The 72,089-nt window shown below is 42.2% G+C and overlaps 3 protein-coding genes across 3 annotated transcripts; all 3 read right to left on the reverse strand.

Moving 5' to 3' along the window:
* Window positions 1–9,236: 9,236 nt before the first annotated feature.
* Window positions 9,237–14,323, reverse strand: LOC132889724 (aquaporin-1-like). Its single transcript, XM_060926508.1, has 4 exons — window positions 13,958–14,323; window positions 11,331–11,495; window positions 11,105–11,185; window positions 9,237–9,501 (listed from the first exon to the last, which is right to left on the reverse strand). The coding sequence occupies exons 1-4, from the start codon at window positions 14,321–14,323 to the stop codon at window positions 9,319–9,321; spliced, it is 795 nt and encodes a 264-aa protein (XP_060782491.1). The 3' UTR covers window positions 9,237–9,318.
* An 8,423-nt stretch (window positions 14,324–22,746) lies between these two features.
* Window positions 22,747–24,895, reverse strand: LOC132889729 (aquaporin-1-like). Its single transcript, XM_060926522.1, has 4 exons — window positions 24,530–24,895; window positions 23,581–23,739; window positions 23,390–23,470; window positions 22,747–22,923 (listed from the first exon to the last, which is right to left on the reverse strand). The coding sequence occupies exons 1-4, from the start codon at window positions 24,893–24,895 to the stop codon at window positions 22,747–22,749; spliced, it is 783 nt and encodes a 260-aa protein (XP_060782505.1).
* Window positions 24,896–42,640: 17,745 nt separating this feature from the next.
* On the reverse strand, window positions 42,641–56,185 carry LOC132883150 (aquaporin-1-like). The gene is made up of 4 exons (XM_060916408.1): window positions 55,660–56,185; window positions 52,092–52,253; window positions 50,671–50,751; window positions 42,641–43,509 (listed from the first exon to the last, which is right to left on the reverse strand). The coding sequence occupies exons 1-4, from the start codon at window positions 56,020–56,022 to the stop codon at window positions 43,330–43,332; spliced, it is 786 nt and encodes a 261-aa protein (XP_060772391.1). The 5' UTR covers window positions 56,023–56,185; the 3' UTR covers window positions 42,641–43,329.
* Between the last annotated feature and the right edge of the window lie 15,904 nt (window positions 56,186–72,089).

The raw sequence follows: 72,089 nt of genomic DNA on the forward strand, positions 1-72,089 counted from the left end.
GAAGTGTATCATGGCACGAACAAAGGAAATTTCTGAGGACCTCAGAAAAAGCATTGTTGATGCTCATCAGACTGGAAAAGGTTACAAAACCATCTCTAAAGAGTCTGGACTCCACCAATCCACAGTCAGACAGTGTACAAATGGAGGAAATTCAAGACCATTGTTACCCTCCCCAGGAGTGGTCGACCAACAAAGATCACTCCAAGGGCAAGGCATATAATAGTCAGCGAGGTCACAAAGGACCCCAGGGTAACTTCTAAGCAACTGAAGGCCTCTGTCACATTGGCTAATGTTAATGTTCATGAGTCCACCATCAGGAGAACACTGAACAACAATGGTGTGCATGGCAGGGTTGCAAGGAGAAAGCCACTGCTCTCCAAAAAGAACATTGCTGCTCGTCTGCAGTTTGCTAAAGATCACGTGGACAAGCCAGAAGGCTATTGGAAAAATGTTTTGTGGACGGATGAGACCATAATAGAACTTTTTGGCTTAAATAAGAAGCGTTAGTTTTGGAGAAAGGAAAACACTGCATTCCAGCATAAGAACCTTATCCCATCTGTGAAACATGGTGGTGGTAGTGTCATGGTTTGGGCCTGTTTTGCTGCATCTGGGCCAGGACGGCTTGCCATCATTGATGGAACAATGAATTCTGAATTATACCAGCGAATTCTAAAGGAAAATGTCAGGACATCTGTCCATGAACTGACTCTCAAGAGAAGGTGGGTCATGCAGCAAGACAACGACCCTAAGCACACAAGTCGTTCTACCAAAGAATGGTTAAAGAAGAATAAAGTGAATGTTTTGGAATGGCCAAGTCAAAGTCCTGAGCTTAATCCAGTGGAAATGTTGTGGAAGGACCTGAAGCGAGCAGTTCATGTGAGGAAACCCACCAACATCCCAGAGTTGAAGCTGTTCTGTATGGAGGAACGGGCTAAAATTCCTCCAAGCCGGTGTGCAGGACTGATCAACAGTTACCGCAAATGTTTAGTTGCAGTTATTGCTGCACAAGGGGGTCACACCAGATACTGAAAGCAAAGGTTCACATACTTTTGCCACTCACAGATATGTAATATTGGATCATTTTCCTCAATAAATAAATGACTAAGTATAATATTTTTGTCTCATTTGTTTAACTGGGTTCTCTTTATCTACTTTTAGGACTTGTGTGAAAATCTGATGACGTTTTTGGTCATATTTATGCAGAAATATAGAAAATTCTAAAGGGTTCACAAACTTCCAAGCACCACTGTACAACTTCTAATCAGTGCTTAAGTGTGTAGTTACATCTGAGATCTGTTTACTGATGTGTACAAGTTCAGTATTAAATCCTCACTCACTCAACACAACCCACAGTGCTCTACATAACTAATGTAGTGTGTTTACGGGAGGTAAATAATGAGGGCTTAGTAAATATGTCTATTCTCAATGACTATGGAGTGAAGAATTTTAAGTGTGTGTGTGTGTGTGTGCTTGATTTGAGACACAGCCCGAGTCCCTTACGAAAATTAACCATGGTTTTACTATGAAAACTAACCATGGTTTTACCATGGTTTATAGTTATTCATGGTTTTCATGGTTTTTTGGGTAACCATGAAAACCATGGTGCATTTTACCTCAATGTTCACTTAAATTTTTAGGTTCTAAGTAAATGTTAATGTATCTGGGCTGTTAATCGAGATCCTTCTCTACCTCACTGACTGTTGGACGAAAGCATGGTAATACTACAGTTAGCGCATCCTTTTAAAAACCATACTATCCCTTTTTAAACTAATTTCGTAGTTACTATGACCTATTACACATACAACTATGATGCTACCACAGCTACTGCAGTACTATGGATAAACCACAGTAATGCTATGGTTGGTTCGTAGTACTTAGAATCACCATGAAATACCATAGTAGAACCATGGTTACTACCATGGATGAACCATAGTAATACTATGGTTGGTTCATAGTACTTAGAATAACCATGAGATACCATGGTAGAATCATGGTTACTACATAAAAGCCATGGTAAAACCATAGTAAACCATGGTAGATTTTCGTAAGGGATAAAATGACTATAAAAAACATAACAAGAACAAGAACCTCTCTCAAAAACTCTGTGTGTGTGTGTGTTTTGCAGCGTCAGCGGCAAACATTAGAAAGTGAGTCTAACTGAAGTTTTGGGTGTTGCTGAGTTTGACGCTTACACAAGCAGAATTTGAGCGAAATTCTGCTTACACCCTGCCTCATGCAACACACACACACACACGCACACACACACACACACACACACACACACACACACACACACACACACACACACACACACACACACACACACACAGAGAGAGAGTTTCTTATTTCTGAAGATCATTCCTCAAACCTGGGTTTGATGTGTCTACGGCAGTGTGACTGTGGGCATGTTCCACGGACTCATTCACACACACACTTCCCATAAGCCATTTTTTCTCAGGGAATAGGAAGTTGGACAAAAGGACATTACACACACACACACACACAGTTGGCTATATTGTAACACACTGATGTCTAGGAACATGATGCGGCTCACATACAGACTTTCGAGAGAATAATGGATATCACAGCTTTCCATAAACCATCATTCAAACACAGTGTGAACAGTTCATGATTAAATGTGCTTCCTCTCTCTCTCTCTCTCTCTCTCTCTCTCTCTCTCACACACACACACACACACACACACACACACACACACACACACACACACACACACACACACACATATTTCAATACATTTAATTGGATCTCAACCCAGAGAAAGAATTACAGATGCACACAAAACTCCCTCAGACGACGTGAGGGAGAAACCTCGAGAGGAACCAGACTCTAAAGGGAACCCACCATCATCTGGGTGATAACATAGTGTGATTTTAAATAACTCGCTTCTATAACTGTGCCCTATAGAGTCACAAAGTACAACTGTGGAACCAGGAAATTCATTATAGTTTTAGCATGAAGTCTATTTTGTTGAAGTTATCAGCTGATGGAGATTTGAGCACAAAACTGTTCATGACAACTGTAGTCTTAAAGTTATCTTGGTGATTGCAATTTATCTTTTCAATCAGGTACATTTCCAGACAAAATGAAAATTGCAAAAGTGATACCATTGTTTAAAACCGGAGATAGACACCGTTTCACAAACTACAGGCCTGTTTCTTTACTCCCCCAATTCTCCAAAATACTCGAAAAACTTTTTTTCAGATAGACTGGACAAATTCATTGAAAAACACAACCTCCTTACAGACAGTCAATATGGATTCAGAACGGACAGATCAACATCGATGGCACTAATGGAACTAATAGAGGAAATCACAAAATGTATAGACAATAAAAAAATAGCAATTGGAGTATTTGTGGACCTAAAAAAAGCATTCGATACCATTAATCACAGTATATTATTAAGTAAACTAGAAAAGTGTGGTGTTCGGGGAGTTGGGTGGAGCTGGCTGTCGAGCTATCTAAGAAACAGGCAACAGTTTGTGCAGATAGGTGACCATAAATCTGATTTCATGAACATTACATGCGGGGTACCACAGGGGTCAATATTAGGTCCGAAATTATTCATATTATATATTAATGACATATGTAGAATTTCGCAAGTTTTTGTTTGCAGATGACACCAATATTTTTTGTTCCGGTGAAAATTTGCAGCAGACTTTAGAGACAATCACAACTGAAATAAATAAACTAAAACTATGATTTGACAAAAATAAATTATCATTAAATCTAAGCAAAACAAAGATCATGTTGTTTGGGAGACACAAAATAGATTGTAATGTAGAATTGATAATAGACAATACTAAGATAGAAATGGTACAGGAAATTAAATTTCTTGGTGTGATTTTGGATCATAAAGTTTGCTGGAAACCTCATGTAGGATACGTACGAGCAAAAGTGGCAAAGTGCTCGGCAATTCTGTGGAAAACAAAATATATTCTTGATTGCAAATCTTTGCATACTCTATATTACTCATTATTTTTGCCATATCTGACTTATTGTGTCGAAGTCTGGGGAAACACCTACAAAACCACTCTGCAGCCGATATGTACAATACAGAAAAGAGCAATAAGGACAATAAACAAAACAGGATACAGAGATCACACAAACCCACTATTCATAAAATCACACATGTTGAAATTTATGGATCTGGTCAAATTCAGAACAGCACAAATAATGTACAAAGCGAGAAATAATCTATTGCCGAAAAATATACAAGGAATGTTTAGTGAGAGAGAGGGGGGATATAATCTAAGGGGAGACCTAAATTTAAAAAAAAACAAAGGTTAGAACAAATATGAAAAGCATGTGCGTATCGAGCTGTGGGGTGACTTTATGGAACAGACTGGAGACAGAAATAAAACAAAGTGCAAATATAAATCTGTTTAACAAAAGGTACAAAAAAATATTTTTAAACAAGTATATAGAAGAGGAAGTATGTTAACGGAGGATGATAAGGGATAAATAGAATAGGGTTGATTGTTATATTAGAACTAACTTAGTATATGGTATATATGGTATATATTTATTTATGGGGATAGTTTATATATTCATATTTACAGGGATAGGTATGTAGTAGATATTTATTTTGTAATTATATATTTATATAGATATTTATGAAGTGTGTATATGGTATGTAGTATATATTTATTTTTGCAATTATATATTTATATAGATATTCATGAAGTGTATATATGGAATGTTTTTATAGGCGTATTAATGTAGTTTGGATTTCAGGGTAGTTAAAAAGGGGTGGGAAATTAAAAAAGTATTGTACTTCTTCCCACTCCTTTTTCAAACAATGTGCGGTGTATTGTAATGTCTTAGCTCTTTGTTATTTTATTTTATTTTTTTATTTCTCATTTTCTTTTTTTTGTATGTACAAATAGTAACATACATTTTTTTTATACATGTTCGAAATAAAATTGTAGTCCTCAGACATCATAGTAAAACCGTAATTATCCAGAGCCATCTTCCAAGTGTGACTTTCAACTGTCCATATGGGATCATCCTCCGCAGGATAAATGTGATGAGACTCCAGCCGGAGGTAGGGCATCAGGATGGATCAGGCACATCCGGAGAGCAGAAGAGGTCAGCATCACTGGTGTCTCAGAATTAATCCACTCCAGTACAACTCATATAGAACAAGTTTAATGCTGATATTTTTTGGTGTTTGATGGAGAATGTTGGTGTTTAATGGAGAATGCTGATGTTTGTTGGTGTTTTGTGGAGAATTGTTTCATGGAAAATACTGATGTTTGTTGGTGTTTGATGGAGAACATTGGTGTTTAATGGAGAATGCTGATATTTGATGTGTTTGATGGATAATGTTGGTGTTTGATGGAGAATGCTGATGTTTGTTGGTATTTGATGGAGAATGCTGATGTTTGTTGGTGTTTGGTGGAGAATGCTGATGTTTGTTGGCCTTTGATGGAAAATATTGGTGTTTATTTTGTTTGGTAGAGAATGCTGATGTTTGTTGGTGTTTGATGAAGAATTCTGATGTTTGTTGGTGTTTGATGGAGAATATTGGTGTTTATTGGTGTTTGGTAGAGAATGCTGATGTTTGCTGGTGTTTCGTGGATAACGTTGGTGTTTGATGGAGAAAGCCAATGTTTGTTGGTGTTTGATGGAGAATGTTGGTGTTTGACGGAAAATGCTGATGTTTGTTGGCATTTGGTGGAGAATGTTGATGTTTGACAGAGAATACTGATGTTTGTTGGCGTCTGGTGGAGAACGTTGGTGTTTAGAGGAGAATGCTAATGTTTATTGGCATTTGGTGGATAACGTTGGTGTTTGATGGAGAATGCTGATGTTTGTTGGCATTTGATGGAGAATGCTGATGTTTGTTGGTGTTTGATGGAGAATGCTGATGTTTGTTGGTGTTTGGTGGATGACATTGGTGTTTGATGAAGAATGCTGATGTTTGCGGATGTTTGATGGAGAATGCTGGTGTTTGTGGGTGTTTGGTGGAGAATGCTGGTGTTTGTGGGTGTTTGGTGGATAACGTTGGTGTTTGATGGAGAATGCTGATGTTTGTTGGTGTTTGATGGAGAATGCTGATGTTTGTTGGTGTTTGGTGGAGAATGCTGGTATTTGTGGGTGTTTTTTGGAGAATGCTGATGTTTGTGGGTGTTTGGTGGATAACGTTGGTGTTTGATGGAGAATGCTGATGTTTGTTGGCATTTGGTGGATGGCATTGGTGTTTGATGAAGAATGCTGATGTTTATGGATGTTTGATGGAGAATGCTGGTGTTTGTGGGTGTTTTTTGGAGAATGCTGATGTTTGTGGGTGTTTGGTGGATAACGTTGGTGTTTGATGGAGAATGCTGATGTTTGTTGGCATTTGGTGGATGACATTGGTGTTTGATGAAGAATGCTGATGTTTGTGGATGTTTGATGGAGAATGCTGGTGTTTGTGGGTGTTTGTTGGAGAATGCTGGTGTTTGTCGGTGTTTGCTGGAGAATGCAGATGTTTGTCGGTGTTTGGTGGATAATGTTGGTGTTTGATGAAGAATGCTGATATTTGTGGGTAGTTAGTGAAGAATACTGATGTTTGTGGGTGTTTGATGGAGAATGCTGATGTTTGTGGGTGTTTGATGGAGAATGCTGATGTTTGTGGGTGTTTGATGGAAAATGCTGACGTTTGTGGGTGTTTGGTGGAGAATGCTGATGTTTGTGGATGTTTGATGGAGAATGCTGACGTTTGTGGGTGTTTGGTGGAGAATGCAGATGTTTGTGGGTGTTTGGTGGAGAATGCAGATGTTTGTGGGTGTTTGATGGAGAATGCTGATGTTTGTGGGTGTTTGATGGATAAGGCTGGTGTTTGGTGGAGATGGAGATAGTTGTTTGATGAAGTTTATTGTCTTATGTCTTAGGTTTGATGGTGTTTATTGTTTTTCTGTGAGACTGATTATGTTTGATGGAGAATCCTGGTGTTTTCTTGGTGTCTGAAGGTGGTTTTATGGACACCTTTCCAGATTTTGTCCCAGTGTATTCGTTAAGCATGTTGTGCTTCTACAGTAAACAACACATGAAATGTTCAAACTCCAATTAAAAAACCAAAAAACCAAAAACAAACTCTTGTCTGAACTGACTTTCAGCAACGATCACATTCAGGAAAAAATAAAACCACTAGAACATGGTTTAATTTTTAACAGGAACACATCCGAAAATCCTGGGTGGCATGGTGGTGTAGTGGTTAGTGCTGTTGCCTCACAGCAAGAAGGTCCGGGTTCGAGCCCCGTGGCTGGCGAGGGTCTTTCTGTGCGGAGTTTGCATGTTCTCCCCGTGTCCGCGTGGGTTTCCTCTGGGTGCTCCGGTTTCCCCCACAGTCCAAAGACATGCAGGTTAGGTTAACTGGTGTCTCTAAATTGAGCGTAGGTGTGAATGTGAGTGTGAATGGTTGTCTGTGTCTATGTGTCAGCCCTGTGATGACCTGGCGACTTGTCCAGGGTGAACCCCGCCTTTCACCCGTAGTCAGCTGGGATAGGCTCCAGCTTGCCTGCGACCCTGTAGAACAAGATAAAGCAGCTACAGATAATGAGTTGATGAGACATCCGAAAATCCTGCTCCAAACTGAGCATGACTACATGAAATATGGCCCCGGGTTTGATATGATGCTTTTAGTGCTTAGTGTTATTGGATGTTTAAAAATGTGCTGATGTGGGAATAAAGCTGTTATTAGCATTATATCGCTGTAAGATCTGACCTCAGATCAATTTTTATATGATTAATTTCTCATCCCATGAAATAACCGTCTGAATGATTTCCTGTGCGTGTTGTCGTGTACTGCTCTCACGTAACAGTCCATATGAGTGTACATGGGTCTGATTGTGAAAAACAGGATATGGAATACTTCCTGAAAAAACATGGCTCATGAGCCTCCATTATGTTCGGAGGGGATTGATAGTTTTTACAGAAGTGTTTTGGATCCTGCAGGTAAATGTCGATGATCTGGGGTTAAACTGAGTGTGATTGTATTGTGTGACTCTGTGGCCTTGAAGTGACAGATGAGTAAGCAATCAGCATGACAAAGGAAAACAGAATGAGGAAGACGCCTTCTCTGCGTGAAAGCTGAACCCTGACATTTTTTTTCATTTTGTTTTTACTGGCTAACCTTGAAATGTTTCCCAAGATAAACAATGAGCTTCTCAGCTTTAACACTGGTGAACTGGAGAGACTGTGAAAGATATGGCAAGAAAACAAGACACCAGAGAAAAGTTGTGTTTAATGAAGGTCAAATATGCATAACCTTTTGAAACCAGGATTAATACTTAACGTCCACTATCACAGATTGTTTTTATCTCATCATTGATTAAAAACCATGTATTGTGGACGTGTTCAAGATTTCTTGGTTTTTCTCTTTTCTCTGGAGAACATTGGTGTTTGTTGCTGTTTGATGGAGAACATTGTTGTTTAATGGAGAATGCTGATGTTTGTTGGTGTTTGATGGAGAACATTGTTGTTTAATGGAGAATGCTGATGTTTGTTGGCATTTGGTGGATAACGTTGGTGTTTGATGGAGAATGCTGATGTTTGTTGATGTTTGATGGAGAATGCTGATGTTTGTTGGTGTTTGGTGGAGAATGTTGGTATTTGTTGCTGTTTGATGGAGAACACTAGTGTTTAATGGAGAATGCTGATGGTTGTTGGTGTTTGATGGAGTATATTGGTGTTTATTGGTGTTGACTTCCAACTTGTTTCTTCTTATTTAATTTCTATTTTCTGTGAATTTTTTCTGTCTCTTTTTTCAAATATACTTTTCTCTACTTCTCTTAGCAGTGGCTTTAACAGTCCAAGACCTTTAATGCAAAAAAAAAGCAAAAAAAAAAAAAAAAGCAAAAATGAAGTTCCCAGGTTTAAATTATGTTTTTTTTTTTTTTTGGAATGAGTGAGGGCATGAAAAAGGAAATAAAGGATGATTCCATGATATTTATTTTATAAATAGTCAATAAATCATAACTTATTCGTCCAACATTTTTTAAAAATAAAACACTGAATTGAAGGAAACATGAAAAAAAAAGTTAACCAGTAATCTCAGGCAACAATATATTACATGTTTTTTATTTTGCTCATAAATGACTAAAAAGGGTTGAATTTTTATTTTACTTACAGGTTTGTGAATTTAAAATCAAAGTAACACAAATGGCACCTGAACCCACGGAACCACCTAGAAATCTCTGACTGCAGTCTCTGAGTTTTAGACTCGGCTTTAGACATACATACAGTACAACAAGTTGGTAGAAAAGCTCTTCAGTGAGGTGTTTATATAACTCTGAGATGATACAGTTGGAGTATTTAGCGTGTGGGCCACTGTGGCTCCTCGCTGCCAGACGGCTCGGGAAGCCTTGCCGTTTCTGATGTCGGCTCTCCTCTAATGGCTTTGAGGCGTTTAGTATAGGGCACGCTGTGAGGACACAGCAAGAAATCATAGAGGAGAGCAGCTGCTACTCCAGCCAACATTGGTGCCACCCAGAACACCTGCAGACAGATAGAGACAGACAGAGAAAATGCATAAAATATGGATATAAAAATGTAATGGAGCCATCGTTCTCCTAAAAGAACTAAACATTGATGGGAGGTGTCTATAACAGTAAGAATTATTACAACATTGATTAGTTGAGTTTAAAAATATGTTCATGTGTGATGTTGGATGGAGGAATTCTGACGTGTGATGGCATTTGGTGGAGAATGCTGATATTTCATCATGTCTGGTAGATAACGCTGATATCTGATTATGTATGGTGGAGGAACTGTGATGTATGATGGTGATTAATGGAGGAATTTTGAGGATTGATAGTGTCTGATGGAAAATGTTGATGTATGCTGGTGTCTGATGGAGAATGCTGATATTTCATCATGTCTGGTAGATAACGCTGATATCTGATTATGTATAGTGGAGGAAATTTGATGCATGATGGTGTCTGATGAAAGAATTTTGATATTTGATGGCATTTGGTGGAGAATGCTGATATTTCATCATGTCTGGTAGATAACGCTGATATCTGATTATGTATGGTGGAGGAACTGTGATGTATGATGGTGATTAATGGAGGAATTTTGAGGATTGATAGTGTCTGATGGAAAATGTTGATGTATGCTGGTGTCTGATGGAGAATGCTGATATTTCATCATGTCTGGTAGATAACGCTGATATCTGATTATGTATAGTGGAGGAAATTTGATGCATGATGGTGTCTGATGAAAGAATTTTGATATTTGATGGCATTTGGTGGAGAATGCTGATATTTCATCATGTCTGGTAGATAACGCTGATATCTGATTATGTATGGTGGAGGAACTGTGATGTATGATGGTGATTAATGGAGGAATTTTGAGGATTGATAGTGTCTGATGGAAAATGTTGATGTATGCTGGTGTCTGATGGAGAATGCTGATATTTCACTGTGTCTGGTAGAATTTTGATGTATAACAGTGTTTGATGGAGGAATTTTGATGTTTGATGATGTTTAGTGGAGTAATTTTAATATTTGCTGGTGTTTGATAGAGAATGTTGATGGTCTGATGGAGAAGGTGGGTATTTTATGGTGTTTAGGGAATATCAGTGGAAGTATTTTTGTTGGAGAATGTTGATGGCTGATGTGTTTTGTGAAGGAGTTCTGATGTATAATGATGTATTTGTTGGAAAAGTTTTTTTTTTTAATTTTGGTTGTTGATGTTTCACGCAGAACACAGATTCTTAATGGTGTTTGATAGAGAATGGCACTGAAAGAGTTTTTTGGTGGTGAATGTTGATGTTTGATGTGTTTGCCAGAGGATTTCTTATGTTTGGTGGGGCTCAGTGAAGAATGACACAGTCTCCAACAAACAAACTTTTCTACTTTCACATTGTTGATGTTTGATGATGTTTGGTAGAAGATCCTCATCCTGTGCTTGGTGGAGAATGTTGATATTTGATGGTGTTTTAAACACATGAAAGGAGAACATTTTAATGTTGGCATTTTAACCATGAAAGTTGAAGGTTTGTTATACACGGACATGAAATGTAAATGTGTTTGGCGATTAAATAAAATTAGTCAGTCAATCAGAAAGGGAAGAACAAATCTAAGAGGACTGGACTCACCCAGTGTGTCTTAAAGGACTTCATAATGACAGCAGGGCCAAAGGAGCGAGCAGGATTGATGCCACAGCCGGTGTAGCTGATCTGGAGTGTGCGAGTTTGAGAATAAGGAAAGAAGAATGTTTCCAAAACCAGTGGTTTGAGTTTTTCAGGTCTACTCATGTTTACCCCTCAAAAAAACAAACAAAAAAAATCTCATTAATTAAAAAAAGGTGTGTAATTTGCTTACTGCCACCAAGTGTCCCAAACACACAGAAAGTCCAATGGCAAGTGGTGCTGATCCCTTCACGTCCTTCCGGCGGCTGTCCGTTGCGGCTAAGACACACAACACCAGCTGGAAGGTGGCCAGGAATTCCACGCCGAAAGCTTTACCCGCAGTCATATTTTCAGCAACCTGAGAGAGATTGGGGGGAGGAGATAATTAAACCACCAGGTCATTAATTAACACATTTAATAAGTGTGCCAGTTCTAACGGGTTAAAATCAGGGTCACTAAAAACAGTTTTGTAAGTAAAAATGAGGCACATGGTTTTGTAGCAAAACATTTTAGAAAGCATGAAAAAAAAAAACAAGTGGGCCTCCATGTCGCAGCCATATTGGCCTTCTTCAGGGCACAAATTGGTATGTTGGTGGTGGACACCATTTTCAACAGAAAGCTTTGTTTTAGACTTTTTCCCCAGTTTGTGTTGTTGTGGCCATATGTGTTGCGTTCATGCTTTTTTTCCTTTTGAAAGAAAAAAAAAAACCCTGATATGCAAAGATGATGTTTGGCTTCAAAATCTCATCTCATTATCTCTAGCCGCTTTATCCTGTTCTACAGGGTCGCAGGCAAGCTGGAGCCTATCCCAGCTGACTACGGGCGAAAGGCGGGGTACACCCTGGACAAGTCGCCAGGTCATCACAGGGCTGACACATAGACACAGACAACCATTCACACTCACATTCACACCTACGCTCAATTTAGAGTCACCAGTTAACCTAACCTGCATGTCTTTGGACTGTGGGGGAAACCGGAGCACCCGGAGGAAACCCACGCGGACACGGGGAGAACATGCAAACTCCACACAGAAAGGCCCTCGTCGGCCACGGGGCTCGAACCCGGACCTTCTTGCTGTGAGGCGACAGCGCTAACCACTACACCACCGTGCCGCCCTGGCTTCAAAATGATATTACAAAAAGCTCTCATCTCATAACGGCTTATTTTTCATGATTTCAGATTCATTTTGGGGCTAAAATTCATGAAGGAACATTAATGACCTGGATGTGATTACTGGGTAGGTGGTATCAAGAAGCCTTTTAGAAATACTGTAGTCAGAGGATCAGGAGGATTTTACAGCTGCTAGAAGCCATGGCCTAATGGTTAGAGAAGCAGCTTTAGGACCAAAAGATCGCCAGTTAAATTTCCTGGACCAGCAGGAATGGCTGAAGTGCCCTTGAGCACGGCACCGAACCCCCAGGCTGCTCTCAGTAATGTTGTACATTGCTCTAGATAAGAGCATCTGCTGAATGCTGTTAATGTAAAAAGCTTTGTCATGCAGAATTTATTCCTGCATGTTTTTGATCCCGCTTTTTTGTTTAAAAAAAACCCCCGCTGCATTTAAAAAAAATCTTTGATATAAACAAAATTCCATCTTAACCACTGCGTCTCTCGTCTTGTACTTCCCTGTTGACTCACACTACAATGTCCTGCAGTAGCATTTTTTTCCACATTCGGATTGATGAATATTAGGTTTCTAAACTGGGGCGGCACGGTGGTGTAGTGGTTAGCTCTGTCGCCTCACAGCAAGAAGGTCCAGGTTCGATCCCCGTGGCCGGCGAGGGCCTTTCTGTGCGGAGTTTGCATGTTCTCCCCGTGGGTTTCCTCCGGGTGCTCCGGTTTCCCCCACAGTCCAAAGACATGCAGGTTAGGTTAACTGGTGACTCTAAATTGAGCGTAGGTGTGAATGTGAGTGTGAATGGTTGTCCGTGTCTATGTGTCAGCCCTGTGATGACCTGACGACTTGTCCAGGGTGTACCCCGCCTTTCGCCTGTAGTCAGCTGGGATAGGCTCCAGCTCGCCTGCGACCCTGTAGAACAGGATAAAGCGGCTAGAGATAATGAGATGAGATGAGGTTTCTAAACTTTGATTGCAAAAGGAGACAAAATTTTTAAGGGCGGCACAGTGGTGTAGTGGTTAGCGCTGTCGCCTCACAGCAAGAAGGTCCGGGTTCGAGCCCCGTGGCCGGCGAGGGCCTTTCTGTGCGGAGTTTGCATGTTCTCCCCGTGTCCGCGTGGGTTTCCTCCGGGTGCTCCGGTTTCCCCCACAGTCCAAAGACATGCAGGTTAGGTTAACTGGTGACTCTAAATTGACCGTAGGTGTGAATGTGAGTGCGAATGGTTGTCTGTGTCTATGTGTCAGCCCTGTGATGACCTGGCGACTTGTCCAGGGTGAACCCCGCCTTTCGCCCGTAGTCAGCTGGGATAGGCTCCAGCTTGCCTGCGACCCTGTAGAACAGGATAAAGCGGCTAGAGATAATGAGATGAGACAAAATTTTTAAACATTTATTTTAAAATAAAATATCTGAATCGTATTTTAACTTGGGACAAGAAAGACAAAAATTAAACAAAACAGCTGTTTCCAATTTTCATTTAACATTTTCTATTAAATTTCTCATAAAATTATAGCAGGATTGAATAACAAACCAGGACCATTATTTTTCACTGATGTGAAACAAGTTCATGCGTTTTTCTATTTTCTTCTTCAGACTCAACACAGCCGACTCATTATCAAACCCTCCATAACCTGAAGGAGGTGTATTAATGTGCAAAATCTACAACTGTGATGGTTGTGAACAGACAGCACAGATTGGTCACTCACCTTGTTGAGCCCCAGAGCTTTGACATCTTTAGGACGAATGCCATAAACGATGCCACTGGCCAGGACTGCACCGAACATCTGGGCTAAAATGTATAAAAGTGCACGAATAGCGCTGATCTGGCAGCTGACCATCACGCCGACAGTGACGGCAGGGTTAAGATGTGCTCCGCTGATGTGGCCCAAACTCTGAGCCAGTGTGGCGATGGCCAGCCCAAATGCTAGTGCTACCTTTACTTCCTGTTCAGGCCCAGCTTCGCCTGCAGTCCCAATGGCAGATGCTATCCCTATAAAAACAAAAAGTGTCATTCCAACCAACTCGGCGATTACGGCTCGCCAAAGGGATCCGGTCTTGAGCTCCTTAATCATGTTGAGTTTTGTGTCTATTACTGATGCACTGCAAGCTTAACAGACACTTATAAACCATGGGTGGGTGGGCATAAGGACAGGAAGTTAGTTTTAACAGCCACAAACAGACGTGGAGATAAAATACAGCCGAATGTATGTTTTTATGAAATGTACAGTATATGGTATAAAATATTGTGCAACAATGACATCATTTAACCTAAAACTAACCCTTAGATACGAAGGCCCCCTTTCTTTGGAAATTATTTTCCATGATTTATCTGCATGACAAGTTGCTCAGTGATGTGATGGTAATCTTAGATGATTCACCTTCTCATGGATAGCATTACATTTAGCAACATACTCGACAACCCTGAATGACCTCCTGACTGACCATTCATCAAGCACCTACCATCATCACTGAATACACCATAGAACCAATTCATGTAAAGTTCTGCTCACTGTGTGATCAAAAGTATGTGGACAACTGACTATCCCAAAACCATGGGCATAGATATTGAGTTGTTCCTGCTTTGCTCTTATAATATGCTCTACTCTTCTGGGAAGACTTTCCATTAGATTTTGGGGTATGGCCATGGAGATTTGTAGTCATTCCAATCCCTACAAGAGCATTACTGAAATCAGGCACTGATGTTGAGGCTCCAGTTCCACTTCATCCTAGTGGGGTTGAGTTCAGTCAGGACTCTGTGCAGGACACTTGAGTTCTTCACATCAACCTTAACACACCATGTCTTCATGGAGCTTGCTTCATGCACAGGAACATCATGCTGTAGCAGGTTCGAGCCTCTTAGTTCCAGTGAAGGGAAACTAATGCTACAGCAAACAGACAGACATTCTATACAGCTGTGTGCAAGAACCACACATAGGTGTGATGCTCAGGGGTGCACATACTTTTAGCCACATAAGGTAACTTTTCTAGCATCTCTAGCTTAAATAACCAGATGAGCATAGGGTGGTTAAACATTTTAACAATTTTCTGTTCCATTCCTAATGTAATATAATATCCCTCTACATAACTGACATTGGGGTGGCACAGTGGTGTAGTGGTTAGCGCTGTTGCCTCACAGCAAGAAGGTCCGGGTTCGAGCCCTGTGGCCGGCGAGGGCCTTTCTGTGCAGAGTTTGCATGTTCTCCCCATGTCCACATGGGTTTCCCCCACAGTCCAAAGACATGCAGGTTAGGTTAACTGGTGACTCTAAATTGAGCGTAGGTGTGAATGGTTGTCTGTGTCTATGTGTCAGCCCTGTGATGACCTGGCGACTTGTCCAGGGTGTACCCCGCCTTTCGCCCGTAGTCAGCTGGGATAGGCTCCAGCTTGCCTACGACCCTGTAGAACAGGATAAAGCGGCTACAGATAATGAGATAACTAAATGTTTGCAAGGAAGAACACACAAATGAATTTTATTTCATGTTAACATCACATGTAAAATAAAGTAATGATCTGCTCAGGTCATCCAGAAATCAGCTCATGCAGAAAACTCATGCTCCAAAGTGAGCTTGTGGAAATGAGGAGCTTTTTTACTATCCGAGAGCTTCTTTCCTTTACGTTTTGCAATCTCCGCTACCGTATCTGTGCACATTATGAGCTTGTCCTCTGATTGGTGGATTTAGACTAGCATCACAGCAATGCTCACACTCAACATTTAATCATAAGTTTCTCATGCTGACTTTGTCAGTGGCAGTCTTTTGTGATGGTGCTAAAATTGTGTCGCATTACGGATTCTGAGTCCACCAAGCTCAACTCGCAGCTGGAGAATTCTTTTATGGTGTGTGATATTTGTCCAAGATAGCAAAATGTAGTATAGCAATGAGATCAGGTTTATCTTGGATTCTATACTAAGTAACTTTAAAAACGCACAATGGAATTCAACACGATATCACTTTAGATCCATGCATATATTTGAAATTTGTGATATTGTATGTAATGCACACACATCTTGAAACATCGATAAAGGACATTTATTGTCAAACTCAAGAATTAATTCACAATAAAAAAATTCAAAGTGACAGTTGGTCCATGTTCGGACCGTCATGCTGGAGATTCTGGGTCTGTGTCGTCCAGGGGTCTCAGCAGCAGTGACTGAGGGTGTCAGGAATCTGTCACGGAGGTGAGCTAGCCTGATGTGCTGATCCTGAACTGGCGTCGTGACTCGAGGCTGACCAGGGCGTGGACGATCCCTGGTGCTCCCTGTCTGTCTGTAACGCTGACTCAAACGGGAAATGGTCGAATGATGAACACCGAAGTGCCGGGCGACCTCTGTCTGTGTACTTCTGGCATGCAACATCCCGATGGCCTGTTCACGTTGATTTTGGCTTAGGCGTGGCATCTTCAATAATGACAATTTTCCCATCATTTCCCCCGGGTATTTATAGGCAAGATTGTGTGTGTACAGTGTATGCAGAATTTGTTTGAAAATTAAAGCCTGTCCATGTCATTGACTACCCGAGTCATATTGTACGTTATTGAGTACAACTCCCTTAAATTCTGATTTGAGCACAGATTTGGAACTTATTCGGGCGGAACGAAGTTATTTTTCCATTGTGATATATTTCTTTTCTTCTTGAGATAAACTCAGCACGAATTCAGCAAGTTTTATCAATGTGCGTTTTTAAAGTTACTTAGTGTAGTTGAACGATATATGAAGAACAAGGCCAGGTTCTTCTTTCACAAAAAGAAATTAGCAACTGGACGGACTGAGTCAGAGGACTTTAATCATAACCTCCCTGAATGTTTTTCAGCTTTATCCTGAAAGGAAGTGACACTGCTGGTGACAAACAAGAAGGCACTTACATTCAGTATGACAAACACCATAGGTGGCTCACTGAACAACTTGATGATTTAGTTTTTAAATCACACTTGTCTCATGATGCTGGAGAAACTCACATTTGACTCAGCAGATTGTGGATCTGTAACCATGGAAACCTGAAAACTCAGGCTGGAGTTCTTCTGCTTTCTGCACTGAAGAACCCTGGGTAGGAGGCATTGAAGTGGCAAGTGTGGAAACTATGAGCAAAATAACAGAATACATCTGTGTCCAAAATGACATAACTACAGATGTTAAAGAAGACTCGGCCCACTCCCTGCAGCAATACAAGCATTTCTCAGTGTTTTTTCTTTTTTTTTTTGGAAATTGACAAAAGATCTGAAAGCAACTTTATTCTTGTCCTGAGCAAAAACCCAACTACTCATCATCCTAATTTGGAATCCAGTCATTAGAGTGGCACAAAACAAGGTGCACAGGGTCAAGTTCTTCTAGTGTTTTGAATTGCATTTACTTAACTGGATACATTTCTGATACAGCTACAGCACTTCCTGTGCTCATGAATATTAATTTAAAAATTCGAAAGAGTAACAAAGAGATTGAGATTCATTTAGGCCAAGTTTACATTAGACCGTATCTGTCTCGTTTTCTTCGCGGATGCACTGTCCGTTTACATTAAACCGCCGGGAAACGGGAATCCGCCAGGGTCCACGTATTCAATCCAGATCGTGTCAGCTCCGGTGCTGTGTAAACATTCAGAATACGCGGATACGCTGTGCTGAGCTCTAGCTGGCGTCTCATTGGACAACGTCACTGTGACATCCACCTTCCTGATTCGCTGGTGTTGGTCATGTGACGCGACTGCTGAAAAACAGCGCGGACTTCCGCCTTGTATCACCTTTCATTAAAGAGTATAAAAGTATGAAAATACTGCAAATACTGATGCAAATACTGCCCATTGTGTAGTTATGATTGTCTTTAGGCTTGCCATCCTTCCACTTGCAAGTAGTAAGTGATATGCGCTGGGATCACACACACAGCGGCTCAGTCCTGAATCACTGCTCGTGCACTTCGCTCGCGCGCTCTGTGAGCTGCGCAGGGCCGGAGTGCGCACCCTCCAGAGGGCATTCACTGTTCAGGGCGGAGTGATTTGGAGCGCAGGATGCCTGCGGAGCCGAGCGTATCCGTGTATTGGTGTTGCTGTGTGCACGCCAATCGTTTTAAAAACGTTAATCTGATGATCCGCTGATACGGTCTAATGTAAACATGGGCTTAAATGGTGCATCCCAATACTCTGTCCTATATCCTTTCCAAAGCACACTTCCTTGACCTTGATGGAAAATATCATGAGGTCAAGGAGAATTTCTAAAGATGTAGGAAAAGATAATTGATGAGGATATTCTGACTGCACTTACACTGCACTGTAATTATGCAACAGTGCATGTTATAGACAGGTCTGCAATGTGAAACTACAACATTCTGAAGATGACTACAAAAGAGTGTATCTTAACCCCGTTGTTTCATGCAGGCTGTATAAACAAAAGTATTTCAATCCCAATAGTCAAACAACTAAATAAAGAAAAAGTCAAAGAGTAAAGAAGCAGAAGAAAAGGGATGGAGTCTAGAAAAGTTAGAAGCATCAGAGGAATGTCAAAGACAGACTAGAAGTTGATTTGAGCAATAGTGGAAACGATGTTTATTGGGGCAGCTGAACGAAACAAGTGCAATAGAAATAATTGGATGGGAAATTAAACACAAAATCAAGGAAGCCATGGATAACAGAAAAAAAATGACTGCAAAGATGGAAGAAAGTGGAAAAATGACAGTGATGAGGGAAAGAGGAGGTATAGACAGCTGAACAAGGAATTGAGATGAGACACAAAAGGCCAGAGAATGATGGTGGGAAGAAAAATGCAGACAACTAGAACTTGAAAGAGAAGGGAGATCAGATTTGTTGTACAAGGAAGTAAGGCAAATAACAGGACAGAATAGAAAACACAATGGTAGTACAGCAATCCAAAACAAAGAAGGAAGAATACTAATGGATCCAGATGAAGCGAAAGGTAGAAAGACTGTATTGAACTCTGACAAAGATGGAAAGCCCAATGAAGCAGACTTTAATCTAGAACTAGAAGAAAATGGAGCTAGAGACCAGAAGGGGCCAGACATACTCCTCAGTAAGACTAAAGCAGCACTTGAAACCATTAAAAAAAAAAAACCCAGAAGGAATAGACAGAATTCCAGCAGCGCTGCATTTTAGCCCATTCCTCCATACAGAACAGCTTCCACCCTGAGATGATGAGTTTCCTCACATGAACTGTTCGCTTCAGGTCCTTCCATGACATCGATTGGATTAAGGTCAGGACTTTGACTTGGTCATTCCAAAACATTAACTTTATTCTTCTTTAACCATTCTTTGGTAGAACGACTTGTGTGCTTAGGGTTGTCTTGCTGCATGACCCACCTTCTCTTGAGATTCAGTTCATGGACAGATGTCCTGACATTTTCCTTTAGAATTCGCTGGTATAATTCAGAATTCATTGTTCCATCAATGATGGCAAACCATACTGGCCCAGATGCAGCAAAACAGGCCCAAACCATGATACTACCACCACCATGTTTCACAGATGGGATAAGGTTCTTATGCTGGAATGCAGGGTTTCCCTTTCTCCAAACATAACGCTTCTTATTTAAACCAAAAAGTTCTATTTTGGTCTCATCCATCCACAAAATATTTTTCCAATAGCCTTCTGGCTTGTCCATGTGATCTTTAGCAAACTGCAGACGAGCAGCAATGTTTTTTGGAGAGCAGTGGCTTTCTCCTTGCAACCCTGCCATGCACACCATTATTGTTCAGTGTCCTCATGAACATTAGCCAAAGTGAGAGGCCTTCAGTTGCTTAGAAGATACCCTGGGGTCCTTTGTGACCTCGCCGACAAGAAGAAACCTTTGCCACATGCACACTTCAAGCACAGTGAGATTCATCCTCTGCATTTAACCCTATTACATGCCTTGCTCTTGGAGTGATCTTTGTTGGTCAACCACTCCTGAGGAGGGTAACAATGGTCTTGAATTTCCTCCATTTGTACACAATCTGACTGGATTGCTGGAGTCTAAACTCCTTAGAGATGGGTTTGTAACCTTTCCAGCCTGTCGTCATCAACACTTTGAGAGGTTCTCAGAAATCTCCTTTACTCATACTATGATACACTTCCAGAAACACGTGTTGTGAAAAAAAAAAAATCAGACTCTGATAGATCCCTGTTCTTTAAATAAAACAGGGTGCCCACTCTCACCTGATTATCATTGAAAACACCTGATTAATTTCACCTTCAAATTAATTGCTAATTCTAGAGGTTCACATACTTTTACTACTAATATGTAATAGTGGATCAGTTCCCTCAATAAATGACAGTATAATATTTGTCTTGTTTAACTGAGTCCTCTATTAGGCTTGGCACGGTTATGGGAAAAAACCGAACCGTACGATACGCCTGTTGCGGTGCAATACGCGTATAAACCGCGGTACCCCTATTTAAGACGTTCGCCCCAAAAAAAAAAGCCGAATGCCCGTATGAAACCACGTGGTTCTCTTTCGCGCGAAAGAATTGAAGTGACAGCAGAGTGTGGATGGCAAGTGCAAAAATGGCAAGTGGGAGTGGAGAAGGCAGGTCGTCGTACATAGAGGATGCCCCCGCGGCATTCAAATCAGGTGTGTGGGAACATTTGGGTTTTCCCATTACATGCGATGACGCCGGCAAAAAAAAAAAACAACGTCACAATATGCAAGCTTTGTAAAGTACGAATGCCGTACACTCGTGGGAATACTTTAACACACACCTGTTCAAAAGTAAGCTTTAAGAACTCATTTTTATTTCTTCCAATTATGAAAACTCTGTATGTGACAAAAGACACCTGGTTCCTCTAGATGCCACAACATGGCAGCAAACACTCCTGACACTTTGTATAAATACTGTAGTAAATAAAAAAAGCTGTTGAAATCATCCATGTCTTCCCTCTTGCTGTTTCAAAATACTACCTGGCTTTTCATCAGAGATTGTTCATAAAATGTGCTTATGTCAACTCAAACTCAGTTTGTGCATGATTATTTCATTGTAACTATAATTTTAACCTCTTAAATGCTGTATCCTAAACTATGTTTACTTAAGGTAAATAGTAGGCTATATGCCCAAATACAGAGTACTTAAGATTTAAAAAAAAAAAAAAAAACCCACAATACGTACCGAACCGCAGACCTCAAACCGCAATACGTACCGAACCGCGACTTTTGTGAACCGTGCCACCCCTATCCTCTATCTACTTTTAGGACTTGTGAAAATCTGATATTTTAGGTCATATTTATGCAGAAAATTCTAAAGGGCTCCCAAACTTTCAAGCACCACTGTATAGTAGATGAATAGAACCAAGCCTGAATGTGATAATTAGAAAGAAAACCTAGGGACATATCCCAAGAGGAAACTGACTACTAAAATACGTGATTAAAGGCAGAATGACCAGCAAAAGACAGGACAGAAAAGACTCGGAATACTGGATGTGATCAACTACAGTGAAATGAAGAGGCAGGAGATAGAAAAGGCTGGACAGAACAGATGCCACAGACCTGCCATCAAGGAGACCAAGTCAAACAGTACAAAACTGAAAAGGTCACTAAGAACAGCTGCTCATGTTCAACTTCCTATCCACTTGCATTTATCAAAACCCACCAGTTATTTAATTATACAAGTTATGCGCAGACTGGCACATTACTTTAAAACTCATGGTTACTAGAGGACCAGCCCCCCACTGTAACCCTTGCCTATTAAATAGTTAGAGGGCTACAAAAATGGGCACTGCCTAATGCACCATACAGTGCAGGAAGAATTTTAGACAATCACTTTAAATATTGCTGCAAGGAATTGCAAGACAGCCTTCTCTCCTTTTCCATCATAGAAGAGCCAGTGAACCCTATGCAGAAGGAAACACTGAAAGCACCTTTCCTTAGCATTTAGAGAACTCAAACAGCTTCTCACGCTGCTCCCAAGGTACTCCCAGGTCATTTATTCAGAAGCCTTCCTCAGCAAAAAACCCTCATGAAACACAGGCAGAAGGTTCCTCCCACAGTGACATACCCTGATTGTGTAAGAAGACTGCTAGCTTGTGTTAATCCCCAGCTACTTCCTCAAACATTACTGTCCATTATCAAGTTGCACCACTTTCCTTTCATCACCCACAGAAACATTCACAAATTACCCTCCCCTTTGTAAAAAGGATCTGCCCAAAAACGGGAGTCTCCTTTGGACATCATCCAAGCTCATGTTAATGGAAATGTTTATGCTAAATGTAATTGAGCTAGCAAAGATAAGTCAAACTGCCACTTTGCACAACAGAAATTGCAGATATACTTTCAAAATACTTTGAACATGCAACATTAGTTTGTACACTCATCTAAAGCCACCTTTATACAGAAATGGCTTAGTTACTGACAGCCTGTAACAGTTTCCTGGAAACTGTTACAAACACTGGTATTATTCTGTGCAATTCTGAAGGGAGTGTTCAACCTTGATTAGTGTTATGAATGTTTCAGACCACATTTTCATGAAGCAACATCTGGGTTAAGATGCAGGTTTATTTTTCCACTGTACTGAAAAACCATTATGCTTCCCCTCACTGAGCTGCAGGACCACCAGCCTCAAGCAGGGGTTCAGTCTCTTCATCTGAAGCCTCAGTACCATGGCACAAAACCTTGAGCCAGCCAACAAAGTCCGAACCTTTAGGAAACAGGACGAAGTCATAAAGGAGTGCTGCTACAACACCGCCACACAGTGGCCCTGCCCAGAACACCTAGAGAGAAGGACAGAACAGTGTGAGGATACTGAGGGTTGGTTTTGTATACTCATTCTGCCTTAATTTTTTTTTTGGGGGGACCAGATTTAGATTCAAAGCCAAGATCTCTAGTCATGCACCCCCCCCCAAAAAAAAGGACACCCAACTCAAGACTTACTATTCATTTGCTATTTTGTATGCAAGTTTGACATTTGTTGAAGTTGCTTTATCAAAAGCATCCAAGCTATTCTTTGGTGTTCCACCACAGCACTTGAGTTCTGGATTGTGATGATCAGGTGTTAACTTATTACAAAACTAACAGTAGTGGAGCTACAAACAGGGTTACATTAAATGCACTCAGAGCACTCACTTATATGAACTTGTAAGGAAGCACCACAGGTTCATTAAGGAAATCCATCAAGTACATGCTAAAACTTTCAAACTTCATGTGATCTGTTAGTTCTGTATGAGTGAGGCTGCTCACCCAGTGGTTGTCAAACTGCACAGAGATTAGAGCTGGGCCAAAAGATCGAGCAGGGTTGATGCCACATCCAGTGTAACTAATCTGTTGTGAAAGAAGTTGGATTAAAGTCAAGCCATGATAAATGCTCAGCTGTTCCTCAGCTGGGACACTTCCAAAATTAACATTTCAGAGCAAATACAAAAAACACTTACGCCTACAAGGTGAGCCAGAACTACAGAGAGCCCACATGCAAATGGAGCTGAACCAGCGATGTCCCGCCTTTTATCCACTGTTGCTAGGACACACAGCACCAACTGAAGTGTGAGGAGAAACTCAATTCCAAAGCCTTGTCCTGGGCTGACACCATTCAGCTGCAGGACAAATGAAGGCAACATCGTTAGCATTTTAACCACTGGGCTTTTTGTCCATCACAAGACATCATTCCTCACACTGTGGGCTGGATATGTGATGCAAGTATCCAGTTAGCCTTCAAGTGCTGTTCAACAGTCAACACAAATGGTCCTGCACATACATACGCACAGGAGTTTAAAGAGCAGGCCATTTCAGTGATCTGCTGTTGCACTTAGAACTTGACCGCAAAGATTAAAGGAATAGCAGACCGGGGGGGGGGGGCTTTAGTTGCATGAAGCCAGATGTGATGCAGGAGTATGGCTGAGCAGTGGACAGAGGCAGTAAACCACAAGCAAATTCCTGCTGCCACACCAGGTTTGTAAAGCTTGAGCAGTTTCAACAGAAGCTAGCTAAAAAAGGTTAGCTTATAAGCCAAGTGGTTGGGAAGTTATTAGGGGAAGCTGAAAGGGGGGAGGGGGAAGACCACACTTGGTCAAACCAGCATCAGGTTTACAGGGGTGGTACAAGGGTAAGCCACTTTTTTTGGTGGGGGGCACAACTTCAAGTTACAGGTCATCAGGCTCCATGGAGAACAGTTGATGAAATCGCAAGGTCACAGCAAAGATTAGGTTGCAGTTGGCCATTATAACTAGTTTCCACTACCACTCTAAAGCTCTAGTAACTTCAGCTTTTCACAGTTATAACCACCACCTCAGGTCTTTTCAGCCAAAGCCCTGCCACCATTATACAGACATTAATTTCACACCTAGTCACTAATCAAGCCACTTCAGCAAGAGCAAAGTTACTCACCTTATTCAACCCAAGTGAATCCACCACCAATGGCCTCACTCCCAGAACAATGCCACTAGCAATCACAGCCCCAGTCACCTGAGCCAAAATGTACCACAGTGCTCGGCATAGGCTAATCTGGCAGCTAACCAGCATGGCAAGTGTGACAGCTGGATTCAGGTGGGCTCCACTTATGTGGCCCAAACTCTGAACCAAGATAGCAATGGCTAATCCAAATGCTAATGCTACCTTTACTTCTTGGTCTGGGTAGCTGCTGTTCCTATTCCCAATTACTGCAGAAACACCACAAAAGACAAGCATTGTTGTCCCTAGTAGCTCAGCAAGAGCAGCCTTCCAGAAGCCCAAAGTCTGTAGTTCTTTCTTCATTATGCACTAAGTCAACAGCTAATCCAACTAGCTGAGTTACTATATCACTAGTGGCTTCTGTTATTTAAACTATTTCCTGTGGCTACGTCACTCATTCTTAATTGGTCTCTCAGTATGATTGGCTAAACAATTTGTCAGTCTCTCAATTAGCTGTCTCAGTTTATCAGGCTTTCCTGCAAATCCATTTGGCTCAGAACCACCTTCTAGTTTCTTTTTTTTGTACCCAAAATAAATAAATAAATAACCAGCATTATGCATATATTTGGAGGTATGGATGAATCCATATAACCATAAATCACAAATGCTTTATTTAGTAATTTATTTAAACACTTATTTGAAGTTTTCCTGAAACACTTGTGTATTTATTGAAGGATTTAATGTGATATGGTGACTACGATTTTGACATGCTGTTTCAGACACAAAAATGGATAGAAACCTACAACAAAGTATTTGTTTGTTATCAAGAAGGGTTCCAAGTAGAAGCTGGGGACTCCTAATTATCAAAGGAACCCTTAAAGAGGAAAATAATTAGCAAGAACTCAGAGTTTGTATTGCACAGTTACACAGCTAATACACACACTCTTCAAAAAAACGTCTTTAAGGGTTCTTTGGATAAATCAGAACTCTGGAACCCTTTTCCAATACACACGTATACTTAATAATTCTGTGATACATTGTCTGCATTCGAAACAGAAAATTGCTGCTTTGTTGCTTCACTGCTGTAATAAGAAGCAGTCTTGTATGGCAGGACTTTCAGCTGAAGGCATCTTCTGAGGATGTTCAAATGACCTTTTAGGATCACATTTACGGTACTGCCATGTAACTAAACCAAAGAGTTAGCTAGTTGGGTAACCGATGCCTCACAATCATATCTAATTGATTTGTTACAGGCGTGGGGTTCCAATATTTATTTCTTGGGAACTTTTTAAAAAATCTAAGCAAAAAATAAAAAAGGTCCAAAATACTTACGTTTGTATACATAATCACAAAGAAGTTCAGTCTGCCATCTTTTTTATTTTTGTTGTTGCTTGTGGGAGCTGTTGCACAGATTTATGGGCAGCATCGAGGATACATCAATGATACTTTCAACTGGGGGCAGCTTCAAGGCATCTTAGAAGACAGGAAATGAGAGTTTGAACTATTTCAAATGGTCCTTGATGCCTCACTGTCTTGCTAGACTCTTCCTGAGGCAGCATTTTTCTCGTTTCAAACACACCCAGTTAATGGGGGAACCCTTAAAGGTTCTGTCCTTCGTAACTATGGTAACCTCTGGTCATATACTATTTTCTCATAATGTTTAGCTGACTCTATTAAGTTTTCCATACACTTAAATGTCATTGGGGAAACCCTTAAAGTATTGTTCTGGACATTATTTTTTTGGGGTAGCTGTGGTTCCTGGGAAGAGCATTCACCCTATTATCAGGAGATCATGAGTTCTAATCTTGCTGATGCCACAGCTGTCTATTGTCAGGAGCCCAAGAGAGCAAAATTGGGAAGGGACGGGTGGCATCCTTGCTCTCCCTGATCAATTACAGTGACACTAACCAGTCATGGGCATCTTTGAGCTTATGCACACGGAAGTAGGTGGATAGCGTTTTCTAGTGCCCCATGACATTGCATATTACACAAATAATGTTGCTAATCTTAATATTATTTAGATTAAATTAGATTCATCAAGCCAACCAAATGGGCGGCACGGTGGTGTAGTGGTTAGCACTGTCACCTCACAGCAAGAAGGTCCGGGTTCGAGCCCTGTGGCCGGCGAGGGCCTTTCTGTGCGGAGTTTGCATGTTCTCCCCGTGTCCGCGTGGGTTTCCTCCAGGTGCTCCGGTTTCCCCCACAGTCCAAAGACATGCAGGTTAGGTTAACTGGTGACTCTAAATTGAGCGTAGGTGTGAATGTGAGTGTGAATGGTTGTCTGTGTCTATGTGTCAACCCTGTGATGACCTGGCGACTTGTCCAGGGTGTACCCCGCCTTTCGCCCGTAGTCAGCTGGGATAGGCTCCAGCTTGCCTGCGACCCTGTAGAACAGGATAAAGCGGCTAGAGATAATGAGATGAAATGAGAAGCCAACCAAATGCAGTTAGCATCTCACCAGAAGTGCAAAATACACTCACTGGCAACTTTAGATTAGATCAGATTAGATTCAATTTCATTGTCATTGCACATGTCACAGGTACAAGGCAATGAAATGCAGATTGCATCTAACCAGAAGTGCATAGCAGTAAATAACATAAGTGCAATATACAAATATAAATGTACAGGAATTACAGGGTATGGAATGGTATAATGATATGATAGATATTTAATAGGAACTTCCTGTTGATTCTAAGATCCCTGTTCTTGGCTGCAGGAGTGGAACCCAATGTGTTCTTCTGCTGTTGCATGCTGAGATGCTTTTCTGCTCACCACGGTTGTAAAGAGTGATTATATGAGTTACTATATCCTTCCTGGCAGCTTGAACCAATCTGCCCATTTCCCTCTGACCCTCTCTTATCAACAAGGCGTTTGTTTCCACCCACAGAACTGTCGCTCACTCACTCAGTGGTTTTTGTTTTCTGCACCATTCTGTGTAAGCTCTAGAGACTGTTGTGTGTGAAAACCCCAGGAGATCAGCAGCTTCTGAAATACTCAGACCAGTCCATCTGGCTCAAACCAACACCCATACCACAGTGAAAGTCATAGAGAGCATTCTAATGTTTTAAATGAATATCAACTGAAGCTCTTGATTTGTATCTGCATGATTTTATGCATTGTGTGGCTGTCAAGAGATTGGCTGATTAGAGAACTGCATCAAACAGCAGGTGGATGGGTGTTCCTAATAAAGTGGCCATGAATGTAGTACACAGCATTAAGTGTGTAGTAATATCTAGATCCTGTCAGGAATGTAACATTTAGCTTGTGTTCTTCGATGGTTTATAAGGGTTTACTGAATAACTGAAGGCTCTTCGCCTCCTAAAAAAGTTCAACTCAGAAGCCTTCGAAGAAAACAAAAGTTCTACATCTTTGTTGGTCTCAAAAATGTTTCCATTCTTCTGGACAGTATGTTCAGTTTTTAATCCATAACACAACTTTTATATGCAAGATAAGCTGTAAAATCATTCAATATCCAGGTTTCCTTCTGTCTGAATTTTAAACTCAGCACTATTGACAGCAGATTAGTTGCTAGGATGTGATGACATCACACATGCTGTGAAACAGATGGAAATCTGACCATAAACTCGGTGTCATTCAGCAATAAATCTTCTGTAGTCATTTATTTGATGAGTGAACACAGTAAACATGGCTCTGACAGAGGAGAAACCCAAACATCTGATCTGATCACTGTCTTCAGAAACAACACACTAATCCACATTGAGCTTCATCACCATGGACAACATCATTAACTTCCCACCAAGACCTGGAAGTGTGAGTCATCTGCATATGATTGAACTATTCCTGGAGATTTACACACTCAGTAATTGTGGGTGGCATGGTGGTGCAGTGGTTAGCACTGTTGCCTCACAGCAAGAAGGTTCTGGGTTTGAGCCCAGTGGCAGACGGGGGCCTTTCTGTGTGGAGTTTGCATGTTCTCCCCGTGTCCACGTGGGTTTCCTCCGGGTGCTCCGGTTTCCCCCACAGTCCAAAAACATGCAGGTTGGGATAATTGGTAGCTCTAAATTGACCGTAGGTGTGAATGTGAGTGTGAATGGTTGTGTGTCTCTGTGTGTCAGACCTGCGATGATCTGGCAACTTGTTCATGGTGTACCCCACCTCTCACCCATAGTCAGCTGGGATAGGCTTCAGCTTGCCTGCAAACATGCACAGGATAAGCGGTTACGGATAATGGATGGATGAATTGTGTCATTAATGAGCCAAGCCTCTCTTATTGCCCAGGTCCACACAGAGGACGAATCAAAAGTCCCATGATTCATTGCTACGTCACTGCCATGGCTGAAGACTTTGCTCAGACCTATAAAGTTAAATTTTTTTTAGTTTGCTTATTCTAATGAAAGGGTGTACACAAACCATGTTTTGATTCTAGCTCCGGATAGATATGTTAGCCTTGCTTGGTAACTCAGTACTTAAATGGTACTCGCTAATGGTGAACAAATTTCTCCCTGTTCTGGTTTACAACAGTATTTATTTAAATGCCATATTAACCATCAGGTTTAACGATGTTGCCTTTAACCTTGGAACCATGAAATCCAATACATTTTTGTACAATAATGAAGATTAAATAGCCAGGGATGGAGGTATTGTGCAACAGGTTCAGGTTCTTCATTTTGAGAAACATCACTCAATTTGATCCATCATCGCAGGAATGTTAAGTAATAAATTCAGGGCTGCATGATTTTCCAAGGAAATGTTTGCTCATTGGCTAAAACTCATCAGAACCTTGTTTACTGTGTTCAATCTTGTAATAAATGGCTGCAGATGTTTTATTGCTGAATTATATTGAGTTAATGGTCAGAATTCCATCTGTTCCATGGACTGTGGTTAGTGCAAGTCCAACTTAATTTCAGTAACTTCCAAAATTCAGAATTCACTCTCCATGATGACAGAGCTGAGGTATTCAGTGTTTCATGGAGGGGTAGATTGGAAAGGGGTGGGACTCTCTGGGCTCTGAGACATTTTTGTGATGCTGCCTTGTGTAGGAAAGATGATTTGCTTGTGAGCTACATTGGCCTCATGGATGGAATCCAAAACTAATCCTTAAACTATGTTAAGTCTATGCTCATACTGAATATTGTCCATTTTTTTAAGAAGAAGAAAAAAGAAACCTTTATTTGTCACATGCACACTTCAAGCACAGTGAGATTCATCCTCTGCATTTAACCCATCTGAAGCAGTGAACAGCCACACTACAGCACCCAGGGAGCAGTCAAGGGTTAGGTACCTTGCTCAGAGGCACTTCAGCCCAAGGCCACCCCATGTTAACCTAACCTGCATGTCTTTGAACTGTGGGGGAAACTGGAGCACCCGGAGGAAACCCATGCAGACATAGGGAGAACATGCAAACTCCACACAGAAAGGCTCCCGCCGGTGGCTGAGCTCAAACCCAGAACCTTCTTGCTGTGAGGTGACAGTGCACTACACCACTGTGCTGCCCCTTCACTACCCATGTTAGAGCTTCTTAAATCTTTTGAACCTGTCAGACATTTACCATGAAGCTTCTTGGTCCTTGGTACACTCCTAGAAAATTGAGTTCTTCAAAGGTTCTTTAAGAGTTCATTGGATAATTAAGGGTTCTACATGGTATCCATTCTTGTGAAGTGTTTTACAGAGTTTGTTTATTACAAACAGGACTGCTGTGCAGCCTCATAGTTCCTGCGAGTTGTATTTTGATGTTAAGACTGGTGTGAGGCAAGGGTTAATACCTTTTCAGAACCTTTTCTGTTCATCATATTGATGGATCAAGTTATCAAAACTGTTAATGAGAGAGAGGGAAAAAGAGATCATGAAATGAATGACAAATTTGCTTACGCTCATGACATAGCAGTTATTGAGTCTGACCCAATGACCTTGACCAACTCTGTCCTAGTGTGGAACATGGTACAAAAGGAACATGGATTAAAATTAAATCTAGGAAAGACAGAGGTGATGGCAGTATCAAGGCACCCCAAGAAGGTGGAAGTTGATGGAGTCATCCTGAAGCAAATAAATCAATTTAAATATTTGGGGAATATTTTCAACAGCAAGGTTGCACATGAGAATGCTGTTTTGGAGTGAATTAAGGAATATAGCAAAAATGCGAACCTACTCTTCCCCTTTCTAAAAGACAAACACATACCTTGAAAATATGCAAATATAAGACCGTTCTACAACCTAAACTATGTTATGGCTGCAAAGCATGGACCCTTACATTAAAGACCAAGAGTGGGGAGATGAGAGTTCTACAAATGATCAAGGACATAACCAAACTTGACAAAATCTCATCTCATCTCATTATCTCTAGCCACTTTATCCTTCTACAGGGTCGCAGGCAAGCTGGAGCCTATCCCAGCTGACTATGGGCGAAAGGCGGGGTAGACCCTGGACAAGTCACCAGGTCATCACAGGGCTGACACATAGACACAGACAACCATTCACACTCACATTCACACCTACGGTCAATTTAGAGTCACCAGTTAACCTAACCTGCATGTCTTTGGACTGTGGGGGAAACCGGAGCACCCGGAAGAGACCCACGCGGACACGGAGAGAACATGCAAACTCCGCACAGAAAGGCCCTCGCCGGCCACAGGGCTCGAACCCGGACCTTCTTGCTGTGAGGCGACAGCGCTAACCACTACACCACCGTGCCGCCCCTGACAAAATCAGGAATGAAAAAAAATTAGACAAGAACTGGAGGTGGAGAGTGTCCTCACTTATGTGGAGCATGCCCAACTCAGATGGTTTAGTCATATGATGAGAATGGAGAACCAACAAATACCAAAAAAATGGCTCATATGGAAACCGATGACTAAAAGAACCATAGGACGGCCAAGAAAATGATAGATCCAAGACATTACTAAGTCCCTCACAGAATGATCGATATCCTTGGACTCTGTAATAGAAGCCGAATTATTTAAAGATTGATATAAATGGAAAAAGCTTATCTGCTGATAGGTGTTATGCCTATCAGGAGTTGGATGAGAAGGTGAGAATCCATTCTAATAGGGAAACATTGTTAACTGTTGAGTTCCCCCCAGACAAGAACCCTTAAGGTCAGAAAGGGTTCTGTGTAAGTGTGTGGTGCAAACTCCAAATTATTGCTCTTACAAGCAATCTGAAGGAGCAGTCTGTGGGGTCCAAGCACTCTTTGCAAATAGTCCCCATTCAGTGGGCAGTTCTTGGGAAGTTACACAGAACACTAATAAAACCACAGATGAGCAGAGTGTTAAAGTTACACAGGTCATTTATAACCATGTTCATGCAATTAGGCTTAGTGGAAATCACACATGTATTCACTGTTATTGCATTTTCAATCTCGTTTTTCTAAAGTATTTGTTTATGATTGTTCATAAGCCGAAACACTCAATACGTCAACTTATTAATAATGCAATTATTGAGAGTTGAAACATTATTTTGAATCACATTTGAATGATATTGCACAGGGGTACAGTGTGCTGGCGAAAATGTGTCTGGTTTAGAGTGTTTTCTGCTTGAACACACATTCATGGAACGTGATGAGATAAACACAGCCTTCGTCATCATTATATATGCTTGTAGTACAGTGTTACAGGAAGGTCAGAGGAAGTTAGGGTCAGCCATGAGACGAGATGTCGCCTCTGAAACCATGGAGGGTTTTGTACATTTAAAACATTATAATAATAGAAGTTCAATGTCAGACACCGAGACATAGCACACTGTAGGAATCAGAGCGGGTGGGTGGCGCACAGAAGTAAGGCAGGCCAGAACTGAGTTCCAAAAACTCTTTATTTGTAGCTTTTCAGCTTTCCACACTCTCCCAGCCACGCACGCATGCGCACACACAAGTCTTCTGGTTGGGGAGAGAGCTCCCTTCTTCTGCTCTCTTTCTCCTTTTATAGGGCGTGGTCACTGGGGAAGACACACAAACACAGGTTAACTAACATCAGGTGCAGCGATTCTGCCACTTACCTTCCCTGACTCCACCCTCCGTTCACAGACCGATGCTTGACCATGGCCCCGATGCCACATACCCCCACCGGCAGACTCAGGCCGGGGAGCCATCCGGCCTGTAGCCGACTCCCCCCCCAATGGAAGAGGAAATCCGCCACGACCATCTGCGCCCCTGGCCTGTGGACCACCTTGAACTTAAATGGCTGGAGTGCCAGATACCAACGGGTGATCCGCGTGTTGGCATCCTTCATGCGGTGGAGCCACTGGAGGGGCACGTGGTCCGAACAGAGGGTGAAAGGGCGTCCCAGTAGGTAGTAGTGGAGGGCAAGAACTGCCCACTTGATGGCCAGGCATTCCTTTTCTATTGTGCTGTACCTGCCCTCGTGCACCGACAGCTTGCGGCTGATGTACAACACTGGACAGTCCTCCCCCTCCACCTCTTGGGACAGAACAGCCCCCAGCCCTCTGTCTGACGCATCTGTCTGCAAAACAAAGTGGAGAGAAAAGTCAGGGGAGTGTAACAGTGGCCCCCCACACAGTGCAGCCTTTACCTCAGAGAAAGCCCGCTGGCATTGCTCCGTCCACTGGACCGGATCTGGTGCCCCCTTTTTAGTGAGATCAGTCAGCGGGCTGGTGACGTCCAAATAATTAGGTATAAACCTATGATAGTAGCCAGCCAGCCCCAGGAGCTGTCTCACCCCCTTTTTGGTCTTGGGCCTCGGGCAGGCCGCAATCGCTGCTGTCTTATTAATTTGGGGACGCACCTGCCCATTGCCCAAGTGGAAGCCCAGATACTGTACTTCCACCCGCCCAATCGCACACTTCTTCGGGTTGGCTGTGAAACCCGCTTGCCTCAGCGACCTAAGAACGGCCCTTAGGTGTTGTAAATGCCGCGGCCAGTCATTACTATAGATTATGATATTGTCCGGGTATGCGGCCGCATAGGTGGCGTGGGGACGGAGGACCCTATCCATAAGCCGCTGGAATGTAGCGGGCACCCCAAACAGCCCAAAAGGAAGTGTGACAAACTGGTGTAAGCCAAACGGTGTGGAAAAGGCCGTTTTTTCTTGGGATAATGGGGTCAAGGGGATCTGCCAATATTCCTTTGTCAAATCCAGTGCCGAATAAAAACGAGCCATGCCTAGTCGATCAAGCAACTCGTCAATACGAAGCATTGGATACGCATCGAATTTAGACACCACGTTGACTTTTCTATAGTCCACACAGAACCGGACCGACCCGTCGGCCTTGGGAACCAAGACCACCGGGCTGCTCCAGTCACTGTGGGACTCCTCAACGATGCCCATGTCAAGCATGGCCTCGAGTTCTTCCCGAACCACCTTTTTCTTGTGTTCGGGCAGCCTGTAAGGGCGGCTGTGCACTACCACCTCCGGGGGCGTCTCAATGTGATGTTCTATGAGGCGGGTGCGGTCGGGCAGGGGCGAGAACACGTCAGAAAATTCTGTCTGCAACTGGGTAACCTCAGTGAGTTGGGTCGGGGAGAGGTGGTCTCCACAGGGGACCGGAGTGGTAAGTGATGTCAATGTTCCCTTTCAAACCTCCGGCCCCAGCTCCGCCTTCTCTGGAACCAACGACACCAACGCCATGGGTGTTAGGACTTGGACTGTTTTGGCCTCTAGAGGCCGCTGTTATTTCCTTTTCGTGTCTTGTTTATTTTGGCCTCTAGAGGCCGCCACTGTTCCTGTGTTTTGTGTTTTTGTTAATTGCCTGTTAGTCCTAATTATCTTCACCTGTGTCCTTAATTAGTTTGTGTATTTATACCCCTGAGTTCAGTCCTCTTGTCACGGAGTCTTTGTGCTGTTATGTTTATCTCCAGTTTCCTTTGTACTGTGTTTTGTGGATCTTCTGAGCTTTTGCATTTTTGCCTTTTTCTTTTTGAATTATACTCTTTGTTTTTGTTTTTTTTGTTTTGCCCTGGATTGTATATAGTGTACATAGTATAAATAAACCTTTTGTTACTTTTTCTACTTCCGCCTCACGCCTCTGCATTTGAGTCATTCCCCTGGTGGCCTAGTGGGGGTTTGCTGGATCATCACACCAACGAACCAGGTTCGAATCCCAGCAAAACCCTAACAATGGGGACCTCCTTGTTTCAAAGTTTTAGCAGATTGAGGCAGTAAATCTGTAACGCCCCACCCCTGTCCGTTCGCCTCACCTCATAGTCGACGTCCCCAACTCGCCGTGTGACCTCAAAGGGTCCTTGCTACTTGGCAATCAATTTGGAGCTCGATGTGGGCAACAGCACGAGTACTTTATCTCCTGGTGCGAACTCCCTAAGGCACATGCTCCTGTGGTACAGGCAGATTTGCCGCTCTTAGGCCTGCTGCAAATTCTCCTGGGTTAGGTGTGTGAGTGTGTGGAGTTTTGCGTGCAGGTCGATAACATATTGAATTTCGTTTTTGCTCGTTGAAGGTCCCTCCTCCCAGTTTTCCCGCAGTACATCTCGAATGCCATGCGGCTTACGCCCATATAATAATTCAAATGGGGAGAACCCCGTGGAGGCTTGTGTGACCTCTCGCACTGTGAATAACAGGGGCTCGAGACGTTTATCCCAGTTGCGTGCGTCCTCGCGTACAAATTTTTTAATTATGTTTTTGAGGGTGCGATTAAACCATTCGACTAAGCCGTCCATTTGTGGATGATAAACGCTGGTGTGGATCGGCTTAATTCCCAGTAACCCATACAGTTCGTGCAGTGTGCATGACATAAATGTAGTGCCTTGATCAGTCAGAATCTCTTTGGGGATTCCAACTCAGGAGATGACGTGGAAGAGTGCTTCCGTAATACTATGTGCTGAGATATTGCGAAGAGGCACTGCTTCCGGATTTCGCGTTGCATAGTCCACCAGAACTAAAATAAAGCGATACCCTCGTGTTGACTGATCTAATGGCCTGACGAGATCCATCCCAATTCTTTCGAATGGGGTTTCGATTAATGGCAGAGGGCACAAAGGCACTTTTGGAATGGCCGCCGGATTTACTAACTGGCATTTGCAGCACGCCGTACACCACCTACGGACATCGCGGCGAATCCCTGGCCAATACAACCGGGCCATTATTCGGGCTAGTGTCTTATCCTGCCCCAAGTGTCCAGCCATGGGATTAAAGTGAGCTGCCTGGAATATAAATTCCCGGTGGCTCTTTGGGATCAAAAGCTGTGTGATCGGCTCCTTAGTCTGAGTGTCCTGCATATAAGTCTGCGTATAAGTCTGAGTGTCCTTGGTATAATCTATCCTTCATAATGGAAAAATAGGGGAAGGACGGGGTGGCGTTTGGCTGGAGCATTTGACCATCAATTACTCTCACTTGGTCAAACGCATGCCGCAGAGTCTTGTCTCGCGACTGCTCTAATGGGAAATCCGCGAGGGATTCCCCGCGAGAGGGAGGAGGAGTCTGCTGCTCCTCACTCTGATGCGGTGATAATGTAGACGGCTCTGTGACAGCTGCTCCCACCAATGCCACACCGGGACCTCCCCCTGCTGAACTATGGCAGGCCCCACTCTTCACTAAATGAGTCATTAAATCCCGAAATCCCAGCCAATCAGTCTCCAAAATTATTGAGTGGGTAAGGCGAGGATTAACTGCTGCCTTTACTCTAAATTTCTCCCCTCGAAATAGAATGTGGACCGACACTAAGGGGTAGTTGTGAACATCCCCGTGCACACACAACACCTTCACCAATTGTGCTCTCCCCAATGCCTCATCTTGCACCAGGCTTTGGTGGCTTGAGGTCTGATTACTGCCGGAGTCCACCAAAGCCTGATATGTATCCCCTTGGATACTCACCTGTATGCGATACACTACGGCCCAATCGAGGGCGGTCCCTGGCGCGTCGGGGATCCGGACCACAGCGCCCACCTCCATCGCCGAGCACTGATGCTGGAGGTGCCCCAGCTCCCCGCAGTGCCAGCAAACCAGCCCGGGCTCTCTCTCTGCACCAGTGTTCCAGAGCTCACTCACCTGAGGGGGGGAGAGACAGACATGGAAGTGGGAAACGGTAGGGCACCACGGGTGCTGCGGGCCAGCTGGGGTGGAGCCGGCCCCCACTTCCGTGTTGGGGGAACGGGGCGAGGATGAGGAACAGAAGGGGGGGAAGAGAGAGAAAGGAGAGGGGAGAAGAGGAGACATGCTGTCCTGCCGTCGGAACAGCCGCCAAATGGTCCTCCACCAGCTCAATGGCCTGATCCAGCGACGCCGGGCGATGGCACTGGACCCACTCAGCTGTTCCCTCGGGAAGTCGGGTGATGAATTGTTCCAGTGCTACCAGATTGACGATTCCCTTGGCATCGCGGTTGTTGGCCCTCAGCCACCACTGGCAGGCGTCCCAGAGTTGCAGGCCAAACACGAATGGCCGGCCGACCTCCTCCAGGCGCAGAGCGCTGAAGCAGTGCCGTTGTTCCTCCGGGGTGTGCCCCACACGCTGGAGGATGGCCCAGTGGAGGTCGGCGTAGACCAGCCGGCTGTTGGCGAGGAGCTGTAGTGCGGCCAGCTGCGCCTCGCCCGTTAGTAGGGGGAGGAGGTGCGCCACGCGCTGTTCCACCGGCCAGCCCCAGGCCTCTGCTGCCTGCTCAAAGAGTGCAAGGAAGGCCTCGGGGTCGTTGTGCGGGCCCATCTTTGTTAGGGTGAGGTGAGGAGGGCCCGCGGCGGTGGAAGTGGTGGACCCCACCGACGCGAGTAGGTGCCGGAACGCCTGGCCATCTTCCTGCTGCGCCAGCACCAGGGCCTCAAACCTTTGCTCCTGCTCCTTCTGGAGGGCGACCAGCGCCTGGTGCTGGCTCTGTTGGGCCATGGTGAGGGCATGGATCAGGTCCTTGAAGGGGGAGGACTCCATGGGGCTGTTCTTCTCTGTGCTCCAATCCTGGGTTTTGGCACCACTGTAGGAATCAGAGCGGGTGGGTGGAGCACAGAAGTACGGCAGGCCAGAACTGAGTTCCAAAAACTCTTTTTATTTGAAGCTTTTCAGCTTTTCACACTCTCCCAGCCACGCACGCACGCACACACACAAGTCTTCTGGTTGGGGAGAGAGCTCCCTTCCTCTGCTCTCTCTCTCTCTCTCTCCTTTTATAGAGGTTTTTGACCTGACATCATAGGGTCACGTGATACTGTTTACGCCGCCATTTTGGAGGTCAAACAAAGCCATGCTTATCAGCAAACAACACTTGTAATATCCATCTTCTTCATTGCTTACTTTTATCGTAGAATGCCTGATACGTGTTGTGCAGTTAGCTGCCAGAACAGAAGAGGGGACAAACCTGGATTAACGTTCCATAGGTTCCCGGCCGATCGACAGCGTCGCGAAAAGTGGATCGCGGCGATCAGGCGAGAGAATTGGCAGCCCACCGAACACACGCATTTGTGTGGCGAACATTTTGTCTCAGGTAACTTTTCCAAAAGTTTAAAGATATCGTATGCGAGATAAATGACAAATTATACATGTAGCCTAGCACCTAGCCTACACGTAAACCCTGTTAGGTGGTGTTCAGGCTACCTGGCACCTAGCCCCATTAGTCAGGCTATGATGGTTTTATCTTTATACATCCATGGTTTTATATACGTGAGACGGGGACTGCTCGGCCTCATCAATGGGGCTACCTGGCACCAGGCTTTTTACTAGTGTTTGGGTGGCTTATGTGCAGTCTAGGTTTAACATACATGGTGCCCTCAGGCGAGGCAGAGCCATGTTGTTGGGTGGGTTGTACTTTTTAGATGTGAATATGCAATGGACAAAACTAGAATTCGATACTAGACATATTAATTATTATGCGTTTTTCTATATAATTAATGTAACTCTCTCTCTCTCTCTCAACCTAGACACTATTTTTCTAACTGCAATGAATTTACTTTTATTTGGTATCACGTTGAAGTAGACTGTTATGGAATTTTTTTGCCACAAAATGTTGTTGAAAATCTTTGCATATGTTGCCATGGCAACCATTCAAACAATGCATGCTGGGAAAAGGGAAAATACATATTTTTTCATAAATCTTTAAAGTAGGTTTTTCTATTTAAATATTAAAAGTAGTAGCTTACTTCTTAAAGTTATTCAATTTAGGTTTAGTAGCATATTACTGAAGGTACTGAAGGTCCGGCAAATCACCGACACTACACCGTTGCAGTGGCGTAAACAGGTGATTAGGTAACGAGTATGGGTCACGTATACCAGCCTCCGTCAATTTTTCGCGATATCTGCTCTTACTTTTACCATCGAGATGCTGTACAGTGGGGGCGTCGTGGCTCAGGTGGATAAGGCGCCATACCATAAATCCGGGGACCCGGGTTCGATTCCGGCCCGAGGTCATTTCCCGATCCCTCCCCGTCTCTCTCTCCTGCTCATTTCCTGTCTCTACACTGTCCTATCCAATAATAAAGGTGAAAAAAGCCCCCCCAAAAAAAGCGGAGATGCTGTACGGTACACGACAGTGTAATGTCGCTCGATAACCCACATGTTGGGCTAACGGGAGTCGCCATTGTTGTGACCGCCAAAATGGCGCCATCTGCTTGTCGACATGGCAACGGTCACGTGGGTCGAAAACCTCTATAGGGCGCGGTCACTGGGGAAGACACACAAACACAGATTAACTAACATCAGATGCAGTGATTCTGCCACTTACCTTCCCTGACTCCACCCTCTGTTCACAGACCGATGCTTGACCACGCCCCTGTTGCCACACACACACTGTAATGTCAGGAAAGACGAGTAAAAAACATGTTCCTGCCAGCAGGTTCTCCACAGAGCGACGCTTGAACAGGATGGAGTACTGAAAGCTGCACTTGAGATGATCTTTTCACTTCCTGTTTAAATTCCTCTTAGGACACGAGCCTGGGTTGAAGAGGAGACATTCTGCACTTTAATACCAATTGTTTATAAGTGATTTAGTGGCTTCCACAAGTGACACTTGAATGTATAATTATGAGCCCCACTGGCTTCGTCTGTAAAGTATTGTCATGAAACCAAAGGAAGGAAATGGGCAATAAATCTTTTTCTTTCTGAAAAAAAAAAGGTTCCAGGTCACTTTCCATCACTTAATGTTACTCTAAAGTTTCGAACTTGTTTTCACATAGAGTTTGACGAAAAATAATGAATATTTTTTTGTTCACTCGCTGGCCACTTTATTAGGAACACTCATCCACCTACAGATGTTTGATGCAGTTCTCTAATCAGCCGATCCCTCGACAGCAGCACAATGCACCAAATCACACAGATACAAATCAAGAGCTTCAGTTAATGTTCACAATGTTCAAACATCAGAATGGGAAACATTGTGATCTCACAGTGAAGTGTGACTTTCTTTCTCTGTGGTCTGGGTGTTGGTTTGAGTCAGATGAGTATTTTTGGTTTGAGTATTTCAGAAGCTGCTGATCTCCTCCTGGGGTTTTCACACACAACAGTCTCTAGAGTTTACACAGAATGGTGCAAAAAAAAAAACATCGAGTGAGTGAGCGACAGTTCTGTTGGTGGAAACAAACGCCTTGTTGATAAGAGAGGGTCAGAGGAAAACAGACAGATTGGTTTGAGATTTTTTGCCAGGAAATATATAGTAACTCATATAATCACGCTTTACAACTGTGCTGAGCAGAAAAGCATTTCAGCATGCAACAGCAGAAGAACACATTGGGTTCCACTCCTGCAGCCAAGAACAGGGTCTTAGAATCAACAAGAAGTTCCTATTAAAGTGGCTGGTGCGCACACACACACACACACACACACACACACACACACGATTATATGTACAGTGGTGCTTGAAAGTTTGGAAACCTTTAGAATTTTCTAAATTTCTACATAAATTTGGCCTAAAACATCATTAGATTTTCACACAAGTCCTAAAAGTAGATAAAGAGAACCCAGTTAAACAAATGAGACAAAAATATTATACTTGGTTATTTATTTATTGAGGAAAATGATCCAATATTACATATCTGTGAGTGGCAAAAGTATGTGAACCTCTAGGATTAGCAGTTAATTTGAAGGTGAAATTAGAGTCAGGTGTTTTCAATCAATGGGACGACAATCAGGTGTGAGTGGGCACCCTGTTTTATTTAAAGAACAGGGATCTATCAAAGTCTGATCTTCACAACACATGTTTGTGGAAGTGCATCATGGCACGAACAAAGGAGATTTCTGAGGACCTCAGAAAAAGCGTTGTTGATGCTCATCAGGCTGGAAAAGGTTACAAAACCATCTCTAAAGAGTTTGGACTCCACCAATCCACAGTCAGACAGATTGTATACAAATGAAGGAAATTCAAGACCATTGTTACCCTCCCCAGGAGTGGTCAACCAACAAAGATCACTCCAAAAGCAATAGTCGGCGAAGTCACAAAGGACTCCAGGGTAACTTCTAAGCAACTGAAGGCCTCTCTCACATTGGCTAATGCTATGTTCATGAGTCCACCATCAGGAGAACACTGAACAACAATGGTGTGCATGGCAGGGTGGCAAGGAGAAAGCCACTGCTCTCCAAAAAGAACTTTGCTGCTCGTCTGCAGTTTGCTAAAGATCACGTGGACAAGCCAGAAGGCTATTGGAAAAATGTTTTGTGGACGGATGAGACCAAAATAGAACTTTTTGGTTTAAATGAGAAGCACTATGTTTGGAGAAAGGAAAACACTGCATTCCAGCATAAGAACCTTATCCCATCTGTGAAACATGGTGGTGGTAGTATCATGGTTTGGGCCTGTTTTGCTGCATCTGGGCCAGGACGGCTTGCCATCATTGATGGAACAATGAATTCTGAATTACACCAGTGAATTCTAAAGGAAAATGTCAGGACATCTGTCCATGAACTGAATTTCAAGAGAAGGTGGGTCATGCAGCAAGACAACGACCCTAAGCACACAAGTCGTTCTACCAAAGAATGGTTAAAGAAGAATAAAGTTAATGTTTTGGAATGGCCAAGTCAAAGTCCTGACCTTAATCCAATCGAAATGTTGTGGAAGGACCTGAAGCGAGCAGTTCATGTGAGGAAACCCACCAAGTTGAAGCTGTTCTGTACGGAGGAACGGGCTAAAATTCCTCCAAGCCGGTGTGCAGGACTGATAAACAGTTACCGCAAGCGTTTAGTTGCAGTTATTGCTGCACAAGGGGGTCACACCAGATACTGAAAGCAAAGGTTCACATACTTTTGCCACTCACAGATATGTAATATTGGATCATTTTCCTCAATAAATAAATGACCAAGTATAATATTTTTGTCTCATTTGTTTAACTGGGTTCTCTTTATCTACTTTTAGGACTCGTGTGAAAATCTGATGTTGTTTTAGGTCATATTTATGCAGAAATATAGAAAATTCTAAAGGGTTCACAAACTTTCAAGCACCACTGTATATATTACGGTAAAGTTTATTCATATTGTTGGTCATCAACTGTATTGTCACACTGACATCTAATATCTGTAGCTTTATTTTTGTTTTTTGTACATACTCATTATTATTATTATTATTATTATAAACACTATTTTTGGTAACATTATAACCAAACCTTTTAATAACCTGCTGATTAAGTTCTTTGGTGTAATTTTCTTTATTGTTATTAGAGCATGTTAACGTCGCTGTTGATAAATGACATCAGGACTCAGGAAATTCACCAAAACACACAAAATAAAGTAGATTTTTCTCATCTCATTATCTCTAGCCACTTTATCCTGTTCTACAGGGTCGCAGGCAAGCTGGAGCCTATCCCAGCTGACTACGGGCGAAAGGCGGGGTTCACCCTGGACAAGTCGCCAGGTCATCACAGGGCTGACACATAGACACAGACAACCATTCACACTCACATTCACACCTACGGTCAATTTAGAGTCACCAGTTAACCTAACCTGCATGTCTTTGGACTGTGGGGGAAACCGGAGCACCCGGAGGAAACCCACGCAGACACGGGGAGAACATGCAAACTCCACACAGAAAGGCCCTCGCTGGCCACGGGGCTCGAACCCGGACCTTCTTGCTGTGAGGCGACAGCGCTAACCACTACACCACCGTGCTGTCCCTTTCACACTTTTAATCAAATGTGAAATAAAAATAATAAAACTTAAGAGTTTGTAACTTTTTGGCCATTTTATTTATTTACTTACAAAACGTGAAGGAAAGGAAATTCGTAGTGCTTGTGTTACTCAAGTACAAAATGTAAAATAATACAATCATTTACACAGAAAAAATACTGTTTACAAATAAATGAAAGACTAGTGAGTAAAATTATGTTTCTACATTTTGAGGGAGAAAAAAGGACAACACTTTTGAAAAAAAATTCAGGTTCATACAAAAAGCAGGACTGGAAAAGAAAGGAAAACTAAAACTAAACTACGGAACATGACGTTAAATTTTGCTGCAATAAACAGTGTGTTTTTATAGGAAATGTGCTGTAATTCAGTTTTTTGTCCCAAAAGAAAAGATATTTACAGGTAATGTAAGGCCTTTAGAATGTGATGCACTCAGAAACCAGACTGTAGAACTTGACTGAATTTGATTCTGATATGATTTTAAACGCAGCCTTATTGGCTTTTTGGACAATGAAGATTTTTATCACAGCTCAGTTTATTTACTGGTTAGCTGGTTTTCAGGCTCGTTTGCTTGCTTTGCTAATTATCTGCTCAATTTTATTGTTCCTGTTTTTGGAATTTGGAAAAAAAAATTGCATCAGATCACAGGAATGCATTGTGGGAAAGTCTAAAAGATGACGTTGACTCATTTCATAAAAAACCTCAAATCAGTGTCAGGGTTTCAACCAGAGGAAAAGGGAAATTCAACAAGGATGCTCTGAAAACGCTTTTAGACGTTTATTAGCTAGTCCTGGACCTGGGAAATGTTTGAGTTTCTACTGCAGGATGGACCAATCAAAACTCGCTGCTTTTCATCACTTCGACGACATCTCTACAGCCGGCATGTCGTCTCGTCCGTTGACGTCATAATCAGTCGGACGTCCAGACACCAGAACTCGCATGCGGTCAGGAAAATCGTCCATCTTCGGGTAAAGCAGGAAGTCATAGATGAATGCCGCAGCCACACCCCCACACATCGGGCCCACCCAGTAAACCTGTGAAAATAAAAACAATATTAGGGTATAAAAGTGTAGCTCATTATCAATAGCTGTGCTTGATTAGCGTAGGCTTGGTATGGAGTGTTCTGACTGGCTGACAGCAGTGTTGTTGATAAAAGATTGCATGTAGATCACTGACTGGTCTATTCAGGATTAACGGTGGAAAAGTGTGTGTTATGTTTGAACAACGCAACAGGCTTTCAGTGCCTGATAAACATTAACCTACAGCTTTACCAAAATGAGATCAGTAACATCTTTTTCCAGGTCATTTTGGGTCAGAACCAGTTTTGTAATAAACCCTGTAGTGCAGAGACACTCACAATGTAGGGAACGAAGAATGTTAAGGAGAGGGGGATAAATATTTAAAATATTTTAACACAGAGTGACTGATACTGTAGTTGCGTAGGGGTATTTTGAACTTTCAGAGCCCTTGGAAGCTCCGCCCACTTCCCCTCACCACAGGTTAGTAATGTCTCAGCCAGCGATCTTGTCTCGACTCGACTCGATTTCCGCTGAGGACGCGGCGTCTTCTCTCGGATGTTTTCTGAGCCCTTGGAAGCTCCGCCCACTTCCCTCACTACGTGTTAGTAATATTGTCTCAACTCGACTTTCCCTGAGGACGTGGCGTCTTTGCTTTTTGAGAACGTTTTGAGATCTTTAATGTGTGACTAAGTTCAGACGGTGATGAAATGGTCAGAGATGATACTTTTCAGCCAAATGGAAGAAATTCTGACAGGAAATGTGTTTTAAATCAGCTGAGAACAAAGTATCATTGAACGACTGAACAATTCACAATTGATTTTCATGGGAATGATAAGGAAACTGATATGTGTTTGAACAGTTTGAGCAGATCAGCAGTGAGCAGATTCTTGGCCATGTGGAAACATCTCAGGTCCTGCATTAGACATTTTTACTGTTTACTTGGTGAGACGTTGGGAACATAGGGAAAAAGTTTGAAGGTGTCTGCCCTCATTAGGGCGGCACGGTGGTGTAGTGGTTAGCATGGTCGCCTCACAGCAAGAAGGTTCTGGGTTCGAACCCAGTGGCCGGCAAGGGCCTTTCTGTGTGGAGTTTGCATGTTCTCCCCATGTCTGCATGGGTTTGCTCCAGTTTCCCCCACAGTCCAAAGACATGCAGTTAGGTTAATATGGCCTTGGGCTGAGGTGCTCTTGAGCGAGGCACCTAACTCCCAACTTCTCCCCGGGCGCTGTTAGCATGGCTGGCCACTGCTCTGTGTGTGTGTTCACTGCTTCAGATGGGTTAAATACAGAGAGGAAATTTCACAAGTGTGTGATGAATAAAGTTGTGCTTTCTTTCTTTCTAGCTGCACTCGATTAAACAGATATAAATCCAGTACAATCCAGGAGAAACATCTTGAATGGTTTCCAATGGTTTCATCGGTTTCCATTAGGAGCCCGATGATTAGCATCAGTATAAACTCAGGCCAAGTTTACATTAGACCGTATCTGCCTCGTTTTCTTCACGGATGCACTGTCTGTTTACATTAAAACGCCTGGAAACGCCGGGAAACGGGAATCCGCCAGGGTCCACGTATTCAATCCAGATCGTGTCTGGTCCGGTGCTGTGTAAACATTGAGGATAGGCGGATACGCTGTGCTGAGCTCTAGCTGGCGTCGTCATTGGACAACGTCACTGTGACATCCACCTTCCTGATTCGCTGGCGTTGGTCATGCGACGCGACTGCTGAAAAACGGCGCGGACTTCCGCCTTGTATCACCTTTCATTAAAGAGTATAAAAGTATGAAAATACTGCAAATACTGATGCAAATACTGCCCATTGTGTAGTTATGATTGTCTTTAGGCTTGCCATCCTTCCACTTGCAAGTGGTAAGTGACTTGCGCACAGAGGCTCAGTCCCGAATCACTGCTCGTGCGCTTCACTCGCGCGCTCTGTGAACTGCGCAGGGCCATTGTGCGCACCCTCCAGAGGGCACTCGCTGTTCAGGGCGGAGTGATTTGGAGCGCAGCCGCTGAGGAGGAAGTGATGAGCCGCACTGACACATTTCAACTTACGTGCCGAATTAGTCATGTGATTAGCATATCCGTGTATTGGCGTTGCTGTGTGCACGCTAATCGTTTTAAAAATGTTAATCTGATGATCCGCTGATACGGTCTAATGTAAACATGGGCTCAGATGAAGAACCATTAGGAGCAGCACATTCCATCACGCTGCCATTACAGACCACTCAGGACACATTAAAGAGAGATTCAGCGTTTGCACAGAGTTTGCTAAATTGGTGGATATTAGCTTCTAGCACCTGTTAGTAACATTAGCCTCGTAGCTTGTGTGTGGAACTACAGAAGGACAGACAGGCAGTTAACCCATCTTGGCTGATTGTTTTGTTTTTGGACTTTATCCTGTTGCTTGCAGACGTAAATCGATGCATCTGTTTGCTAATTGCTGCTTCTTGGCAACAATTCAACTCTCATAAAATAACTTTCAAAATTTATGTGGAATTTAAGCATGAGAGACATTTGATATGGGTCAGGTGTTTTATACATTGTGTTCAACTGTAAATGTTTTACTTCAGTGGCTTTCTCTCTGATTCTGCCTTTCAATCTTTACACAGACACACACATGCTGTTCTAGTTATCTCATCTCATCTCATCTCATCTCATCTCATCTCATCTCATCTCATCTCATCTCATTATCTCTAGCCGCTTTATCCTGTTCTACAGGGTCGCAGGCAAGCTGGAGCCTATCCCAGCTGACTACGGGCGAAAGGCGGGGTACACCCTGGACAAGTCACCAGGTCATCACAGGGCTTCATAAACATCTGAATAATAAAATAAAAATTATTAAACTAAGAAAAAATAAAACAATTTTAAAATAAAATTGTGCAAAATGTACTTCAAAGTGCATACAAGGTTAAACATAAATCCTAAAAAGTTTAATAATGCTATCATTTTTAAAATGCCAAAAGAATGTAAAATTTTTCTTTAAAATGAAAGTTGAAAACAATGTAAAAATACATAAAACTGCTCTAATCGTACTTGAAAGTTTGTGAACCCTTTAGAATTTTCTGTATTTCTGCATAAATATGACCTAAAACAACATCAGATTTTCACACAAGTCCTAAAAGTAGATAAAGAGAACCCAGTTAAACAAATGAGACAAAAATATTATACTTGGTCATTTATTTATTGAGGAAAATGATCCAATATTACATATCTGTGAGTGGCAAAAGTATGTGAACCTCTAGGATTAGCAGTTAATTTGAAGGTGAAATTAGAGTCAGGTGTTTTCAATCAATGGGATGACAATCAGGTGTGAGTGGGCACCCTGTTTTATTTAAAGAACAGGGATCTATCAAAGTCTGATCTTCACAACACATGTTTGTGGAAGTGTATCATGGCACGAACGAAGGAGATTTCTGAGGACCTCAGAAAAAGCGTTGCTGATGCTCATCAGGCTGGAAAAGATTACAAACCCATCTCTAAAGAGTTCGGACTCCACCAATCCACAGTCAGACAGATTGTGTACAAATGGAGGAAATTCAAGACCATTGTTACCCTCCCCAGGAGTGGTCGACCAACAAAGGTCAGTCCAAGAGCACGGCGTGTAATAGTCGGCGAGGTCACAAAGGACCCCAGGGTAACTTCTAAGCAACTGAAGGCCTCTCTCACATTGGCTAATGCTAATGTTCATGAGTCCACCATCAGGAGAACACTGAACAACAATGGCAGGGTTGCAAGGAGAAAGTCACTGCTCTCCAAAAACAACATTGCTGCTTGTCTGCAGTTTGCTAAAGATCACGTGGACAAGCCAGAAGGCTATTGGAAAAATGCTTTGTGGACAGATGAGACCAAAATAGAACTTTTTGGTTTAAATGAGAAGCGTTATGTTTGGAGAAAGGAAAACACTGCATTCCAGCATAAGGACCTTATCCCATCTGTGAAACATGGTGGTGGTAGTGTCATGGTTTGGGCCTGTTTTGCTGCATCTGGGCCAGGACGGCTTGCCATCATTGATGGAACAATGAATTCTGAATTATACCAGCGAATTCTAAAGGAAAATATCAGGACATCTGTCCATGAACTGAATCTCAAGAGAAGGTGGGTCATGCAGCAAGACAACGACCCTAAGCACACAAGTCATTCTACCAAAGAATGGTTAAAGAAGAATAAAGTTAATGTTTTGGAATGGCCAAGTCAAAGTCCTGACCTTAATCCAATCGAAATGTTGTGGAAGGACCTGAAGTGAGCAGTTCATGTGTGGAAACCCACCAACATCCCAGAGTTGAAGCTGTTCTGTACGGAGGAACGGGCTAAAATTCCTCCAAGCCGGTGTGCAGGACTGATCAACAGTTACCGCAAACGTTTAGTTGCAGTTATTGCTGCACAAGGGGGTCACACCAGATACTGAAAGCAAAGGTTCACATACTTTTGCCACTCACAGATATGTAATATTGGATCATTTTCCTCAATAAATAAATAAATGACCAAGTATAATATTTTTGTCTCATTTATTTAACTGGGTTCTCTTTATCTACTTTTAGGACTTGTGTGAAAATCTGATAATGTTTTAGATTAGATTAGATTCACTTTATTCATCCCAAATTGGGGAAATTGACGCGTTACAGTAGCAAGAAAAAGTCAAACAGATAACAAATAAAACTGAAATAAAAATTAGACAAAGAAAGGATTAAATACAGAGGGCTATTTGCATTATCTACCATGAAAAAGTATCGAAAAGAAAAAATTGCCTTATTGAGAGGCTTGGAAAAATTGCACATTACAGGTAGACTCTGTATATATACACACATATATACATAAATAACATATATATATAAATATAAGTCTGCATAAAAATATTTTATTTAGGTCATATTTATGCAGAAATATAGAAAATTCTAAAGGGTTCGCAAACTTTCAAGCACCACTGTATAAAACAAACAAACAAACAAACAAACAAACAAACAAACAAACAAAAAGTATGGTGTGAAGAAAAGCCAAATGATAAAAAAAGCTAAAATACACAATATTAAATGTCGCTAAAATGTAAAAACAAACAAACAAACTCCAATTGAGCTGATCATGAAAATCTCTAGAGCCGTAAAAATAAATGCTATGAATTCTGAGATAGCTAAAAGATGAAATAGCTAAGATGCTGAAAGTCAGTGAAATACTAAAGTTTATGAAACAGTTTTCTGAAAATGCTAAAAACGTGAATACATATGTGTAACAATACATAAATTATCTGAAAAGCTGAAAATGGTGCTCAGAACGAAAAGTGTGAAAATAAAAGCTGAAAATATACAGTGGGGCAAAAAAGTATTTAGTCAGCCACCAATTGTGGAAGTTCTCCCACTTAAAAAGATGAGAGAGGCCTGTAATTTTCATCATAGGTACACTTCAACTATGAGAGACAGAATGGGGGGAAAGAATCCAGGAAATCACATTGTAGGACTTTTAATGAATTAATTGGTAAATTCCTCGGTAAAATAAGTATTTGGTCACCTACAAACAAGCAAGATTTCTGGCTCTCACAGACCTGTAACTTCTTCTTTAAGAGGCTCCTCTGTCCTCCACTCGTTACCTGTATTAATGGCACCTGTTTGAACTCGTTATCAGTATAAAAGACACCTGTCCACAACCTCAAACAGTCACACTCCAAACTCCACTATGGCCAAGACCAAAGAGCTGTCAAAGGACACCAGAAACAAAATTGTAGACCTGCACCAGGCTGGGAAGACTGAATCTGCAATAGGTAAGCAGCTTGGTGTGAAGAAATCAACTGTGGGAGCAATTATTAGAAAATGGGAGACATACAAGACCACTGATAATCTCCCTCGATCTGGGGCTCCACGCAAGATCTCACCCCGTGGGGTCAAAATGATCACAAGAACGGTGAGCAAAAATCCCAGAACCACACGGGGGGACCTAGTGAATGACCTGCAGAGAGCTGGGACCAAAGTAACAAAGGCTACCATCAGTAACACACTACGCCGCCAAGGACTCAAATCCTGCAGTGCCAGACGTGTCCCCCTGCTTAAGCCAGTACATGTCCAGGCCTGTCTGAAGTTTGCTAGAGAGCATTTGGATGATCCAGAAGAGGATTGGGAGAATGCCATATGGTCAGATGAAACCAAAATAGAACTTTTTGGTAAAAACTCAACTTGTCGTGTTTGGAGGAGAAAGAATGCTGAGTTGCATCCAAAGAACACCATACCTACTGTGAAGCATGGGGGTGGAAACATCATGCTTTGGGGCTGTTTTTCTGCAAAGGGACCAGGACGACTGATCCGTGTAAAGGAAAGAATGAATGGGGCCATGTATCGTGAGATTTTGAGTGAAAACCTCCTTCCATCAGCAAGGGCATTGAAGATGAAACGTGGCTGGGTCTTTCAGCATGACAATGATCCCAAACACACCGCCCGGGCAACGAAGGAGTGGCTTCGTAAGAAGCATTTCAAGGTCCTGGAGTGGCCTAGCCAGTCTCCAGATCTCAACCCCATAGAAAATCTTTGGAGGGAGTTGAAAGTCCGTGTTGCCCAGCGACAGCCCCAAAACATCACTGCTCTAGAGGAGATCTGCATGGAGGAATGGGCCAAAATACCAGCAACAGTGTGTGAAAACCTTGTGAAGACTTACAGAAAACGTTTGACCTCTGTCATTGCCAACAAAGGGTATATAACAAAGTATTGAGATGAACTTTCGTTATTGACCAAATACTTATTTTCCACCATAATTTGCAAATAAATTCTTTAAAAATCAGACAGTGTGATTTTCTGGATTTTTTTTTCTCATTCTGTCTCTCATAGTTGAAGTGTACCTATGATGAAAATTACAGGCCTCTCTCATCTTTTTAAGTGGGAGAACTTGCACAATTGGTGGCTGACTAAATACTTTTTTGCCCCACTTTATAACCTGTTAAATCTCACTGAAACGTGAAACAGAGTGGAAATTGCTAAAATACTGAAAAATAGCAACCCAGAAAAGACAAGATGCTAAAAATAGCTCAAAAAGTGTGTTAACAAACTCAAACATTGTACATTGACACAGAACTAAAATGTTTTCCTGTGAATAGACGGTTAAAGGTGAACGCGAGCTGTCGTGTCAGAGAGGCGGGTGAGCGTGAACGTACAGGACCTGTGTGTTTATATCGTGTGAATGTGTCTGAAAGCTGTTTGTTACCCAGTGATCCGTGAAGTTGTTCATAATGAGCGCAGGGCCGAAGGATCGAGCCGGGTTAATGCCACACCCTGTGAAGCTGATCTGTGGAACAAAGAGGAGGAGGAGAGAGATAGATGGATGACGGATGAGTGCAAGTTGGGGCCAAGAAGCTCCGCATGGAAACAAAACCAAACAAAACAAAATGTATTTTTCTTTCCACAATTAATGTGCAGAACATACATAACATTTAATAAGGCGTGGTTTATTAAAAAAAAAACCCTACACAATCTCCTGTTACATCAATAACTCCGCCCCCTTTTGGCACACTAATAAAGTTCAGATATTTAAACGTATATTTTGGCTCTGCAGATAAACACTTTACCAAGAACGTTAAAGAGAATAGTCAACACTGGAATATTCTAGAGGGGGCCATTTTCCTTACTGCACTCTGGTGTAACTCCGCCCCTTTAGCCAGAGTGGACCTGCAGCTCGTCACTATGTACTATATATAAGTGCTACCTTACCTAGTAATTTATTTAAAAACAAGATTATGGCACTTAATGATGCCATTTAAAGAAAGTTTTATAAAAATTTGAGACTGTTTCGAGTTTTTGTGAGACTTTCATTAGCATCATAACTTCAGTGCTAAACTGAACTCATTATGTACATTTGAATTTATTTTGACCAAAGCATTAAAAAAATTTAAAATGAGTTAGAAATTTACAAACCTTTCAAGTTTTTTTTAAAAATATTTTTTTATGTTCACTTAAAAAAAGTTTATTTTATATTTTAAAGTATTTCACCTTTTGTTTTCCAACTTAAAAAATACAAATTCTTTCACAGTTTAAATTTTTGATATTTACAGATGAATAATTTTTTGAAAAAAAATATATATATGAAACATATTTTATTTTATTTTAATCATGTGAGTATTATAAAATGCTTAATTTATTTTAGAAAATTGCGTTCAATTGAAATAAAGAATTAAAAATAAATGTAAAAAGATTTTTCAATTTGGGCGGCATGGTGGTGTAGTGGTTAGCGCTGTCGCCTCACAGCAAGAAGGTCCGGGTTCGAGCCCCGTGGCCGGCGAGGGCCTTTCTGTGTGGAGTTTGCATGTTCTCCCCGTGTCCGCGTGGGTTTCCTCCGGGTGCTCCGGTTTCCCCCACAGTCCAAAGACATGCAGGTTAGGTTAACTGGTGACTCTAAATTGAGCGTAGGTGTGAATGTGAGTGTGAATGGTTGTCTGTGTCTATGTGTCAGCCCTGTGATGACCTGGCGACTTGTCCAGGGTGAACCCCGCCTTTCGCCCGTAGTCAGCTGGGATAGGCTCCAGCTCGCCTGCGACCCTGTAGAACAGGATAAAGCGGCTAGAGATAATGAGATGAGATGCCATCGATGAGATGACGATGTGATATTTTTATCCTGTTTCGTGTACTCACGGCAGTGAGGTGACCCAGAGCCACGGAGAGGCCGATGGCGAGAGGAACCGAACCTCCAACGTCACGGCGCCGTTTATCTGTAGCAGCTAACACACACAGCACGAGCTGGAACGTCGCGAGCATCTCCACCCCGATCCCCTGTAGCGGAGTGATTTTGTTCAGCTGTGAAGAAACAGAGAAAAAATTCACGTAATACATTTTATACCATTGTCAAATACGCGTTTCTGATTGGCTGACAGATCTATTATTCTCTCATATGATATTTAATCAGAGTTATAAATCAGATCTCTTCATAATATGGAATGATGCTGGAAAGTAACCATGACGACAAGCACCTGCTTAGCCAATTACCACAATTTAATGAACTAATTAGCATTTTGTAAGAGGTTTACAGTAAATTTGATCATTATTCATTTCTCATTATTAACAATACGAACAGGTTTTACATATAACATTATTTCCAACATGAGTGAATAAAGTCCAGGTCAGACAGATTAACTGTCATGGCAGCTGAAAATAAGAAGAGGAAACACTGGGTGGAGTTAGAGCACTGCACATAAAGACATTTATTCATAAATTATTCACCAGAAATGTGATGTTCATGAAAATCCATAAATGTAAAAAAATTCAACACAATACAACATAGCGCTCAAAATATATAAAGGGAAATGTTTCAGGGTGTAAATTAAACAAACCTGTAAACGAGGCACGTAGATACTGAACAAGTGTGCAAGAGCGTGATTAAGATTTTATGAATTGTGTTGTCAAATTTCTATCACTTATTCATATCCATAAAAGACTGAGGGCCAGAAAAGTGGAAAACAAAAAGGGTCAAACAGAAACAAAAATGCAGAGACAATATGGAGATTGAATGAGGTCAGAATCAGGGCAGAATTGACAAACTCCTCAGGACGTGCTGGAAGTCATGTGACAGACATTCTATCACTTTTTCTTTCATATTTCTAAAGTTTTATTTATTTATTTATTTATTTATTACTCTCACACTGACACGAACGTCACAATCGGTAATCCGTAATATAAATACGAGCTCACGGTGTTTATTAGAGAAACGCACTCAAGACAAAACTCTAATCATCAAAAGCAGGAACTCTTGTAAATATTGTTTTGGTTTTAGTAAAAACAAACAAACAAACAAACAAACAAACAAATCAATTGGCCATTTTAACTCAAAGCAAGCTCCAAAAATCTTATAAGTAATAATTAATATAATGAACCACAAATTTGTATGAATAATATTTAATTATAACACACACACACACACACACACACACACACACACACACACACACTGTTCTTGATGCTAAACTGCAGGTTATACACATCCATCATTTCCAGCCACAAAATGCTGCATAGTAATGTAAGTATTTTTGCGGTAACTGTTTCTCTCAGTGCTCTCTCATCTTTCTTTTGAAGTTTCCTGACACACGCGTCATTGTTTTCATGGCTTTCCTTCATCCCTCAGCACTGGCAGAGTAAACAGAGTCACATGTGTAAGAGGGAAGTGCTGCTCTTGATAAAGGAAGATAAATTGATCACTCTGTCCTGGGCCAGCCCTCAAGAGGAGGGCTTCCTTGTCCTCATGCTCGTCCTCACCCTCGTCCTCACGCTCATCTTCATCCTCATCCTTGCTCTCGTCCTTGACCTCTTCCTCACGCTCATCCTCATACTTAATGTCACACGCATCTTCACCCTCGTCCTCACACTCATTCTCTCACTTGTCCTCGCTCTCGTCCTTGGCCTTGTCCTCATACTCATACTCATTGTCACACTCATCATCACCCTCATCCTCTTTCTTGCCTGCACCTTTGTCCACATCCTCGTCTTCACACTTGCATCACCTTCATTCACTTAACACCAAAACGCCCAATCGGCTGAGTAACAGAAGCATTATGTTACACTGTTTTACAAAAGACGTTTTCAGTTTCTAATGATGACATTATGATGATGTTTACGCACTCTGTCATTAACACAAATCTCATCTCATCTCATTATCTCTAGCCACTTTATCCTGTTCTACAGGGTCGCAGGAGCCTATCCCAGCTGACTACGGGCGAAAGGCGGGGTACACCCTGGACAAGTCGCCAGGTCATCACAGGGCTGACACATAGACACAGACAACCATTCACACTCACATTCACACCTACGCTCAATTTAGAGTCACCAGTTAACCTAACCTGCATGTCTTTGGACTGTGGGGGAAACCGGAGCACCCGGAGGAAACCCACGTGGACACGGGGAGAACATGCAAACTCCACACAGAAAGGCCCTCCCCGGCCACGGGGCTCGAACCCGGGACCTTCTTGCTGTGAGGTGACAGCTCTAACCACTACACCACCGTGCCGCCATCTATCTATCTATCTATCTATCTATCTATCTATCTATCTATCTATCTATCTATCTATCTGTTAATGAGTAATTACTCATTCAGAGAGTCAATCAATGATTTAATGAATCGATTGATTAATTAATGAAGTGATTACTTGATTAAAGAGATGAATAAAAACATTTAAATAGAGTAAATAATTAATTAATAGATCAATATATTTGCAGAAAAAATTTGCATAATTTAATACATAATTTTAAAATGTAACTAATTAATATAATAATGTTCATTTAGATTGATTTAATGTATTTATGTATTTGTTTGTTTATTTGTTCACTGACAGTGCTAATCACTACACCACCCGCCCAGGACACCTTAATTCCAAATCAGATTAAACCGACCAAGTGAAATGGACCAGAATTTCCACTAATCATGATTTAAAAAGAGAAGTGCTGAGATCTGGAAGATGATCAGCAGCTTGGTATCAAAAGTTAACATTATAAACTATTCTCCATGACAATGTCCAGATTTAACATGCGTAACTTCACCTTACAGGGCGGCACGGTGGTGTAGTGGTTAGCGCTGTCGCCTCACAGCAAGAAGGTCCGGGTTCGAGCCCCGTGGCCGGTGAGGGCCTTTCTGTGCGGAGTTTGCATGTTCTCCCCGTGTCCGCGTGGGTTTCCTCCGGGTGCTCCGGTTTCCCCCACAGTCCAAAGACATGCAGGTTAGGTTAACTGGTGACTCTAAATTGAGCGTAGGTGTGAATGTGAGTGTGAATGGTTGTCTGTGTCTATGTGTCAGCCCTGTGATGACCTGGCGACTTGTCCAGGGTGTACCCCGCCTTTCACCCGTAGTCAGCTGGGATAGGCTCCAGCTTGCCTGCGACCCTGTAGAACAGGATAAAGCAGCTAGAGATGATGGATGGATAGATGGATGGATGAACTTCACCTTACCAACCAAGATGGTTCTGCTGGACTTGGACCGTGGAGTGGCCTGAATTACATCATTCGGTTCTGGATGAGAATTAGCAGTGTGTGTGTGTGAGAGAGAGAGAGAGTTTAGAAAAGTTTCACGCAGGACAGATTCACAGTAAAATGAAGCTCAGTGAGGTTTAAATGGTCCGTGATGTTTTTCTGGACCGGATCAGTGGAATGTGGTGTATTTGAGAAATCTTGATGGAGAAACCTGTGTGCATTACATTATTAGAGATGAAAGGTCACTCACCGTGTTGACCCCGAGTGCGGTGTTGTTTTCGGGCCGAACTCCGTACACGATGCCGCTCGCCACCGAGGAGCCCAGAACCTGTGCCAGGATGTAGAAGATGGCACGGGCGATGCTGATCTGACAGCTGACCAGCATGCCGAGGGTCACAGCCGGGTTCAGGTGAGCGCCACTGATGTGGCCCAAACTCTGAGCCAGAGTGGCGATGGCCAGCCCGAATGCCAGCGACACCTTCACCTCCTGATCTGGGTTTGAGTTGTTTTTGTTTCCGATGGCGGCGGTGATGCTCAGGAAGATAAAGAGTGTCATCCCCAGCAGCTCCCCAAGCACAGCTCTCCAAAACACCTTACTCTTCAGCTCACTCATGGCTTACAGACTCTGTATGTGTGTGTGTGTGTGTGTGTGTGTGTGTGTGTGTGTGTGTGTGTGAGAGAGAGAGAGAGAGAGAGAGAGAGAGAGTGGTCTCGACTAAGGATCAGTGTGTGTGTGTGAGTGAATAAAGCCCTTCGAAAAGCCTCCATTTATAAAGGACTGACCGATCCATATAATCAAGCAGGAGGAGTGGTTTCAGTATGTGTGTGTGCGTGTGTGTGTGTGAGAGAGAGAGAGAGAGAGAGAGAGAGAGGGAGAGTCGACTCAAGACGTTGTGAGTAAATGATCAATATTGTTTGACTTGTACTCAGATAAAGATTCATCCTGGGAAAGAAAAAATTTCTTCTAAGAAATCGAGAGAAAATGAAGAGAATCAGTTCGACACCCTGTGAGATGATGATCACACTGTAAAAAAAAATTTGTTGTTTTAACTTAAAAAAGTTAGTGCAAGGGCTGCCTTAAAATTCTGAGTTCACTGGAATTCACATAGTAAGTTAAATTGTTGTGAACTTACTATATTAATTTCAGTGAACTCAAAATTTTAAGGCAGCCCTTTAGGCAACCCTTGCACTAACTTTTTTAAGTTAAAACAACAAATCATTTTTTACAGTGCATGAATCTGCCCACTCTTCTTTTTGTTTTTTTTCTTTCCCTTTTTTGTTTTAATTCATTTTCTTTAAGTTTTAATGTATTTTCTTTTTCTTTTGTCTTTTATTTTCTCTTATTTTCTGATCTGTTCTTTCCCCTTTTTTGATTTGTTTTCTTTTTCTTCTTTCATTTTTTCTTATCTTTTCCGCTCCATTCTTTTTTCTTTTGATTTGCTGTTTTTCTTGTATATTTTTTTCCTTTTATTTCGTTTTCCTTTTAATTTCCTTTCTTGTCTTTTTTCCCCTGTTCATTTTCATTTTGCTCGTTTTCTTTTTTCTTTCCCCTTGTTTTTTATTTGTTTCTCATCTCATCTCATTATCTCTAGCCGCTTTATCCTTCTACAGGGCCGCAGGCGAGCTGGAGCCTATCCCAGCTGACTACGGGCGAAAGGCGGGGTACACCCTGGACAAGTCGCCAGGTCATCACAGGGCTGACACATAGACACAGACAACCATTCACACTCACATTCACACCTACGCTCAATTTAGAGTCACCAGTTAACCTAACCTGCATGTCTTTGGACTGTGGGGGAAACCGGAGCACCCGGAGGAAACCCACGCGGACACGGGGAGAACATGCAAACTCCACACAGAAAGGCCCTCGCCGGCCACGGGGCTCGAACCCAGGACCTTCTTGCTGTGAGGCGACAGCGCTAACCACTACACCACCGTGCCGCCTTATTTGTTTCTTTTTCTTGTATATCCATTTATTTTCTTTTAATTTTATTTCATTCTTTTCCTTTTCTGTTCCCTTCTTTCTTTTCTCTTTATTCCTTTTTTCTTTCATTTTATTTCCTCTTTTCTTTTTTCTGTCCCCCCCCCCCATTAACCCCTGATGGAATAACACCTGAACCTGATGCTGTTCCTCACGGACACACAGCTGATGTGTAAATTATTATTTATTGATTATTTACTGACAATATTCACAAAAAATGATCGAATAAAGAAATTACACATTCAACTAAACCCCCAGTTTGATCATTAATGTCACTGTATAACGAAGATTTATCATTTAACTGGAGTGTATTTATTTATTATATAAAAGATTTACTGTGTATTTGTGTTATTTATTGAATATATTAAAGCAACACAGTGTTTTTTGTCATGAAGAATAAAAGTGATTAACACACACACACACACACACACACACACCACAGCAATTTACATATATATATATATATATATATATATATATATATATATATATATATATATTTTTTTTTTCAGTTCCTTACTGTATTTTAGAATTACAGTATTTTACTAGAAATAAATGTACAGTTCTTTACTACATTCTTGTAAAGTTAAAGCACAATATTGGCCACAGTTTTGTCAGTAAATACACAGTAATTTGCTGAAAAACTGTCAGTAAATATATCATTACAACAATAAGACGATATTCATTACACAGTTCCTTTGCAAATAGTTCCTGAAATTTCAGTGCAACAAGCGATACCTGAATAATCCTCAGCTCCCTGACGGTTATCGTTTCTTTGCTTCATTTGTTTGAAAGTTTTAATTTAAATGACAGTGCATACAATATTTGGTAATTCGCAGTGACAGGACAGTTGAGGGTTATACCTGTTAAAACTGTTAATATTATAGTCAGGCTGTCTGTTGTTGCCCAAATGAGGATGGGTTCCCTTTTGAGTCTGGTTCCTCTCGAGGTTTCTTCCTCATGTCGTCTGAGGGAGTTTTTCCTTGCCACCGTCGCCACAGGCTTGCTCATTGGGGATAGATTAGGGATAAAATTAGCTCATGTTTTAAGTCGTTCAAATTCTGTAAAGCTGCTTTGCGACAATGTTTATTGTTAAAAGCGCTGTACAAATAAACTTGATTTGATTTGAATATTTATTTATTTATTCGTATTTAGAAAAGAACATCAAGCTAGCTATTTATAACGAACCTGCTGCAGAACAGCAGCAGTCTACAACAGTTTGCATGAGTATTAGAGCAGGGACGTGAACACAAAACACTTATACTGTTTCTGTTTGATTGTAAAACTTGAGTTCCAACAGTTTGAAGAAGAAAAGACACTGGGTTTAGTCACTGAATGAGTGGGTGAGGGAGTAAATAAGTGAACACAAGGCTGGGTGAGATAGGGTGTGGGTGGGTGTGTATGGAAGAGCAGATAAAGTCCCACTTGAAGTCATTGAGCTTCTTGATAAGTTTGCAGACATGTGGATTCACTGATGTTGCTTTCTTTTGGACCATCTTGGCGCTCTTCTTGCTTTGCACTTTCCCATGGCATGCTTTTGTGCCCCTCTCAGGACTGATGCCAATGCAGGTTTGGAAAAATATTGGCGGATGAAAAAAAACAAACAAACTTCTTTCAGGTGACATTAAAGGATAAGGCAACTTTTGTACAAAATCGCCACAAATAGATAGATAAATATATAAAGTAATTGATCATGGAATTTATAGAGAAAGAACAGACCGCATAACAGTATCTTTTAACTTTTAATAATACGGGCTTGCGCTGAGCTCAGCGAAGATGCGTTCCGCCATATTGATCTACTGCGTGACGTCATGCGGCCCACCACTGAAAAGAACTCTTCAGTGCTTCATGGTAATAAGGTAAAAAACCAGTACAATCGCTTCTTCAAAGTTTCACCAAATGGTTTTATTTATGCAACTTAAAGCTCATAATACTGTAGAACTTTGGTTGAGTAAAAACACGGACCAAAAACATGGCTGAATCCTGAATGACTCCTATTTGGATTTGTCCTACCAAGCCTACTGCGCGAAGCGGCTCGGCTCGGCTCGGTTTTCCCTTTCGGGCGCTCTCGTTTTCTGTTAGAATTTGGTAAAGAAAAAAAAATATATATTATTTACCAGCTTACCGGGTCCATGAACATAAATCTGACAGCTGACAAGGTCGGGATATAAACGAATCGAATACAAGCCACCCGCCGGGACTCCTAATCACAGTGATCTGTCTGTAAACACTGTTTTCATGGGCCCAGTGACGTCACAGATCAGAGGGAGGCGTGTTAACGAAAGATTCTGATTGGTTTATAGTTGCCCACAATCTCAAAATGGCTGACTCCTCCAACTTCGGCTCCTCTGTGTCAATTCATGATTTCAAAGTTAAAAATATTTTTTCATGTTCGATATATAATGGAAATAATTAACGGAATTGATTACGTATATGTTTTTCTCCTATTGCACACCTGGTTTTGTACAAAAGTTGCCTTTTCCTTTAATCTATGAATATGGCGGATAAAGCAAGAACTTGTTCAGTACCAAGTAGTGGTCCAGCATATTCAGTCATGTCATTATCACATTTCACTAAGTCGGTATGTATCAATTCACACCGGTGATCAAGTTAAAAAGAAGAATGTGATGGAAAGGAAATAGTATCAACCATAACGATAATGAGTCGAGGCAACAGTAACATGTATAGTTGCTGTTCTTATGTCAGAGGTACCAGTGGTTATCACGAGGTTATTGGACAACAGCAACGTGTGAAGAAAAGTCAATCATGTCGAGCTGTGTGGTACAGTATGTGTGGAAAAAGTATCTCCCGCTGAATGAACTCCAGCATGCCGTGTGCTCACTGCATCACGTTGATACTGAAGATTGAAATTGTAGTAGGAGAAGAAGACTACAGGAAACCCCAGAACAAAGGAGGTTCCTTCACACAGCACCTCTTTCCCTCTGTTCATCGTCCATCGCTGGTTTGTCTGTCATTGCACCTGAAAGAAAGATTAGATTATAAACATCAGTGTTACTAGAAATGGCAAAAAATAATTGAATCAGTCTCTTCTGATTGATTGTATTCATATGACAAAGTGTGTCAAGTCAGTTACTTTAAAATTTAGTTTGATAACATGAAAAAGAACGTTTGACCAGTACTATTGCTTTAATAGGACATTCCAAAAGTTGTACTATAGGATCTCATCTCATCTCATTATCTCTAGCCGCTTTATCCTGTTCTACAGGCATAGGCGGTTTTAAACGGGGGCCAGGGGGGGCCAGTGCCCCTGTATAATTGCTCCTGGCCCCTGTTGTGGCCCCTGTGCTGAACAGATAATAAGCTTTATTAATTTCGACGTGCGCTGGCTCGAAGATCGGAACTGACATGACGGAGTGTTCTACACGGACTCCTTAAAGCGCTACACGCACACTGTTACCTGCAGCAGAAAGACCCGCAGCAGCGTGAATTGTAAACTTCGGACGTGAGAGATAACAGCTGCAGCCCTGCAAGGACTAGGCTATTGCAAAGGGGCAAAGGTAAGGAAAATTATTCAATTTTGTAACATCAGTGTTTGCCCATATCCGTGTTTTACTGTTGTTGTTCACTACAATAATAAATCCGTTTTATTGTGCTTTCTTAAAAGTGCGTTGCACAGCAATAAGTAGCCTAACGTAATGTTTTTGGGAAATGGGTAAAATAACCGACAGTGTTTCCTCTCCGTTTACTTTTTAGTATAGGCCTACTGTAGGCTATCATCATGAAAAGGAGCAAGAAGGACATTATGTCCTTTTTTGCCCCTGTTGGCAAAAAGCAACATAGAGAGAGTAAGGAAGATGAAGATTATGAAAGAGGAGAGAGAGCCAGAGGTGGAGAGAGAGCCAGAGGTGGTGGTTGGAGAGGTGGAAAGTGAGGCATCTGAAAGGCAATCTGAGAGTGAGGATGAAGACATTCAGGATCAGATTGAGGGACAGAATGAGGGACAACCCAACAAGTCATTGGGACAACCAGATTCACCATGCATATCAAGTACAGCACCATCAGGTTTATGATGTTGAACAAATACATGTGTGTGAGCAGTGTTGGCCTACAATTCATATAGCCTACCCTGAAAGTGTGAAGTCTGAATAATAATTAATAAATATAAAATATAAATAATAGATATAATAATAAATTAATAAATGAATAATGATAAATAAATGTTGTTCTCAGTCGCACTCTCATATTTACTGTATTCATCTTTCTCCAGATATCAGCAAGTGCTTGGACGACACTCCAGTGCAGCCACCTCTGAAGAAAAGATTCATTGTATGCAAAAATAGAAATCTTATTTTACAAAAAAGAGAAACATGGTTTTAAGATTTATTGAGCACAATTTATTTTATGTTTAGGCTATTGAGACAGAATGTTTATCTCATTGTATTTATGCTCAATGTATTTTTTGTTTTGATTTTAAATAAACTAAACTAAACATTTTGAACGCTTAAATATTGCCATGTTTTGTCCATATGTGCCCCCCTGAAAAAACACTGGCCCCACCTCGGCCCCCCTAGTAATTTTGGTCTAGAACCGCCACTGTCTACAGGGTCGCAGGCAAGCTGGAGCCTATCCCAGCTGACTACGGGTGAAAGGCGGGGTTCACCCTGGACAAGTCGCCAGGTCATCACAGGGCTGACACATAGACACAGACAACCATTCACACTCACATTCACACCTACGCTCAATTTAGAGTAACCAGTTAACCTAACCTGCATGTCTTTGGACTGTGGGGGAAACCGGAGCACCCGGAGGAAACCCACGCGGACACCATGCAAACTCCGCACAGAAAGGCCCTCACCGGCCACGGGGCTCGAACCCGGACCTTCTTGCTGTGAGGCGACAGCGCTAACCACTACACCACCATGCCGCCAGAAGAAATTATGTGGCCAACATGGTGATAACTATAATGTACTTTATTATAAAATGAACTTCAGCTAACTGTTTGCAACAGTGGCACAAAGAACAAAAATAGTGAATTAGAGTATGGTTCTAGAAAGGGCATAGAAAAAATGTCTTGTCTGGCTCTTCTTGCCAATTGTGGAAAAGAAAACACTTAAGACTTTCTATGTCGCTTTATAGTTATAGTATCTTCTGCTGACATACACTTATTTTAGCTAACGCTAACTAGCTAACTCATTAACATTAATTAGCATTTACTTATCAAGGTGATTTTATTTCTCTAGCTAATTCTTTTTGCTAATCTGGAAAACACAAAGCGCTCGACTTACTACCTCAGCACATTAGTCAGTATGATAAAACTATCTTCCAGCAAAAGCAACAGAGCTGTTTTAATGTTGTAAACTGGATGTAAACTGAGACAACTGTGCTAATTTTAGCTAGAACACTGCAGATATGAAGCTTTTCAACAGCTGTGTTATAACAGTGTTCTAACTGACAGAAAATTCAATTGGAGAAAGTCTCAATTATTTTTTACGACCCTGATTGCAAAAAAGGGGCGGCACGGTGGTGTAGTGGTTAGCGCTGTCGCCTCACAGCAAGAAGGTCTGGGTTCGAGCCCCGTGGCCGGCGAGGGCCTTTCTGTGTGGAGTTTGCATGTTCTCCCCGTGTCCGCGTGGGTTTCCTCCGGGTGCTCCGGTTTCCCCCACAGTCCAAAGACATGCAGGTTAGGTTAACTGGTGACTCTAAATTGAGCGTAGGTGTGAATGTGAGTGTGAATGGTTGTCTGTGTCTATGTGTCAGCCCTGTGATGACCTGGCGACTTGTCCAGGGTGTACCCCGCCTTTCGCCCGTAGTCAGCTGGGATAGGCTCCAGCTCGCCTGCGACCCTGTAGAACAGGATAAAGCGGCTAGAGATAATGAGATGAGATGAGATGAGATGAGATGAGATGAGATTGCAAAAAAGTTGGGACAAAGTACAAATTGTAAATAAAAACGGAATGCAATGATGTGGAAGTTTCAAAATTCCATATTTTATTCGGAATAGAACATAGATGACATATCAAATGTTTAAACTGAGAAAATGTGTCATTTAAAGAGAAAAATTAGGTGATTTTAAATTTCATGACAACAACACATCTCACAAAAGTTGGGACAAGGCCATGTTTCCCACTGTGAGACATCCCCTTTTCTCTTTACAACAGTCTGTAAACATCTGGGGACTGAGGAGACAAGTTGCTCAAGTTTAGGGATAGGAATGTTAACCCATTCTTGTCTAATGTAGGATTCTAGTTGCTCAACTGTCTTAGGTCTTTTTTGTCGTATCTTCCGTTTTATGATGCGCCAAATGTTTTCTATGGGTGAAAGATCTGGACTGCAGGCTGGCCAGTTCAGTACCCGGACCCTTCTTCTACTCAGCCATGATGCTGTAATTGATGCAGTATGTGGTTTGGCATTGTCATGTTGGAAAATGCAAGGTCTTCCCTGAAAGAGACGTCGTCTGGATGGGAGCATATGTTGCTCTGGAACCTGGATATACCTTTCAGCATTGATGGTGTCTTTCCAGATGTGTAAGCTGCCCATGCCACACGCACTAATGCAACCCCATACCATCAGAGATGCAGGCTTCTGAACTGAGCGCTGATAACAACTCGGGTCGTCCTTCTCCTCTTTAGTCCGAATGACACGGCGTCCCTGATTTCCATAAAGAACTTCAAATTTTGATTCGTCTGACCACAGAACAGTTTTCCACTTTGCCACAGTCCATTTTAAATGAGCCTTGGCCCAGAGAAGACGTCTGCGCGTCTGGATTATGTTTAGATACGGCTTCTTCTTTGAACTATAGAGTTTTAGCTGGCAACGGCGGATGGCACGGTGAATTGTGTTCACAGATAATGTTCTCTGGAAATATTCCTGAGCCCATTTTGTGATTTCCAACACAGAAGCATGCCTGTATGTGATGCAGTGCCGTCTAAGGGCCCGAAGATCACGGGCACCCAGTATGGTTTTCTGGCCTTGACCCTTACGCACAGAGATTCTTCCAGATTCTCTGAATCTTTTGATGATATTATGCACTGTAGATGATGATATGTTCAAACTCTTTGTAATTTTACCCTGTCGAACTCCTTTCTGATATTGCTCCACTATTTGTCGGCGCAGAATTAGGGGGATTGGTGATCCTCTTCCCATCTTTACTTCTGAGGTGGGGTTTACATTAGACCGTATCAGCGGATCATCAGATTAACGTTTTTAAAACGATTAGCGTGCACACAGCAACACCAATACACGATTCGCGTGCACACAGCAACACCAATACACGGATACGTTCGGCTCCGCAGGCATCCTGCGCTCCAAATCACTCCGCCCTGAACAGCAAGTGCCCTCTGGAGGGTGCGCACTCCGGCCCTGCGCAGCTCACAGAGCGCGCGAGTATAGCGTACGAGCAGTGATTCGGGACTGAGCCGCTGTGTGTGTGATCCCAGTGCATATCACTTACCACTTACAAGTGGAAGGATGGCAAGCCTAAAGACAATCATAACTACACAATGGGCAGTATTTGCATCAGTATTTGCAGTATTTTCATACTTTTATACTCTTTAATGAAAGGTGATACAAGGCGGAAGTCCGCGCCGTTTTTCAGCAGTCACGTCACATGACCAACGCCAGCGAATCAGAAAGGTGGATGTCACAGTGACATTGTCCAATGACGACGCCAGCTAGAGCTCAGCATAGCGTATCCGCGTATTCTCAATGTTTACACAGCACTGGACCAGACACGATCTAGATTGAATACGTGGACCCTGGCAGATTCCCGTTTCCCGGCGTTTCCAGGCATTTTAATGTAAACGGACAGTGCATCTGCGAAGAAAACGAGACAGATACGGTCTAATGTAAACTTGGCCTGAGAGCCGCTGCCACTCCAAGATGCTCTTTTTATACCCAGTCATGTTAATGACCTATTGCCAATTGACCTAATGAGTTGCAATTTGGTCCTCCAGCTGTTCCTTTTTTGTACCTTTAACTTTTCCAGCCTCTTATTGCCCCTGTCCCAACTTTTTTGAGATGTGTTGCTGTCATGAAATTTCAAATGAGCCAATATTTGGCATGAAATTTCAAAATGTCTCACTTTCGACATTTGATATGTTCTCTATGTTCTATTGTGAATACAATATCAGTTTTTGAGATTTGTAAATTATCGCATTCCATTTTTATTTACAATTTGTACTTTGTCCCAACTTTTTTGGAATCGGGGTTGTACTTCAATGACAAGGATAAAAAAATGGTGGCCTACTCAGAGGAGGTTGAAGTGTCCATGCAGCTCTGAACATCTGTGACGGAAAGCTGAGCAGGCTGTAGTGCAGCTGTGGCTTTGTGGTGACAGAGACCGGCTGGCAGATGAGCTCCAAGATTGAAATCAACAAAAATAAAACACAAGCTGCAAAACCATCTATAAAAAAACAAAAAGATCTTGTTACGTCGGTTAACGTTTACATTTTTGAGCCCGCACTTTTCTTTCACCTTCCCAAGATGCTCAGGTGTTTATAGTAAAGTTTACAGTAAATTACGGCATTCTTTTAATCACCTTTTTTCCCTCCCAGATTGCATTGCACTTTACAGTATGACACTGTATGACATTAATACAGCAGAATACTGTTGAGATTTCACTGTAAATTTACTTCAAAGTTTTAGAGTGAACTATTAAAATTTTCATTTATTAAAAAACATCATATATTTTTATTCATTTGTAGTTGCAGTAAACATTAGTAAAACTAGTTTCCAACCCATAAACCACATGTTTTTAATACGGTATCTGCTGTACACAACCCTGTGAATGAGCTGTTACTATAGAAACAAGTGCATTAATACTGTAAAAGTTGTGATTTGCAGCTGCACTACTGTTATAGAGAACTAATCAACTCCTTCTGATTGGAGAACTCAACAGCACCGTGGAGGATTTCCTTCTTAAACCAGGTGAGTGTCACCTGCAGTAAAGCTGCTGAACTCACAAGAGAAGGAATTTTTTGAGCGTTGCCTGCAGTGAACTTTTGGCTTTGGAGTAAATAATTGACAGCTTTTCAGTCTCCAGGTTGACTGTTCCATGACACGCCTGTTGTTTAGGAGTGACGTGAAAACAGAGCTGCAGGTGGAGGCACTTCATCACGTTCATTAGAGAGAAAGGAGTAGACAGAGCTTTCATGGAAACTGAGCCAAGACATGAAGCAATACAACCATCAGTGAGGCTAAAAATCCTGAGTTTAGGCTCCACCCCTGACCCCGCCCCACTCTGATTTCTAGCGGGATACATATTCCTGCCTGGATCAATCCCGTCCCCGCTTCTTCTGAGAAACCTGTTTACACGTGAATAAAACAAAGTGCAGCATTAAACCTGTGGCACTGCTGTAGCCTTCAGTCTGCTCTGGAGCGCTGATTGTTAGATTTTAGATTGGACAGTGGGACAGCTCATGGTGGTGCTGGGATTTGAACTCAGAACATTCTGATCAGTTGTCCCAAACCTCAACCATGGAAAAAAAACCAAGCCTGTGCCGATAGATAAGAGTAAAATATTTGTGGTGGGGTTTACGGTGGGGTTTCCACCTTTTAACGAAATTGTACTTCAGTATTACTGAAACTTTAGTATTCCATGTAATTCAGTAATTCATATATTTCAGTATTCCGTAAACGTCAGTATTCCCTACACTTCAGGTTCCATATACTTCAGCTTTTTGTACACTTCAGTATTTTCTACACTTCAGTACTCTATCCATTTCAGTATTCTTATGTTTCAGTATTCCATTCACTTTGGTATTCCGTACATTTCGGTATGCTGTACACTTCATGATTCTGTACACTTTATCATTCTTTACACTTCAGTATTCCATATACTTCAGCATTCTGTACCCTTCAGTATTCCATACACTTCAGTATTCCGTATGTTTCAGTATTCCGTTCACTTCGGTATTCTGTACACGTCGGTATTCCGTACAATTCGTGAATCCTTACACTTCAGCATTCTGCACACATCAGTATTCCATATGCTTCGGTATTCTGTACACTTCTGGTTACTGTATGTTTCAGTATTCCCTACACTTCAGTACTGCATACACATTGGTATTCTGTACATTTCGGTATTCCATATGTTTCAGTATTCCATACACTTGAGCATTAAGTATACATCAGTGTTCCATACACTTCAGTATTCTGTACACTTCAGAATTCCTTACCCTTCAGTATTCCATATTCTACAGTATTCTGTACACTTCAGTATTCCATACGCTTTGGTATTCCACACACTACAGTATTCCATATGCTTCAGTATTCCACACACTTGAGGATTAAGTACACATCAGTATTCTGTATACTTCAGTATTCTGTATACAGTATTCTGTACACTTCAGTATTCCATACACTTGAGTATTAAGTACACATCAGTATTAAGAACGTTTCAGTGTTCCTTACACTTCACTGGGTTTTGAGGATAGTGTAGGGAAGAGAATGTGTGGTTTGAGACACGCCCACTCTAGCCTGGATTCTTATTGTTTATCTGAGAGATTTGATCTCACTGGGATTCTATTATTTATGAGCATTTCTCCGTTTAACCTTCTACTCTTTCATTTCCTCTTTGTCAGTATTCTGGGACCTTTGGAAAATGAGACAACGGTGTAACTAGTGCTTCCATGTGCACTTATGAAATAAATATGGGAAACGGTTTGGGACACATCCCGTCCTGTTAGAAAGCTATTCCCATTCCCAATTCTGTGACCCCATGAGGAGCCTCTTTTCCCAACACAGTGTTCATTGTTGTTGCAATTAATGTGCCTTGTGTGGCTCCTCAGATATAATTGGGCCACACATGCACACACTCCCACTCTGGACACTCAGAGGATCCACCATGCATGAGCTGCACTGGAATTCTGGGAATGGAGAAAGGAGCAGATGTACAGGATCCATAAGTGGAATGTCAGATGCTGTGTGTTAATCGGTCACGCTCCTGATCCAGTTTTAAACTCAACACCGCTGTGTGTTAATCGGTCACGCTCCTGATCCATTTTTAAACTCAACACCATTGTGTGTTAATCGGTCACGCTCCTGATCCAGTTTTAAACTCAACACCGCTGTGTGTTAATCGGTCACGCTCCTGATACAGTTTTAAACTCAACACCGCTGTGTGTTAATCGGTCACGCTCCTGATCCAGTTTTAAACTCAACACCGCTGTGTGTTAATCGGTCACGCTCCTGATCCATTTTTAAACTCAACACCGCTGTGTGTTAATCGGTCACACTCCTGATACAGTTTTAAACTCAACACCGCTGTGTGTTAATCGGTCACGCTCCTGATCCAGTTTTAAACTCAACACCGCTGTGTGTTAATCGGTCACGCTCCTGATCCAGTTTTAAACTCAACACCGCTGTGTGTTAATCGGTCACGCTCCTGATCCAGTTTTAAACTCAACACCGCTGTGTGTTAATCGGTCACGCTCCTGATCCAGTTTTAAACTCAACACCGCTGTGTGTTAATCGGTCACGCTCCTGATCCAGTTTTAAACTCAACACCGCTGTGTGTTAATCGGTCACGCTCCTGATCCAGTTTTAAACTCAACACCGCTGTGTGTTAATCGGTCACGCTCCTGATACAGTTTTAAACTCAACACCGCTGTGTGTTAATCGGTCATGCTCCTGATCCAGTTTTAAACTGAACACCGCTGTGTGTTAATAGGTCACGCTCCTGATCCAGTTTTAAACTCAACACCGCGGTGTGTTAATCGGTCACGTTTCTGATCCAGATTTAAACTCAACACCTCTGTGTGTTAATCGGTCACACTCCTGATACAGTTTTAAACTCAACACCGCTGTATGTAAATCGGTCACGCTCCTGATACAGTTTTAAACTCAACACCGCTGTGTTAATCGGTCACGCTCCTGATCCAGTTTTAAACTCAGCACCGCTGTGTGTAAATCGGTCACGCTCCTGATCCAGTTTTAAACTGAACACCGCTGTGTGTTAATCGGTCACGCTCCTGATCCAGTTTTAAACTGAACACCGCTGTGTGTTAATCAGTCACGCTCCTGATCCAGTTTTAAACTGAACACCGCTGTGTGTTAATCGGTCACGCTCCTGATCCAGTTTTAAACTCAACACCACTGTATGTAAATCAGTCACGCTCCTGATCCAGTTTTAAACTCAACACCACGGTGTGTTAATCGGTCACGCTTCTGATCCAGATTTAAACTGAACACCTCTGTGTGTTAATCGGTCACGCTCCTGATCCAGTTTTAAACTGAACACCGCTGTGTGTTAATCGGTCATGCTCCTGATCCAGTTTTAAACTCAACACCGCTGTGTGTAAATCGGTCACGCTTATGATCCAGATTTAAACTCAATACCGCTGTGTGTTAATCGGTCACGCTTATGATCCAGATTTAAACTCAACACCGCTGTGTGTTAATCGGTCACGCTCCTGATCCAGTTTTAAACTCAACACCGCTGTGTGTAAATCGGTCACGCTTATGATCCAGATTTAAACTCAACACTGCTGTGTGTTAATCAGTCACGCTCCTGATCCAGTTTTAAACTGAACACCGCTGTGTTTTAATCGGTCACGCTCCTGATCCAGTTTTAAACTCAACACCGCTGTGTGTTAATCGGTCACGCTCCTGATCCAGATTTAAACTCAACACCGTTGTGTGTTAATCGGTCACGCTTATGATCCAGATTTAAACTCAACACCGCTGTGTGTTAATCGGTCATGCTTATGATCCAGATTTAAACTCAACACCGCTGTGTGTTAATCAGTCACGCTCCTGATCCAGTTTTAAACTGAACACCGCTGTGTGTTAATCGGTCACGCTCCTGATCCAGTTTTAAACTCAACACCGCTGTGTGTAAATCGGTCACACTCCTGATCCAGTTTTAAACTCAACACCGCTGCGTGTTAATCGGTCCCGCTCCTGATCCAGATTTAAACTCAACACCGTTGTGTGTTAATCGGTCACGCTTATGATCCAGATTTAAACTCAACACCGCTGTGTGTTAATCGGTCATGCTTATGATCCAGATTTAAACTCAACACCGCTGTGTTAATCAGTCACGCTCCTGATCCAGTTTTAAACTGAACACCGCTGTGTGTTAATCGGTCACACTCCTGATCCAGTTTTAAACTCAACACCGCTGTGTGTTAATCAGTCACGCTCCTGATCCAGTTTTAAACTGAACACCGCTGTGTTTTAATCGGTCACGCTCCTGATCCAGTTTTAAACTCAACACCGCTGTGTGTTAATCGGTCACGCTCCTGATCCAGATTTAAACTCAACACCGTTGTGTGTTAATCGGTCACGCTTATGATCCAGATTTAAACTCAACACCGCTGTGTGTTAATCGGTCATGCTTATGATCCAGATTTAAACTCAACACCGCTGTGTGTTAATCAGTCACGCTCCTGATCCAGTTTTAAACTGAACACCGCTGTGTGTTAATCAGTCACGCTCCTGATCCAGTTTTAAACTCAACACCGCTGTGTGTAAATCGGTCACACTCCTGATCCAGTTTTAAACTCAACACCGCTGTGTGTAAATCGGTCACACTCCTGATCCAGTTTTAAACTCAACACCGCTGTGTGTTAATCGGTCACGCTCCTGATCCAGTTTTAAACTCAACACCGCTGTGTGTAAATCGGTCACGCTTCTGATCCAGTTTTAAACTCAACACCGCTGTGTGTTAATCGGTCACGCTTATGATCCAGATTTAAACTGAACACCGCTGTGTGTTAATCGGTCACGCTTATGATCCAGATTTAAACTCAACACCGCTGTGTGTTAATCAGTCACGCTCCTGATCCAGTTTTAAACTCAACACCACGGTGTGTTAATCGGTCACGCTTCTGATCCAGATTTAAACTCAACACCTCTGTGTGTTAATCGGTCACACTCCTGATCCAGTTTTAAACTCAACACCGCTGTGTGTTAATCGGTCACGCTCCTGATCCAGTTTTAAACTCAACACCGCTGTGTGTTAATCGGTCACGCTCCTGATCCAGTTTTAAACTCAACACCGCTGTGTGTTAATCGGTCACGCTTATGATCCAGATTTAAACTCAACACCGCTGTGTGTTAATTGGTCATGCTCCTGATCCAGTTTTAAACTCAACACCGCTGTGTGTTAATCGGTCACGCTTCTGATCCAGTTTTAAACTCAACACCGCTGTGTGTTAATTGGTCATGCTCCTGATCCAGTTTTAAACTCAACACCGCTGTGTGTAAATCGGTCATGCTCCTGATCCAGTTTTAAACTCAACACCGCTGTGTATAAATCGGTCACGCTCCTGATCCAGTTTTAAACTCAACACCGCTGTGTGTAAATCGGTCATGCTCCTGATCCAGTTTTAAACTCAACACCGCTGTGTGTAAATCGGTCATGCTCCTGATCCAGTTTTAAACTCAACACCTCTGTGTGTTAATCGGTCACGCTCCTGATACAGTTTTAAACTCAACACCGCTGTGTGTTAATCGGTCACGCTTATGATCCAGATTTAAACTCAACACCGCTGTGTGTTAATCGGTCACGCTTATGATCCAGATTTAAACTCAACACCGCTGTGTGTTAATCAGTCACGCTCCTGATCCAGTTTTAAACTGAACACCGCTGTGTGTTAATCGGTCACGCTCCTGATCCAGTTTTAAACTCAACACCGTGGTGTGTAAATCGGTCACGCAGACAACATGCAAACTCTGCACAGAAAGGCCCTCGCTGGCCACGGGGCTCGAACCCGGACCTTCTTGCTGTGAGGCGA

This window comes from Neoarius graeffei, chromosome 1, assembly GCF_027579695.1.
Source record: "Neoarius graeffei isolate fNeoGra1 chromosome 1, fNeoGra1.pri, whole genome shotgun sequence".
Taxonomy (NCBI): Eukaryota; Metazoa; Chordata; class Actinopteri; order Siluriformes; family Ariidae; genus Neoarius; species Neoarius graeffei.

What these genes read in the sequence shown, in the direction of transcription:
- LOC132889724 (XM_060926508.1), bottom strand. Translation starts at nt 14,323, where the DNA reads ATGATTAAGGAGCTCAAGACCGGATCCCTTTGGCGAGCCGTAATCGCC. An exon ending in AAGCTCTGGGGCTCAACAAG is followed by an intron (nt 11,496 to 13,957) that starts GTGAGTGACCAA and finishes AATCTCTCTCAG; the next exon opens with GTTGCTGAAAATATGACTGC. An exon ending in GTTTGGGACACTTGGTGGCA is followed by an intron (nt 11,186 to 11,330) that starts GTAAGCAAATTA and finishes CGCACACTCCAG; the next exon opens with ATCAGCTACACCGGCTGTGG.
- LOC132889729 (XM_060926522.1), bottom strand. Translation starts at nt 24,895, where the DNA reads ATGAAGAAAGAACTACAGACTTTGGGCTTCTGGAAGGCTGCTCTTGCT. An exon ending in ATTCACTTGGGTTGAATAAG is followed by an intron (nt 23,740 to 24,529) that starts GTGAGTAACTTT and finishes TTTGTCCTGCAG; the next exon opens with CTGAATGGTGTCAGCCCAGG. An exon ending in TTCTGGCTCACCTTGTAGGC is followed by an intron (nt 23,471 to 23,580) that starts GTAAGTGTTTTT and finishes CTTTCACAACAG; the next exon opens with ATTAGTTACACTGGATGTGG.
- LOC132883150 (XM_060916408.1), bottom strand. Translation starts at nt 56,022, where the DNA reads ATGAGTGAGCTGAAGAGTAAGGTGTTTTGGAGAGCTGTGCTTGGGGAG. An exon ending in CCGCACTCGGGGTCAACACG is followed by an intron (nt 52,254 to 55,659) that starts GTGAGTGACCTT and finishes GTTTCTTCACAG; the next exon opens with CTGAACAAAATCACTCCGCT. An exon ending in ACAACTTCACGGATCACTGG is followed by an intron (nt 43,510 to 50,670) that starts GTAACAAACAGC and finishes TTATTTTCACAG; the next exon opens with GTTTACTGGGTGGGCCCGAT.